The following is a 72089-nucleotide window of genomic DNA, read 5'->3' as shown; positions in this document are numbered from 1 at the left end:
GTGGATTTATGATGGGCTTGGAGGCAGTGAGTATAGATAAAAGAATAACCCTGAAAAACATTGGAAAGACTATTTGTCATATTCGTGCCACTGAGTGCCTTTCCCAGGGTGACTTGGGAAATGGATCAGTTTGCTCACAGCACTGTGGGACAATTGTGTATTTATGAGCTTGGCTGGAAGCAATTTAAAAGGCACATCAGCATATTTCTGGTGGAGTAGTCCACTACAGCATGCAGAGGCCACTAGCTTAATGGCTCCCAAGCAACAATTACAGATGGTGGAGGGATTGGAGGCAGTGATTGAACATGGGGCTGGAGAGGATGGGTGCCAATGGTGTCAGAGTCTCCATTCAATAGGCAAGTTACCATATCACTAAATATCCATATTAATGTCAGTGACTGTTACTGGGGATGTATCCCCCTCTCCTGTCTGATGACCTTTGTCCTTTCACCTTTCTTATAAACCCTACTTGTGGCCAAGGACCAAGAGTGGATGTGCATTCCTATGTGCTTCAGCAGCACCCATCTCTGAGAGTGAGACTGCTAACTTTTCTGGGACTGTCAGGCTCCTTATGACCTTCCTGACTGAGAAGCTCCCCGATCACCCATGCAAGAACGAAGTGTGTCAAGGTGACTGATTAGGAGGCCACCTTCAGAAAAATAACTTGGCTGGTTTGGTTCCCTCTTCTGGGCTTTCATTTGGCCTCGAGGTTTTGCCCAATTTCATGGAAAAACAGTTGAGACCAAAACATTGAATACTTTCAAGATCAAGTTAAATTTGGCTCTTAAGATGAAAAAGATCAAAATGTATGGCGAGAACATGGGACGAGGGTATTGAGTTGGATGATCAATTGTGATTATACTGAATCAGGAAGCAAGAACGAGCAGCTAAATGGCCTACTCCTGCCATTTCCTATGTTTCTATACTTCTAAATTAAAGGTACAGGAAATGGGAAGGCACTTTTGATCAAGATTAGGGTGAGACGTTGACATGAGATTTGGATGAGATTTTAAAACTGTGGACTGACTTCTCCTTTAAGCGGATGTAAAAATGGCACCATCTTGAAGAAGGTCAGGGAAAATATCCTTGGTCAATATTTATCCCTCAAGTATCATAACAAAAACACACAATACAGATTGATTGGATCAAACTGTTCCTTCACCTACTGTAATTTCCACATGATTCTGAAAAACAAGTACCTTAATTTACTGACTACTTTGGATAAAGCTAATCTTATTGGAGTTTATAAAGAAAAGAGGTGAAACATCAAAGGGTTAGTAAATACTTTAGTACTACGGTCAATTCAATTACATAAATTATTAATACAGGAATACAATGTTTGAGTGAATAAAATCCCCATGCACAAATCCTTCCCAACATTTTCCAATGATAGCACTCCCCATCAAATGGGTAACATATTCAAATAAATTTGAAAGCCAGGATTCATCTACTTAAATGCTGTCTCACTAAAGCCATGTTAAGCTGCTTTGGAAATGAATGTGTTTTGCCAATCAAGTTGCGACAAGCTGTGTAAAGTGTGAAAAGTATCTTCTCGGATACTGATGCTTAAATCTTCTAATGTTTGTGACTTAACCTTGTTCTGGCCTTTGATGAAAAACTATCAGAGAGTCTGAACGAGTAGTGGAAAAGCCAGTTTTAAAGAAGGTGAAAGTAACTGCAATGCTGAATAGACTGCGTGTTTTGCAGATTTCCAGAGTGAAATTGCTAAACAGTTTGGTATACCAAAATCTCTTACTGAAGCAAACAAAATGAATAGATTTTCAGTTATCTACCAAGAATGTGACCGTTTTTATAGTACAGTAATTGAAATCCAGCTTCCATACTGTTCTTGACTTCTTGCTAAAATAGAATACATTTAAAAGAGTGATTGAAGAGAATGAAGAGCGTTATGGACAACATTAAACTGTTCAAAACAAAGATAGCCTAGATAATAACTTTTATTTTATTTAAAGGCAAGTATAAAGTACTGTGTTTCAGATGTAATGTGATTGGTCACACTATTCAGCTTTGAACAAAACACACTTTATTCTTACACTACAATTAAAATATAAACAAAGCAAAGAGGACATTTTATAACTTTAACTCTATTAGAAAACTTAACAGAATATCAAGTTATTTAACTACTAAACAGCAACTGTTCCAATCTAGTAACATCCATAAACACACCCATGGCAAAAGCAAAGTCAGCAAAACAGATTGTCTCACATGCAATTCTGGCAGCAGAGTGAGAATTCAAGCTTTTTTGCTGTGGCAGAGAGAGATGTATAACAGCTTACACAGCCAACTTCAAAATCCCAACAAATACTGAAAGCTAAATTAAAACTCTGGTGTTGTGCTAGCCTGGTTCCACTCACTCAGGCTGCTTCTATTGTTCCATTTTAAAAAAAACTAAAGCCTCATAAGCTGTTTACTTTATTGGCTTGAGGAGGCAGCTCTGCATCACAAAACCTCTCTTTAAATAAATCCAGGACAATCACACTGCTTAAAACCATAGTATCATCACACATGAATAACATTATTTAGCATAATTATTATTTTCGTGAAACTTTTCCATTATGGAAAATAATTTGCTTTAAGAGAAATACACAACTTGGAAAACAATATTTTCCATTGCTTTATGATAGTGAATGACAATATTACCTGCATTAACATTTGGAATTAGTGCATTGGAGTAATCAGAACTAAATCTACTGAACCTTAGTGTCAAATGAAAAACTATAGATTAAACACATTTTGTGTTTGCAGCTTTTCTTTTTTATCTTTTGGAAATAAACTCCATTTTTTAATCTGATGAATTTATTTAAAAAAAGGAACAGGAGTATGCTATTCAGCCCATTGAGCATGATCTGCCATTTAATAAGTTCCTGTCGCAGATCTGATCATAACCACAAATCCATATTCCTGCCTACTGTTAATAACCTTTTAACCCTCTGCTTCACCATTGCCTTAAAAATATTCAAGAAGTCTGCTTCCACCACCTTTTCAGGAAGTGAGTTCTAAACAGTCATGACATTGTGTGAGAAAAGAAATGCCTAATAATTGTTTAAATTATGGAGTCAAGTTAGGTAAAGGGGCAGTACAGAGAGATCTGGGTGTTCTTGTACACCAGTCAATGAAGGCAAGCATGCAGGTACAGCAGGTAGTGAAGAAAGCTAATAGCATGCTGGCCTTCATAACAAGAGGGATTGAGTATAGAAGCAAAGAGGTTCTTCTGCAGCTGTACAGGGCCCTGGTGAGACCGCACCTGGAATATTGTGTGCAGTTCTGGTCTCCAAATTTGAGGAAAGACATTCTGGCTATTGAGGGAGTGTAGGTTTACGAGATCAATTCCTGGAATGGCGGGACTATCTTATGTTGAAAGACTGGAGCGACTGGTCTTGTATACCCTTGCGTTTAGAAGACTGAGAGGGGATCTGATTGAGACGTATAAGATTATTAAAGGATTGGACACTCTGGAGGCAGGAAACATGTTTCCACTGATGGGTGAGTCCTGAACCAGAGGACACAGCTTAAAAATAAGGGGTAGGCCATTTAGGACAGAGATGAGGAGAAACTTCTTCACCCAGAGAGTGGTGGGTGTACGGAATGCTCTGCCCCAGAAGGCAGTGGAGGCCCAGTCTCTGGATTCATTTAAGAAAGAGTTGGATAGAGCTCTCAAGGATAGCAGAATCAAGGGTTATGAAGATAAGGCAGGAACAGGATACTGATTGAGGATGATCAGCCATGATCATAATGGATAGTGGTGCAGGCTCGAATGGCCTACTCCTGCACCTGTTGTCTATTGTCTAAATAGGCAACCATTGATATTAAACTGTCACCCTTAGGTCCACACAGTATTCTCCAAGAGGAAATATCTTCTCCATATCCACCCTATCAAGAACCATCAACTAGCTCTTACTTTTCTAAATTAAGGGAATGTTATACCAAATTACCCTGCGCACCCATGTTTACAAGCCTACCTTTAAGTAACTGATTATGCAATACCTTAACTTTAAACTTTGTTTCATGGTTTTGCTCTTCCCTATCTTTGTAATCTCTTCAATCCCCACAGCCCTCTGACAAGGCACCAAGCTTTGGAATATACTCCCTCCAGCTCACTGTGAAAGGAGGAGAATGAGATAGAAAGTCGGACTCTGAGCATTTAATTCCCACTTGGAGATATTTCTGATTTCAGTCAAGGCAGCAGTTGAGAGAGTGCATTTTGGCTTTAGTACCATGGACTAAAAGGGGAAAAATAACAACTTCCATGGGACGAAGACAATTTTTGGATCAAAGGAGCATCTTCATCGGTAAATAGTCTGTCATCCATTGTGGTTTATATGAAGAATGTTGAAGGAATTGAATGGCATAGGAAACTACATTTCAAAATGACACAGCACCAAAGTTGCAAAGAAAAGTAACAGAAAAAAAATGCAAAGATAAATGCTGTATGTAAACACTAGTATTTATATTAAAATATACACCAGAGATGGCAAACTACTGCACAGATGTTACAAATTGCAGCTTTTCTCGACACAATGACACTAAATTGCATTATCTACAGGTTCCACAGAGTAGACTATTGTACAAAATACAGAGTTTCAGGATTGAAGGTGATTTATTGGTTTGAATCAGAAATTGGCTAGCTGAAAGAAGACATAGGGTATTGGCAGATGGGAAATGTTCATCCTGGAACTCAGTTACCTGTGGTATGCCGCAAGGATCTGTTTTGGGGCCACTGCTGTTTGTCATTTTTATAAATGATCTAGATGTGGGGGGGAAAAAGGATGGGTTAGTAAATTTACGGATGACACTAAGGCAGGCAGAGTTGTGGATAGTGCTGAAGGATGCAGAGATAAGATGGAGAGCTGGGCTGAGAAATGGCAAATGGATTTTAATGTCGAAAGGTGTGAGGTAGTTCACTTCTGAAGAAATAACAGGAATGCAGAGTAATAGACTAATGTAAATTCTTGGCAGTGTAAATGAACAGAGAGATCTTGGTGTCCATGTGCATAAATCCCTGAAAGTTGCCACCTAGGTTGATAAGAACTGTTAAGAAGGCAAATGGTGTGTTGGCTTCTATTGGTAGGGGGGTTGAATTTCGGAGCCATGAGGTCATGCTTCAGCTGTACAAGACACTGGTAAGGCCGAACCTGGAGTACTGCATGCAGTTCTGGTCACCGCATTATAGGAAGGATGTGGAAGCTTTGGAAAGGGTTCAAAGGAGATTTACTAGGATGTTGCTTGGTATAGAAGGAAGGCCTTACAAAGGAAGGCTGAGGGAACTGAGGCTGTTTTCGTTGGAGAGAAGAAGGTTGTGAGGTGACTTAATCAAGATGTAGAAGATAATCAGAGGGTTAGATAAGGTGGACAATGAGAGCCTTTTTCCTCAGGTGGTGAAGGCTAATACAAGGGGACATTGCTTTAAATTGAGGGGTTATAGATTTAGGACAGATATCAGGTGTAGTTTCTTTACTCAGAGAGTAGTAGGGGCTTGGAACAGCCTGCCCGCAACAGTAGTAGACTTGACAATGTTAAGGGCATTTAAAGGGCATTGGATATGCATATGGATAATAATGGAACAGTGTAGGTTAGATGGGCATCAGATTAGTTCCACAGGTTGGCGCAACATCGAGGGCCGTACTGCACTGTAATGTTCTATATTCTGTGTACAGTTGGATCCATAATTTAAGGGGTCAATTATTTTACTAAAATAGTTCTTGTTACTAATAAATAACAATATAACTTCAAACTGTGGGGATAGTGTCACAAGGATACTAGACATGTCCTTAGAGTGATCAGTAAATTGCAAATTTGCGTAGTTCATTCAGTCCTTTTTCAGTTTGTGAATGCTTCAATTTAAAAATAACCAACAAAGATCTAGTCTTAAGCAAGATAAAGGTTAGTTTATTACAGAAATTTTACTGAAAGTTAGTCAGCAAATACTGATGCAATCCTCGGCTAAAATATAGATGCAAAGATTAAGATGGATATGGATAAAAGATATTTATAAAGATGAAATCAAGATCAGTCTATTGTCATTTCAGGCCTAGTTTGCTTCAAGATTTCTGTCATAGCCTGTTCAAGTTATCTTGTGCAATCAGATGCTTCCCACCTCTTTACTTATACAAGCTTTGGGCACAATACACAGCAAATGGCTTGACAAATGAGAACTAAGTGCTTGCCACTGCCAGGGCCTTCTGACTACGAAGACTCTGATGCCATATTTAAAGCTGAAAATGTGTTGCTGGTCAAAGCACAGCAGGTCAGGCAGCATCCAAGGAACAGGAAATTTGACGTTTCAAGCCAGAGCCCTTCATCAGGCCTTCATCTGGCCCGAAACGTCGAATTTCCTGTTCCTTGGATGCTGCCTGACCTACTGTGCTTTGACCAGCAACACATTTTCAGCTCTGATCTCCAGCATCTGCAGATCTCACTTTTTACTGCCACATTTAAAGCCCAGTTTGACACTATTGCAGATGCTGCAAACTAGGAACCACCCTCACACTGAAGGGTATCCCTCTAAATTCTCAACATATATGATGGAAGAAAAATAAATTTGCTTCTTGTGTCATAGAGAACTACTTCAAGGTGTTAGTGGTTGGGTTGATGAAGAGGTTAGTCCTCTTTCAGATAACTGCAATAATGGACCATGCTACCTGACCCGGCTAACCTGGACAAAGGTAGCAGCATTGGTCAGTGCTGTCTCCCATGTAAACTGGAATATCTAGCAGTACGGCAAGAAGACCAATGAAGGTCAAAGCAGACCAGAATTACTAGAAAGTCGAATAATCCAGTGAGCTCTTTTGTGATGTGCTGCTCTCAAATTATAACTAGTGCTAAATTAATTCTTGATCTCCACAAACTCTTATCTATTTTCTCCAACTAAATACCTCTCTTTTTTTTATAAAGGTACCAGCAGCATCCAGGAAACATCTGCAAAGAAGAGGATACAGCTTTAACCCCAAATAGATTGGTCAAACATTATTTCACAAATTCACATTGATTCTAACTGATTATCTTGAATTTTTCTTCATGTCCTACAATAACATTTTTAATAACAGGCTCCAAAATTTTCCCTCTGATAGATGATAAGCTAACTGGTGAGTATTTTCTGGCTTTTTGTCCCTCTTCCTTTTTAAATGAAAGAGTTCCATTCAATACCTTCCAATCAGTCTCTGCATCATGGAAAATTTGGAAAATTAAAACCAATGCAACAACTATCTCATGAGCTTCTCCTTTTTAGACTCTAGGTTGAAATCCATTAGGACCTGGGTACTTGTCAACTGCAGTTCAAACAATTTACTCAGTACCACGTCTCTGATGGTTATGGATTTCCTGAGATCCCCTTCCCTTCCATTTCCTGATTTATTACTGCTTCAAGGATGTTACTTTTATTCTCTACAGTAAAGGTAAATGGTCAATATCTAACTAATTCACCTGCCATTTCCACATTTTCCATTATTAATTCTCCAATTTCACTTTTTATTGGACCAATGCTCACTATTTTATTTTTTTCTTCTTTAAATGTTTACATAAATGCTTGCTTTCTTTTATATTTATGGCTAGCTTTCGCCTCTTTATTAATGGTCGGTCATTCTTTTTTTTAACATTCCATCAAATTTTCTGCATTGCCACATGTCTTTGCTCAATTATAAGCATTTTCTCTTAGTTGATAGTACCTTTAACATTTCTAGTTAATTGCATATAGTGGGTGCACCCACTAGAATTATTGTGACTTTTTAAAAAAAATGCATTCTGTGCATTCTGAAATATCTCCTTAAATATCTGCCACTACATCTCTATTGACCAATCCTTTAACCTAATTTACCAATTTACATTCGTCAGTTCTGCTTTCATGCCCTCATAATTCACTTTACTTCAACATATAAAAATAGCCTCACTCCTCCCTTCCTCAAGCTGAATATAAAATTCAATTAAATCACGTCACTGCCATCTAAAGGCATCTTCACTATGAGTTCATTAATGAATCCTCTCTCATTATACAACTTCTCCTAATCTCAGCCTGAAATAGCCTGCTGTGCATGCTGAGACAATTTGGTCTGGACCACTCTAGCCAGCGGAAACATATCTATGCATCCAGTCTGTCTAGCCCTGTCAAAATTTTATACGTCTCCATATAATTCCCTCTCATTCATCTAAACTCCAGTGAATACAAACGCAGTTGACATAACCTCTCCTTATACAACGAACACGCCAACCAGAAATCATTCTGGTGAACCTCACTGCACTCCAAGTACACTGAAAAATCCAACTCTATTCAGCTTCAGTGAATCTATCTCTGACTGCCTGTCACCACACCTGCTCCTCTAGATGATACTGACTGCCTGTCTCGAGATCCTTCTCTTGGTTGCTTCTGCTCTCAGTTGCTTCTTCTGTCAGTTGCTTCTTCTCTTAATTGCTCCTCTAGCTGCTGCTGTCTGCCACGAGAGAAGTAGGCATAATATCAGACATTTCAGCTCCGTTAGAGGATACATTTGTTGGGTATTGTTACTGAAGTGTGCATGAACCTTAGCAATCAAGCTCAATGTTACACCTTCAAACAGTGTGGCATGATTGCTTCACAACAAGGGAGACATTGTGATCTTACCAAAGGCACAATGACGAATCAAAAGCACTCTTAAGGAGTGTAGTGGATCAGAGGGACCTTGGAGTTCAGGTACACAGTTCTATGAACGTGGAGTCACAGTTAGATGGGCAGTGAAGAAGGCTTTTGGCACATTGGCCTTCATCAGTCTGGGCATTGAGTATAGAAGTCGGGAAGTTCTGTTGCAATTGTACAACACGTTGTTGAGGCTGCACTTGGAGTATTGTGTTCAGTTTTCATCACTTTGATAAAGGAAGGACGTTATTAAACTGGAAAAAATGCAGAAGAAAGTTACAAGGATGTTGTTGGGACTCAAGGGTCTGAGTTATCGGGACAGGTTAGTCAAGCTAGGACTTAGGGGATGCAGGTTCGATTGATTAATGTGTAAATCCCAGAACTTCTTTCAAGTCACAGTCCCGAGATAACTTAAGGTTTTGTGAAAAAGGTGACATCTCAGATTCCTGATGAAGGGCTTTTGTCCGAAACGTCAATTTTCTTGTAGCTCGGATGCTGCCTGACCTGCTGTGCTTTTCCAGCTCAGCACTCTTGACTCAAATCTCCAGCATTTGCAGTCCTCACTTTCGCCTAGATATCTCAGCTCAGACAATGCTCGTTCTGTGGCTGATATATTTATTCCTCAGTGTTCCCCATCACTGCAAATTGCCTGCCTTTCCCCCTGCACCAAAAAGCATGTTAAACCACAGTGGCTGCCTCTCTCTAATGAGTGCTAAAAACTTTTCATGGTGCTGTTGAGAGGCTGCTGCTTGTTACATTGTGTGGATGAAGAGTCCAGGAAGAATGCAACCACTGACCATGGATGTACTTTGTGCAGAAGAAGAGATTCCTTGTAAGAGAAGCCTGATGGCCAACTTAGCATCCCACAAACTACAAGGGAACCTGATGAGAGCAGTCACCAAGTATCCTCAGTTCGATGCGTTTTGCACCACAGAGTTAATCAATTGGGAAATTAGAAGTACAAAGTGAATACAGTGAATTGAGTTAATACTGTATTGGGATGCAAATGCATGAAGAAAACTTCACAACACCCGATGGTGTGCCTCTGAACTTTCCACCTGAACCATGTAGAGTTAATCAGGAGAGGTTTTCTTGCCTCAGAGAATCTAGATTAGATTAGATTAGATTACTTACAGTGTGGAAACAGGCTCTCACCTGATTAAGTCATAGATACTACAGTACAGAAAAAAGCCATTCGGCCAATCTTGCCTGTGCCAGTCAAAAACCTAATCATTTTGCCGCCAAGATTCTTGCCACATGAGAGAGGGGAAAATTCCATTCAATTTCCATAGCAAAGCAGTTAATTATATTGAACTAGGCTCTGCCAAAGTCCCTCTCCCCCACCCCCACCACCACAATGAAACAGAAAGTTATCTGCTGTAACTTCCATCTTGAAAGTTCTTTTAAAACCTCGAGGGTTTTCTTTTTAACGTAAAGATATTGAAGCAGAAGTATTGTTTTTTATAGCTTTTTCTTAAAGTATGCAATATCCTATGCAACCACACAGTTGTGACAATTCAGAAGGAATGTGAAACATTTTATATTATGGCTGATCCTTTTGGCAGGTCCTACAAAGTTGAATGTTGCTCACATATATCAGAAAGTGCTTGTATGATAAATAGACAGTGGTTATTATGCAAGGCCATTTCTCCAAAAATACATTTTTAATAGTGTAAGGCATAACACATCAGCTGGGTGCTTGGCTATGGGAGCATTTGCTGAAGATTTACTATGTAATCAAATAAAATCAATCTCCACAAGCCAAGTGCTCTGTACAGGATTGTTTTAATTGAAACTCATCCATCACATTCTTAAATGAACTGCAACTGAAAACTGTGACTCCTGCAAAGTAAAATGAATCCCGAGAAATTTACAATAGGTCAATAAATGAAGCACTGTGACAGATGGGGAAGTACAACAGCATGAATGTTGACTCACAAAGGCAGTCACAGACATATTCAATTTAAGTCTCTTTTCTGCTTTCTCACTAAAACATCAGTGCTGTTTATGGGCATTAGAAATTGGTTGCTGCTTTTTCTGCATTTTACAACACTCTACATATTCCAAAAGTAATTTATTGCTTTAAACTATCCAGGATCATAAAAGATACTGTATCTTTTCCTTTTTCTTTTACTTTCTCTCTGCTACAATTTTGTTGGTCATCAATGAGATGTATTCACTACATAGTGGGACACTTGCACTATGAAGAGGAAAATCAGACACTCCGTTTGAAGAAATGCATTTGTGAGTATGTTGCACTTCCAGTAGTCATGTGCACTTTGAGTGAAATGTTTTTGATTTAGAGGGAAAGCCATTATTAATCTCTGTGTGAAACAAGAGATCAGAAAAGTGCAGCTGAAATTGAGTGGGTTTTCGGAATTGTAAGACAGCCAACTAGTATAAGAAACAGCAAGGAAGGAGTAGAATAACGGTTTGCAAATTGAAATACTGGGTAAGTGAGAATAGCTGTGAATTTACAAGTCCCAAGTGCTGTGGAAGTAAAGGTTTAAATAAGTTAGAATTGCAACTTATTACAATCACAGTAGCAGAATTAGGAGGTAGTGACAGAATTAAGAAAACACGAACAAATGAGAATAGAAACTCAGTTCTTAGCGCTAGGAGAGAAAGCACTAAAATTGGCTACATTTCCCATAACTCAATGAGAAATAGAAAAGCCAGATGTGAGAAATATTGAAGGTTTTGATGACACATTTTGAACCCTTTAATAATATTATTTATGAATGGTATGTCTTCAACCTCAGAGATTGGGCTAGAGGGAGAATATTATTCACAATATGACGACACTGACATATCTAACTGAACCCTGTGAGTTTGGACAACTAAAAGAAGATTTCATCAGAGACACTTTATCTTAGGCACTAGAGATGCCACTGTGACAGCACATCTGTCGAGGGAGGAGACATTTACTCTCAAGAAATTTATCTGCTCGTGTAGAAACTCTGAGATTGTCAATCATCAGCTAGGCTGTATTAATGAGAGAACAGCCAAAGATATGCATTATGCTTAGAGACAGTCTAAGCCTATAAAGAACCACATTTGAAATCATTCTACACTTTTAAACCTCGATTTGAAGTTGGCAACCTTCTTCGCAGCCATAACTTTGTATTCCTCACTCTGTTCAATCATTGATCTTTGTATATTATGATCCACCTGTACTGCATGCAAAATAAACTTTTCACTGTACTTAGGTATATGTGACATCAATAAATCAAATCAAATAGATATTATGGAGGGCGCCACACAAAAGAAAATGAAGTATGTCCAACATGAAAAAAAACTGTAACTGCAAAAGGTTCGCTGACTTTACGTGCATGTGTTTGTCTAGAAAGAAGCAGAGCAAGACAAATCATGACTACTGGAAAGATGCTGGATGATGATTCTGATTAACCACTCCACACCAGAGTTGCATTGTCAGGTCTAAAGGTGATAAAATGTTTGTGACCTTTAGAATGATTTCAGAAGGAGACCATCAAGTGAATGGACAGCTTCAGATAGACACTGCTGGTAAATAGAAATTCAGGAGCTGCACCTATGTGAAGGAGGTTCAGGATGGTGACCAGAAGGAGAAGCTTGAATCTGAAGTTGACACTATGGTGGATCGATATTCATCCCAAGAGGACAAGTACAATAGAAAGAGCAGAAGTCTGCAGTGGCAGATAGCAAACATTAAGCAATTATCTATTCATTGCAACTAAAGCAAGTCTAGTAAAGCAAGTTTGAACTAGTAACTTTACACATGACAGATGGGATATGCAGGAGTTTGCAGGTGTGATGTAAGGTTGTATACAGATTTTATTATTTATTTTGAATTTGGGTTTTTGAATTTTGAGTTGCACTAGTACACTGTGTGTCTGAAGAGGTTTAATGTAGTTTTTTTCAGACATTGTCTTTTAAAACAGTGTCAGAGGGATAGTCTCCAAGAACATACAGATTTTTGTTGACTTTATGAAAGTTTGCAAGCAAATAAAACATGCAGTCTAGTACTTCAGGCTTTCCGATGTAAGATTCTGGATTTTTTTAAGCATAGGGAAAACACCATAGCTTGAATATAAGAACATGAAGCAAGAGTGTGCAATTCAAGCTTGCCCTGTTATTTAATATGATCATAGCTAATTGCATCTGGGCCTCAAATCTACTTTCCTGCCTGTTCCTCTTTAACCTTTACTAATTAATCATTAACTTGGAGAGAAACCTTTCAGTTTTAGTTTCAGTTTGGGGCAGTTGTGCACAGCTCTTAGCTGAAGACAGATGTGTAAAACACAATCCTGAGAAAGGCAGAAGATAGTTCAGGTGCAATCAAAAATAGAGTACCTCAGAATTAAGAGTTTAGTAATAGTTTCAGACCAGATACATTTGAATAAATTTCTGTTTTGTCGCTGAAACCAAATCTGTAATATGACATATTTATGTTTCAGTGATAGAATTTTTTTTGTTTAACATGGTAGTCTATCAAGCCAGATACCAGTTTGCAATCTGACTCATCCAGTTGTAATATTAATTGGGATCATAACAGGCCACAAACCCAATGTTTGCGGCTGTACAAGACTTTGGTTAGGTCACTTTTGGGATATTGTGTGCAGTTCTGGTCTCCCTCCTATAGGGAGGATGTTGTGAAATTTGAAAGAGATCAGAAAAGGATGTTGCCAAGGTTCGAGATTTTGAGCGAGAGGGAGAGGTTGAATCGGTTGGGGCTGGTTTCCCTGGAGTATTTGAGGCTGAGGGCTGAGTTTAGAGGTTTATAAAATCATGAGGGGTATGCATAGGGTAAATAGGCAAGGTCTTTTCCCTGGAGTGGGGGAGTCCAGAACTAGAGGGTATAGGTTTAGAGTGAGAGGGGAATAATTTAAAAAGGACCTAAGAGGTAACTTTTTCATGCAGAGGGTGATATGTGTATGGAATGAGTTGCCAGAGGAAGTGGTGGAGACTGACACAATTACAGCATTTCAAAGGCATCAGGATGGGTATATGAATGGTTTAGAGGGATATGGGCCAAGTGCTGGCAAATGGGACTAGATTAGGTTGGGATATCTGGTCGGCATGGACGAGCTGAACCAAAGCATCTGTTTCCATGCTGTACATCTCTGTGACTGTACGATTGCTGAACAAATCCTAAAAGACAACAAAGATGTGTTTACCAGTGTGAGAAACTAAGCTCACACACTTCAATAATTTCAGTCCGAGACAAAATCTGAATCAGCAGTGTCCTTTATTTTACTCTTGCAAGAGGGTGTGATGTCCACTGTCTACAAGGCAAGGGACACACACATCGAATTCAATTAATACTCGATATTTATGTAATTTGGTTTCTTTTTTAAATTTCATTGCTCCTCCCCTGTTTACATCTTCCACTTCCCTAAGACCGGCACCCATTACTCCTGTTTATCTCTTGCCTTATCCGGCCTTGTCTGTGACAAAATGCTTATTTCTGGCCTCACAAAGCCATTTGACCTCATCCCGCTGTGGTTCATTGTTAAGCATATCCTTTCCTTACCATTATCTACTCCCTCCATCTGTGCCTTCTCCTACCATACTGATCCTTATGACCCTTTTAATTGGGGTTTGTTCCTGTGTTTCTGTAAAAGTGGGAAACAGATGTTTATACCTTCTGTTTGTACAGGTGTATCTAGCTTAACTGCCTCCCCTCACAATATCTTATCTATTGCCTGTAATATCTATCATTGTTTTGCAGTCACGTTTCATTCTTGCATACAATTTTAGCTAATACAAAAAACAATTATGCATTTCCTCCACATAGTTTCCATTCTTGTTGACTCAGCTCTTGGCTGAAACAATTACACACTGGTGTGAGTTCATTTACTTTGTATAAGTAATTATAATTGCAGAAGTAACACTACTTTACTTTTATCCCACACCAGTCTTCCAGGTGAATATCATATTGTTGTAAGTTAGAGTACAAAGCAACTCAGCATCTGTTGAGAACAGATCCAACTCTATTCAAAACCAGCCTGAAAGCCAAAACAGTAAACCTGAGAAAAAGAGGTTGTACTCATCAAAGTCACAGCTCCTCAGACTGGAATAGCAGCACAGTAACAGTGAAAAAACCGGAAAAACAAAGTGTTTGGCATTCCAGACATTGTGATAAGAGACAATACTTTCAGTATAACATGAAGAATTTAGGTGCTTCACAAATAATTGAGAAAATCAACTCCTCACATTATCAAATCTCTATATCCCCAGTCAAATGGAAAAGCTGTGGCAGTAGTGAGAATTTCTAAAGGGATCATAAAAAACTGAACAAATCCAGCAAAAATTTGTACGAGCCAATCCTAGAGTGTAGAAGCACACTGACTGAAGGTTAGGAAAGTAATCCAGGCCAACGACTAATGTCATGCTGCACGAAAACTAATCTTCCAATACGTAATAATTCACTAACGCCACATAAGTAAGAGACAAAGCAATGTGAAATGACAGAAACTAAGAGTTTCCTTTGATAAAATTATAGCTGGAACTCAGTTTTGGAGATCAGTCAGAATGCAAACATACAAAGGTCTCAGGACAACTCAGCCCACATTGCAACTTGGGACATGTGCTGGACCATTGTTACCTCATCATACACAATGTATTTGAATGACCAATTGCATTGTCACAACCATGCACATATCAATACCACTACAGAAACCACTCCTTCACTGCAGACAGCTGACCAAGAAGATGTGATGTTAACAACTGCATGCAATACAAAATATTCGGTCTCCTAGGTCCACAGTTTCCAATCAACAGTTGCCATGACAACACTACTCACAAGTATTATAAGAATTATGATCCTAAGAACAAGCAGATACCAGATGAACAGCCACACCACCATATAAGCGTACCATTAGAAAAACTATATCATTTCAAGTCCATTTATTTCCCCAGCAATTTTTCTTTAGTGATAGTTATTGTACATTTCCTTTTTACTCTTGCCCTTGAGCTACTGAATAATTTTAGTCCTGCAGCCTCTAGATTATGAATATCTTTATGTCCCATATTCTTGTCTGAAGTTCCTTGTGTCTGCTTGTGCATATGCACAATGTCATTAAATACTGATACCAGAGGGTCTTCTCTTATCTGAGCTGAGCTGGTGCCTGGTCTTCAGCAGTCCTCCGAGTATCAGCAGACACCGGAATGATTTTTCCTCAGCCAGCTGTGGAGATTTGGCAGTGATGTACTCACCAGCTATAGTCCCAAATTTAATCAAACTAAAGTTCCTGAAGTGTCAGCGTCTGGCCTGGTGTAGGATACAAGAGGCAGCCTTGCTGATATTTCTTCTGAAGCTTTCATACTCTCATCATCAGAGGTACTGACAGAATTTGTTTTGCAGGCAGATTGCTTGATGGTGGAATCCTTCTCGAACATTCAAGACACAAAACAGAAAAGGTACCGTGATCAAGGATTATGGGTCATATGCAATACACTGACAACAGGGTCAGTCTGAGAGTTATATTGGAATGAAGAGTGGTACTGACTTAGTTGGCAGGACATGAATATCTTGGCATCCCCACAGGAACAGTCCCAATTTTCCCTGTGAGTTCCAGGATTATCTCTTCATGGGGAGGTGAGGTGGCTAATGACAGGCACACCACCACTTGTACAGGGTCCTAAAGTGGGCTGTCTTCTCCTGCAATGAAAAAAGGGAAGGAATTGTGTGAGATAGAAGTGGGTGATGCAGCTGTTAATGTTGGTGCAGATGGGTGCAGTACTGAGGTGCTTTGATTGACTGGGTAGATGGCATAGAGAGGAAGTAGCATTAGTCAGTCTCAGAATTAACAGTTGCCAATTTAAGACTGAGATAAGGAAGATTTTTTCTCTCAGAGTGTTGTGAGTCTTTGGAATTCCTTGCCTCAGAAAACTGTGGGGCAGAGTTCTTATGTTTGTTTAAGTCTGAGATAGATGGATTCCTGATCCTTGTTCTTATTTCTTCGATCTTATGGTCTTATAGTAGTGTAAGAAAAATGAGAAGTAACAGATGTTGTATGTAACAAGATAATCAATACAGTTAAAAGCCATTAAGTCCCTTGGACCTGATGGGATGTATCAAAAGATATTAAAGGAAGTAGTGACAGAGGTTGTGAATGTATTGGTAATAAATCCTAGACGATGGAAAAGTTGCAAAGAATTAGAAATCTGGCGATGTTACATCCTTATTCAAAAAGGGAAGGAGACAAAAACACAGGTAACTATAGGCCAATTAGCTGAACATCTGTTACTGGGGAAATGTTAGAGTCTATTATAAAGGACATAATAGTAGGGCATAGAGAAATATTTAACATAATCAAGCAGAGTCAGCAATATTTCTTGAAGGAGAAATTATCCCTGACAAATTTATTAGAATTCTTTGAGGAGGTAACATGCAGGATAGATAAAGAGGAAGCAGAGGAAGCAGTAAATTTGCATTTCAAAAGGCGTTTGATAAGGTATCACACAGCAGGATACTTAATGAAATAATGTTGGAGGTAGTAAATTAGCAAGTATTGATGATTAGCTAACTAACAGAACAGAGTTGGGTTAAATGAGACCTTTTCAGGATGGAAACCTGGAGTGTCACCGGGATCAATACTGGGCCACACTTACCTACAATATATATTAATGACCATAGTGTGTTGTGAATGTAGCAAAAATAGTTTGGAAGATGAATGATGAGGATAGAAAATGGAGTTCACAGAGGGATATGGACAGGTTATGTAAGTGGACGAAAACTTGACAGCTGGAGTATAATGTGGAAAAATATGAGATAATGCACTTTGGCAAGATGAAAAGAGGTGTTGAATGTTATTTAAATGGAGAAAGTCTGCAGAAAGTTGCAGCACAGAGTGATTCGAAGTCTTTCTGCATAAATCATTGAAAGTCAGCATCCAAGATCTGCAGGGAGCAGGCAAAGTGGAATGTCAAGGTCAAGGGTTATGAGGATATGGAAGAATAGTGGAATTGAGGATTACTAGATCAGCCATGTTCTCATTGACTGATGCAGCAGACTTGCTTGTCTGAATGGCCTTTTCGCTGCTGATATTTCTTCTGGAGAGTGATATTGATCTTGGAGGGAAGTGAGGACAGTAACAGTGATAGAGATGGTTTGAAGTGGCAGGGAGAAAATGATGGTACTTACCCTTGTGGAGCAGAGAAGGTCTTGACCATCTTATGGCATTGTTGTGCATTCTTTCACAGTGTGGAGACTGTACTGACCCTGGTGGCACCATCGGCACAGGTTGACAGGGTCTAATGGCATGATCTCCATTTCCAGTCCAGATGAACGAGGTCACCCCTCCTCCAGGATATCCAGGTCTCTGTCTGCAAAGTGAGTGCCAATTTTCTTCTTATCCATTCCATCTAAGCCATTCATAATCTTATACACCACAGTTAAAAGTCTCCTCAGCGTTCTCTTTCAAAAAGAAACCAATCTTTCCCTTTAACTAAAATGCTCCACTTCTGATCAATACTCTTGATAACCTCTCAAATGTGATGTCTCTGTGTTCAAAAGCACAGAATGATTATTTTATATATGTAACATTATGGCCCTGACAATCTGCAGACTTTGGTATGGGTGTACATGCATGACGGGTCTACTGATGACTATTGGTATTGGTTATTCCTAAATTTGCATAACTTACATAAATTTGGCAGGATGCTATTGCCTTAAGTTGTATCTTGAGCTATACATGTGGAGATTTATGGGATTTTCCATTAATATACCTCTTGGCCCCCACAATAAATCCCTTTCTGTTTCTTTGGGCTTTGTTCTGTAATTTAAGGAACATTGGTTAACCAATTGACACCAATTAACAATAGCTCCCTATTTACATGGGCTAATGAGGTCCCAGCTTGTCACTGGCAGTCACCCATTCTGTCCTGGGATTGGAATTGCAGTTTATCATTACTGAGCTCCACAACAATGATAAACTGGTTTTGTAATGGCAAGGTTTGAACTCAGGTACAGTATTTTTAAGTATTAATTGTCATCTTGTTATTTTGACACAAAAAGACAAATTGGTGCCACTAAGATAAATTGAGCTCACGGCAATTGGAATCCTGCAATTAATTTGTATTCAGGGTCAATAAGATGTCTCTCATCACATTTCTAATGCTTCAAGTAGATAGCTAAGTCCTTTTGTGGCACAGTGATGGTGTTCCTACCCCTGAACCTAGAAGCCTGGGTTCAAATCTCACCTACTTCACAGGGATGTAGTACATTGCTGAACAGGTTGATTCGGAGAAATAGATATTTGCTCATGAGGCAGAGGGAGCTTCCATCAAGTCAAATAAATAGCAGTTTATGCCTTTGTACCTACTCAAATGCAACTATGACATTCCAATGTACCAATGATAGAGAAATTATCTTTTGGGTGAGAAGTTAAAGGGAAGTTATATCTGTCCTCTCAGCTGGACATGAGAAATTAGAGCCTTGGACTTCTGTTTGCAATCCTGGTCAATATGTTCCTCTCCATTAACATCATCAAAACATATTAGCCAGCCATTTACCCATTGTTGGTTGTGAGAGCTTGGTGAATACAAATTGGCATGCATTTTCTATAATGCAACAGTAATTATACTATTTATAATATTCTACACTATGGCCTATAGGTTATTTCCAGGTTTTCTCAACAAAAAGGTGCACTTCATTGATCTCATATGTTCATAAAGCTTATTCCACTAGTGACAGTGGCTTTGCCAATTATGAGGTCTTCCTCACCAGTAAAAGAATGGAGTGTCTCTTTATAGATACTTTATTAATCAAGTTCAGTTTGGAGTCCTAATCTTGCAAAATAAAAATCTGTGGTATCCTGATGCCTTTGTTCCCAAGTCCATTTTAATGCTCAAAACTTGCAATCTTCTAAAAGTTTCTTTTTTTTTTCAAGAAGAAAATAAGGTCACAATACATTCTGTCTGTAATCTGTGTTCCAGCGAGTTAAGCAGTTGATGTTTCTGTTTGTGTGGGAATGTTGGCACTGACATTGCTGACTGTGGAAAATTCTACAACAAAACCTCTATAACAAAAACAGAAAATGCTGAAAATATTCAGAACGCCAGGCAGCATCTATGGAAAGCAGAACAGAGATAATGAGTGAGATTTAATTCAGTCAAAAACCTGTCCACTTAGTTAAAATCAAGTTAAACAAAGCCAAAATCTTTTCTAACAAGCACTATTGTTTTTATGTCGTGGATAGACAGACATTTATCAGACTGGACAATCAAGGGTATGATAGAATCAAGATAGATGGGAATGTAGAATTTGAAGGACAGACAGATCAGACATTATCTTATTGAATAGTGGAATACACTGGTGGGGATAAGTCGCCTACGTCTGCTCTTATTTCATATGTAGGCTTCAAACAAATATGGAAATAGTAGGTCTGAGGGGAGGAGAAGAAAGAAAAACATCTGTGACGAGGAGAGTCAGGAGTAATTAAATGACAAGTAGATTGATGGTGTAAAATAAAAGGAAATGGTAATGGGGTTTAAAAAAAGAGACAAAACATGGATCTAGAGATGATTTAAGTGTGAGTCACAGAATCACAGAATTGTTATGAAGCAGAAATTGTTATAAAGCAATTTATGCACTGGCTCTCCAAATGAGTGTTATGTCTTAGTGTCAACCTCCAACTCTCCCCCTATAACTCCATACATTATTTCTAGTTAAATGATGATCCAGCGCCCTCTTGAATGCCTTCCAAGCAATGCATTCCAAACCTGAATCAGTCACAGTGAGAAAAAGTTCCTTCACAAATCATATTTAATTTGTTTGCAAATCACTCAAAATCTGTGCCCTCTTCTTTGTGATGCATTTCTGAGAGGTATCGTTTCTCCCTATCTACTCTGTCCATTCCTCTCACGATATTGAGAACAAATAACAATCGGACCAAAGTGCCAACCAATGGTCACCTGTGAAAATGAGAATCTAACTAGGGAAGGCGATGGCCTAGTGGTTTATCGCTGGAGTGTTAATCCAGAGATGACAGTGTGGTGTTGGAAAAGCACAGCAGGTCAGGCATCATCCGAGGAGCAGGAGAATCGACATTTTGGGTAAAAGCCCTTCATCAATAATGAGCACTGTTAATCCCGTGACCAAGGTAATGCCCTGGGGACCAGGGTTTGAATTTTGCCATGTCAGATTATGGAATTCGAATTCAATAAATATCTGGAATTAAGTGTCTAACGATGACCATGAATCCATTTTCAATTATCAGGAAAACCTATCTGATTCATCAATGTCCTTTATGGAAAGAAAGTGTCGTCTTTACCTGGTCTGGCCTATGTGTGACTCCAGACCCAGAGCAATATGGCCTACTCTTAACTGCCCTCTGGGTAATTAGGGAAGGGCAATAAATGCTGACCTAGCTAGTGACACCCTCAGAAAAACCCACATTGCATTGATATTCAATGGCATTGCCATCACTGAATCCTGAACTATCAAAATCCTGGTGACTATCATCAACAAGAACTATTTAAGTATTCTCGCTACAAAAGCAAATAAAGGTCTTGGAATTCTGCAGTAAGTAACTCATTTCCTGACTTTTCAAAGCCTGTCCACCATCTACAAGACACAAATCAGCAATGTGATGGAATATTCCACACTTGTTTGGATGAATACGATTCCAACAATCCTCAAGAAGCTTAACATCAAAAACAACAAACAAAACTCATGTCATTTACAAAATACCTTGCAAGAACTTAACAAACACTACATTGGACAAACAAGCAGAAAACTAGCCACCAGGATACATGAACATCAACTAGCCACAAAAAGACATGACCCACTCTCACTAGTATCCTTACACACAGATGAGGAAGGACACCACTTCGGCTGGGACAACACATCCATCCTAGGACGGAGACACTCATGAGAAATCCTAGAAGCATGGCATTCCAACCGGAACTCTACCAACAAACACATTGACTTGAATCCCATTTACCACCTCCCCTTATAAAAAGAACAGGATCTGACATCACTGCAGGAAATGACATCACCAACCCAAGGAAACCTAAACATATAAATAGGAAGCGGGCCATGCCACAGTGCTTCATCCGGAGACTCACTGAAGATGTTACCTAGTATGGTGATGAAATGTCTGAAAATGAACCTTCCAACTCAGTGAGCAAGCCTACAACCAGAAGCTCAACATCATCAAGGACAATCATCCCACTTAATTGGCATCACATCCACTACCTTTATTGTTCAACTCTCCACCACCAATGCATTGTGGCAATAGTCTGTTTTATTTCCCAGATGCACTGCAGCAACTAGAAAAAAACACCTTCTATATGTACAAACTGTACCACATATAAAGACATGAAGCAGGTACATCACCACCTCCATGCCTGACACACCAACATGACTTGGTACTTTATCACCTTTATTTAATGGTTGCTGCATGAAAATCCTAGTACTCCCTTCTGAACAACATGATGGGTGTAGCCATACTCCAAGGACTGGAGTAGTTCAAAAAGTTGATGCATTGGAGGTCTAGTAGGGGAAGGATTTACACAATGAATGGTAGGTACCTGGGGATTATTGAGGGACAATGTGACCTTGGTGTACAAGTCTATAGATTTGTAAAGTGTCAGCACAGGTTGTTAGGATGATGAAGAACGCGCACAGGATGCTTGTCTTCTTTAGCCAGGACATAGCATATAGAAATAGGGAAGTCTTATTGCAGCTTTATAGAGTGTTAGTTAGATCACAGATGGAATGTGCAGTTCTAGTTGCCACATTATCAGAAGGTTAAGGCTGTATTAGAAAGGGTGCACAGGAGATTTGCCAGAATGTCAGTTATAAGGAGAAAATGGATTGCCTAGATTTGTTTCCCTGGAGAGAGGAAGCTGGAGGAGATCTGATTGAGGTATACAAAATTGAGAGGCATAGATAGGGGAGCTCCTGAGAATCTTTTCCGCATAGCAGACATGTGTAAGGCCAGAGGCCAAATGTTTAAGGTGAGAGTAAGTGGTTTAGAGATTATGTGAGGGAACATTTTTTTCACCTGGGGTGGAGTAGAAATATGGAATGCTCTGCCTGAGAAGATGGTGGGGATGTACTGTCACAATGTGTAAGTAACATCTGGATGAGTACTTAAAATGCCATGGCATAGTAAAGACCAAGTGCAGGTCAATGGGATTAGAATAGTTAGGTGTTTATTGGTCAGCATAGACATGATGGGCCGATATTATACATGATGATACTATACAAACCCTCTAAAATGTAAGATTGATAAAGAAGACATTTGATACTCTCATAACTAAAACTAAACATGGTCAAAACAGAAATGCTGTTTAATGAATGTACAAAACATTTACATAATACTTTTGCAATGTGAAAGATAATATCATGAATTGGTCCACAATGTTCACAGAATGTGATAATCATAAATGAGCCTCCACTGAAATAAACACTGAATAGACCTGCTCTTATTTTAATTAGGGATTTATCTTTTTTTTTATCATTCACAGGATGTGGATATTGATAGCTTGGCTACCATTTATTGCCCATCCCTAATTGCCCTTCAGATGCTGGTGGTGAATTGCTACACTTCAGGGGTGGTAGGTGCGCCTACAGAGTTGTGGGGGGAGGGAGTTCCAGCACTTCAATAAACAATAGTTGATATACTTCCAAGTTAGAATGGTGAGTGAGAAATGAAAGGGAGCTGTTGACGGAAGGTCCTTTGATGAATTACAGAACATCTTGTAGATGGTACAGACCGCTGTCATTGTGGGCTACTGGGAATGATTTTGTAAGTGCTGGATTTGATGTCAATCAAATGGGATGATTGTCCTTGACAATGTTGAACTTCTTGAGTGTAGATGAACTACACCCATCCAGGCAAGTGTGGAATATTCCTTCACACTCCTGACTTATGCCTTGTACATGGTGGACAGGCTCTGAAGAGTCAGGAGGCGAGTACTTGCTATAGGATACCTGGCCTCAAGCCTGTTCTTAAAGCCATTGTATTTACACGGCTTTTCTAGTTCAATTTTTGGTCAGTGATAACTCCCTGGATATTGACAGTGTGAGTTGAGGGATGATGAATGGATTATCTCTTGGTGAAAATGGTCATTTCATGGCACCTGTGTGGCACAAATATTACTTGCCTCTTATTAGTCCAAACCTGAACGCTGTCCAATTCTTGTTGTACTTCAGCATGGACTGCCTCAGTATCTGAGGAGTCATGAGTGGTGCTGAATATAATGCAAATATTAGTGAACAATCTCACTTCTGGTCTCATGATGGAGAGGAGGTCACCGATGAAGCAGCTGAAGTTGAGTCTTAGGCACTACCCTAAGGAACCCATGAAGAGACGCCCTGAGCTGAGATGAATGATCTCCAACAACGCAACCACCTTTCTTCATTATAGGTATGAGTCTAACAATTGGAGTTTTTCCTGATTCCAATTGACTTTAATTTTTGTTAGGATGCTTTGTTGCCAGATTCAGTCAAACGGGGATGAGTTGTCAAGAAAGGCCTCTCTAATTTCCCATCTTAAGGATAGCTCTTTTCTCTACATTGGACCAAGGCAATAATAAGGTGAGAAGCTGAGAGTTAGGCAGAACTAGGAGATGCTGGACTGCAGATGCTGGAGATCAAAATTGAAAAATGTGGTGCCGGAAAAACACAGCAGGCCAAGCAGCATCCGAGGAGCAGAAGAATCGATGTTTCGAGCATAAGCCCTTCTTCAGGAATGAGGCTGGTGTGCCAAGGGGCTGAGATAAAAGGTAACTGCTCCCAGGATGCTGCCTGGCCTGCTGTGTTTTTCCAGCACCACATTTTTCAACTGAGTTAGGCAGAACCCAATCTGAGCAAGTTTCTGTTGAGTAAACACTGCTTTCTAATATTGTGATTGAGACCATTCATCATTTAGTTAATGTTTGTTGGGTGCAATTGACTGCATTGGAGTTTTGTGGACAGGATGTTCTTGGGCAATTTTACACATCAACACAGAAGTAGACAGCTTTTTGTTGGGAAGAAAATCAAAGGTTATCGGGATAGATGGAAATGTGGAATTTGAAACACAATCAGATCAACCGTGATCTTATTGAATGGTTGTGGGGCTGGATGATTACTTCTGCTCTTAATTCATATGTTCATATTGCTAGATAGATGCCAGTACGGAAACAGCTTGGCTATGGGCCCAGCTACTTCGAGAGCACAAATCTTCAGGATTATGAACATTCAAAAATGGCAGGTAAATAAGACTCAATGGTTCATCAGGTTTTAGATTAGATTAGATTACTTTTTTTTAGATTACTTACAGTGTGGAAACAGGCCCTTCGGCCCAACAAGTCCACACCGACCCGCCGAAGCGCAACCCACCCATACCCCTACATTTACCCCTTACCTAACACTACGGGCAATTTAGCATGGCCAATTCACCTGACCCGCACATCTTTGGACTGTGGGAGGAAACCGGAGCACCCGGAGGAAACCCACGCAGACACGGGGAGAACGTGCAAACTCCACACAGTCAGTCGCCTGAGTCGGGAATTGAACCCGGGTCTCTGGTGCTGTGAGGCAGCAGTGCTAACCACTGTGCCACCGTGCCGCCCGAAGTGGCATTTCTCCCACAGTGCTAAATGGTCAAGATCACTGGAATTTTGCAGAATTCAGAAGACTAATGATATGTAAAAGAATCACTCTTTGGTCTCTGGGAAGGAATGGGCTGACTGACATGTTTGGGGCTCTGAGCATTGATGGGGTATTGAAGGCTTCTGGGGTCTAACAGCACTAACAGCTAAGAGCTGGAAACCAAGGAGCCATGATGAGAAGCGAAAACATCTGACAGCAGGCAAGAGACTGAAATATTTTAAAGTCTGAGATGAAGAGAAGAATAAGGTAATTAAGTTATGGAAACTAAATTTCAATGGAGGAGCCAGGATAAAAATTATTTACCATTCGTTTTCTTCAAGTAAAATTCTGAAACTTTAAGGAACTATTTTTAAGACATCTTCATTTTATAAATCATTTGAGCCACATATCCATCTACCCTTGACAATGGACAACACAGAAAATAATAGGTTAATTTTTGACAAACAGAAATTATGTTGGAGAGAGAAAAATAGCAAAGGTGAAGGACATGAAGTAATAAAAGGGAACAGCAGATAAACACACGCAGGTGCTAGTGAAGAGAAAAGTGAAGGAGTTAAGAGAGTATAGTTTTTTTTGGCAGAATTGTATCTTCCACAAACCTGAACCTTAGGGGAATCAAAAGTTGTTGTTTGGGCTCATATTGATTAAAAAATTGGAAGTTATTCAATTAGAACTTCTTTTTCAATGTTCTTGTCAAAAACAGCAACTGGCTTGAGTGAGAGCATGTGGCTGAAGAGTTGTACGAATATGGTATGTGCGAGTAAATCTGACCACATAAATTCAAATCTATATTTCTTCCTGACATCCCTGCTAGATGTTCAAGTCTTTGTGCTGACGGCAAAGATTCAGTGATGCTTATGACTGCACATGTGGTTATTCTACAATTCAATATTGCTTTTATGAAGCTTGCAATGTACACACTGCCCCCTGCTGCTAACAGCTGGATTATTCTAGCTTTTAACAAAAAGTAAATTCAAACGCATCCAATTGATAGTGAAAGTAAATGGAAAATCTCCACATTTAAATTATAAAAAATCATGACAGCTAACTGATGAAACCCACAAGATATCCCACTTAGCTTCTAAATGCTATAACTTACAAAATGTTTTTGTTGCTTTATTTTGTTTTGTGCTGTTTATCTGAGGTTGTTTCTTTAATGAATCTTTCTCATCTGCTCGCAAGTTTTGTGCTCTATATGTGAAATAAATACTGATAGCTTATTAGTAGTAGTATAACTCTCAAATCATGGACAAAATTTTGATGAAAAATGATGGTCTCTTAACGGTGCATATAAATACACATAGAATATAGAGGAAAAAGTAGACCATTCAAGCCTGCTCAGCCATTCAATAAAATGATGGCTGAACTGCTGTGTGTCAAGTTCCACATTCTCTCTGCCCTCAATAACCTTTGATTCTCTTGCTGAACAAGAATCTATTTACTTCCACCTTAAAATTATTCAATATCACTATTGCTACTTTCTGATGCAGAGAATTCCAAAGATTCACAACTCATTGACTGAAGAAATTTCTTACCTCAGTCTGAAATGACCAGTCCTTTATTGTGAGACTGTGCATCATATTTTAGATTCTCTGATAAGGGGAAACAACTATTTTGGGTAGCAGAGCAATCTTGGGGTCTGTATGGTCTATTCCTGGTTTTATCATTTAAATTCTTTAAAAACCCAGTAAAAGCTGAAAGAAACTGACTAAGATATTTATACCTTATTCAAACAATGATGTATAAGTGGGTAAATTTTTCAAGATGCATTGCAAAAGTTCACAGAGGTTCCTTAACAGCACCTTCCAAACACCCAACCACTGCAATCTAGAAGGACAAGGCAACAGACCGGAACACCGCCAACTCCCCTCCAAGCCATGTATTCTTCTGATTTGGAGATATATTACTGTTCCTTCCATGTGACTGGGTCAAAATCCTGGATATTCCTACCTAACATCATTGTCGACACACCCACATAATGGAGTTCAGTGATTCAAGAAGGTAGCTCACCCTCAAACACACTCATGAGGGATGGGCTTTCAATGCTGACCCAGCCAGCAATGCCCATATGAAAAAATAATACTTAATCAAGAATGATTCTAGGTAATCCAAGATGGAGGTTGGGAAAAATTTCTGGCTGTAAGAGCTGCTCCTTTTTTTTGAGGTATTTTAGGTGCTGGAGGTGATTTCCTCAAATTCCAGGAGCAGCAATTACTGTTTTACATGCTGTTGCATTGTTTTGGAACTTTGGAAAAAAAAGTCAAAACAACAGCAGTTTTAAAAGGGAGAAGAACAGACAAAGGAAGCACATGGTGAGGACATTGCAGGAGAGAGAGAGAGAGATCGCTGGACATCAGAGTGTCTGTTTTTTTGTAGATTCCTGAAAATACTTTTGTAAGCACTGAAAAATGACAAAAACATAATCATACTACCGGCAGATAAAGGCAGAATGACGGTCATCCTAGATAAATCAGACTACATCAGTAAAGCACAACAACTACTCGCAGACACCAACACCTACCAAATGAAGGATTCCGACCCCACACCACAACTCACCAATAGAATAAACAACACACTAAGGAATCTACAAAAAAACGGACAGATAACCAAAGCGGACCAGCAAAGAATGAAACCTGAAAGCAACAACACCCCCAGATTCTATGGACTACCCAAAGTACACAAACCAGACATCCCACTCAGACCCATAGTATCACTACCAGGGACACCAGCATACAAACTGGCCAAAGAACTACAACAAAAACTGAAACACCTAGTCAGCGGATCCAAACACTCCATACAATCAACACAGGAATTCTTGGACATCATCAGGAATACACACATAGACAAAGAAGAAACCATGGTATCATTCGACGTGACGGCACTGTTCACTTCAATTGACAAAACCCTAGCCAGAGAAACAATAGCCAACCTACTGGACATACATAACAGAACACAGGAGGCCGAACCTATCAACAAGGACGGCATACTTAAACTACTGGACCTGTGCCTCACCACACACTTTACATTCAACAATCAGATATACGAACAAATCAACGGAACACCCATGGGATCACCAATCTCGGAACTCATAGCAGAGGCAGTTATGCAAAGGTTAGAACATACAGCCATACCACAAATCCAATCCAAACTCTGGATCAGATATGTTGATGACACCTTTGTAATCATCAAAAACACAGATATAGAAAAAGCACACCGAATCATCAACGCCACACTCACAGGAATCCGATTCACACGAGAAGAGGAAAAGGATAGCCAACTCCCATTCCTAGACGTGTTAGTAGAGAGAACACCCAACGGAGAATTCACCACAAGGGTACACAGGAAACCAACACACACAGACCAAGTCTTAAACTATGAAAGTAACCACCCCAACACACACAAACGAAGCTGCATCAGGACACTATTCAAAAGGGCCACAACACACTGCAGTACACCAGAACTGCGAAAAGAGGAAGAGGAACATCTATACAAGGTATTCGCCAAAAACGGATACCCACGCAACCTTATCACCAGATGCCTAAGAGATAGACCGAGGAACGAGGACATGCCACAACCAAAAGCACTAGCCACTCTACCATATGTCAGGAGCGTCTCAGAACTGACAGCCTGACTACTGCGACCGTTAGGACTCATAACAGCACACAAGCCAACATCCACGCTCAGACAACTCACTAGAACAAAGGACCCAATACCCAGCATGAGCCAAACTAACGTAGTTTACAAAATACCATGCAAGGACTGCACAAAACACTATATAGGACAAACAGGAAGACAGCTAACAATCCGCATCCATGAACATCAGCTAGCCACAAAACGACACGACCAGCTATCTCTAGTAGCCATACACTCAGACAACCAGCAACATGAATTTGACTGGGAAAACACCACTATCATAGGACAAGCCAGACAGAGAACAGCCAGAGAATTCCTAGAAGCATGGCATTCATCCCCAAACTCCATCAACAGACACATTGACCTGGACACCATATACAAACCACTACAGCTGAAACTGACACCCGGAAACTGCAAGAACATCCATCAACACAGACACATCGACCTGGACCCCACATACAAATCACTGCAGCTGAAACTGACACCCGGAAACGGCAAGAACAAACCAATATAAATACCGGAAGAAACATCAAAGCAGCGCTTCACACGAGGCTCCAACAGCACTGATGATGTTCCCTAGCCAGGGAACGAAACGTTTGCAGCAAAAACTTCCAGCTCGGCGAGCAGAACCACAACGGTTGTTTTTCAGTTGGAGGCCTGTGACTAATGGAGTGGCAAAAGGATCAGTGCTGGGTCCACTACTTTTTGTCATTTACATAAATAATTTGGATGTGAACATAAGAGGTATAATTAATAAGTTTGCAGATGACACCAAAATTGGAGGTGTAGTGGACAGGGAAGAGGGTTACCTCACATTACAACAGGATCTGGACCAGATGGGCCAATGGGCTGAAGTGGCAGATGGAGTTTAATTCAGATAAATGCAAGGTGCTGCATTTTGGGAAAGCACATCTTAGCAGGATTTATACACTTAATGGTAAGGTCCTAGGGAGTGTTACTGAACAAAGAGACCTTGGAGTGCAGGTTCATAGCTCCTTGAAAGTGGAGTTGCAGGCAGATAGGATAGTGAAGGCTGCATTTGGTATGCTTTCCTTTATTGGTCAGAGTATTGACTACACAAGTTGAGAGGTCATGATGCAGCTGTACAGGACATTGGTTAGGCCACTGTTGGAATATTGTGTGCAATTCTGGTCTTCTTCCTATCGGAAAGATGTTGTGAAACTTGAAAGGATTCAGAAAAGACTAACAAGGATGTTGCCTGGATTGGAGGATTTGAACGATAGGGAGAGGCTGAATAGGCTGAGACTCTTTTCCCTGGAGCATCAGAGGCTGACGGGTGACCTTATAGAGGCTTACAAAATTATGAGGGGCATGGATAGGATAAATAGGCAAAGTCTTTTCCCTGGGGTTGGAGAGTCCAGAACTAGAGGGCATAAGTTTAGGGGAAAGATATAAAAGAGACCCAAGGGGCAACATTTTCACGCAGAGGGTGGTACATGTATGGAATGAGCTGCCAGAGAATGTGGTGGAGGCTGGTACAATTGCAACATTTAAGAGGCACTTGGATAGGTATATGAATAGGAAGGGTTTGGAGGGATTTGGGCCGGGTACTAGTAGGTGGGACTAGATTGGGTTGGGACATCTGGTCGGCAGGGACAGGTTGGACCGAAGTGTCTGTTTCCATGCTGTACATCTCTATGACTCTAAGTCTAATTATGAGAGGTATTGACCATAAAAAAACGATGCTTGAAAGCATACATTTTGGCATTATTAACATCAAATGGTTACTCGGTTTAGAAAGTTGTGATGCTAAAAAACAAAGTTTTACTGTAGCAAATTACTTTAAGCTTATGCTGTTTCATCACCAAAAGATTTTCAAAGAAATAAGTGTCGTGATTGTAATTCTATTTGTAGTACAAATTTTTGAAGTATCATCTGTCATGAATAGAATTTTGATTCCTAATGAGTTTTTTTTCTTAAGCTTTCCTTTAGATAAAATTCTTTTGATTGCTTGCCAATTTCTTAGTTACTTTCAATTCTTGATCTTCGAACAAATAAACTTGCTGTCCCCAATTTGATTACATTTAACCGATTTCTCTCATCAGATTTCAAAGATAATAAGTACACTCAGAAGCTGAAGTATATTGTTTTAATGGGGACTGTGATCAATGAACTGCCCGTGACATAGAACAGGCATTTTGTTTCTAGTTGCAGTTACAATCAGTTTTGCCGAACTGATTTAGTAATTTATTCTACAATGCAAATTAGTTTTATTTCACATTAAATGCTCAGAAGTTAGGCAGAATTATATTCCATGTTAAGCTATATTGGAGCAATGAATGTTAACTAGTTATTTACTTGTTGATGCAAAGAGCAATTATCAGGAGTGCAGTACAGTATATCTGTTGTAGTAAGTCAGGTTAAAATAACTACAATACGGAAGCCACAATAGCCTGGTAACGAATGAGTAAGTTGGACTTTCTAATACTCTTCCAATGACTTAATGACTCTGCAGCACTCTTCCCTGTCACTGTATCTTCCATTACTTTATATCATTACTTAAGTATATGGCATCAGCTTTGAAGTAGTAATTATATTAGAACAGCAACTAATAGATCTGTTACTTTAGCAGTTTGCTGCAGGAATCAGTACCAGTAACAGCTTTTCTGGTTCCATGCTACATGTCATGCATTTAATATATGTCAAATCATCAGTTTCGATTTGGAGTCATGATAAGACAGTTATAAACCATAAGACCAAAAGCCATAAGTAGGAGGAACAGGAGTGGGTCGTTGAACCCTTTGAGTATATTCAACTTTCAAATAGATCATGGCTGATCAGATAATCCTCATATCCACTTTCCTGCATTTTCTCCGGAATCCTCAATCACCCTATTGATCAAGAATTTATCTGTCTCAGCCTTAAACATGCACAAGGACTCTGCCCCATAGCTGTATGTATCAAGGAGTTCCAAAGTTTGAATCCTCAGAGAAAAGAAATGCTTCTTCATCTGAAGTCTTAAATTGATATCCCTTTATTCTGAGAGGATGCCCTCTAGTCCTAGACTCTTTCCATGAGGTGAAACATCCTGATTACTTACCATCAAGCCCTTTAAAGAATCAATGTTTCAATGCGCCCAATCTACTTAGCCTTTGCTCATAAGACAATCCTTCCATACCAGAAATCATACAGGTAATTTTCTCTGAAATAGATCAGATGAAATGGTATCTTTCCTTAAATACGTGGACCAAGATGTAGTACTCCAGATGTGGTCTCACCAGCACCTTGTAGAGTTGCAGAAAGACATCCCAATTCTTATATCCAATGTTCTTGAAATAAAGGCCATCATTCCATTAGCCTTCCCAAGCTGTACCTGTGTCCTAGCTTTGTGTTTTGTGCACAAGTCTCTTAATGTTCTGGCTTCCTGAATTTTTTCTATTTAAATATGTTCTTTTTATCTTCCTTCCAACATGAACATCTTCACATTTCCCTACAATGTACTCCATTTATTCAACTTTTTTACCTCAATTACTTACTCTATCAAAATGAGTTTAACAGATTTAAAAATCAGGATTTTACGTTTAGATTCAAATTGCAAGATAACGCAGTGAGAAGTGCATAAATGCGTCTGGTGTAGGATTTAGGGAGAATGTTGTGACCAACACTTGAATAACTAACAGTTGAGAGGACAGGCTCCACATTAGCATGAGTCACAAATACCAATGCTTTTGGGAGACAGTGATGAATTCAATAGATAGGTAAACTCTCAGCCCAGACTAATGCTCGAACACATGGATTCAATTCTCACCACAGCAATGGGGTGGAATTCAAATTCAATTAAAAAATCTTAAACTGAAAGCTGTCAGTGAAGGTGACGGTGAAAATATTCATTTATTGTCATAAAACCCCGCCTCGTTCACTATTGTCTTTTATGTAGAGACATTTGCTGTCCTTACCCAGTCTGGTCTAAGTGTGAATCCAGACCCATAGTAATGTAAATATCCTCTGTAATGGTGTAGCAAACCACTCAGTTCAAATAGATTATAGGCACAATATTTGGCCTTGTCAACAACACCTACAACCCAGGCAAGAATAATAAAAAAAAGGATCAGACAGCAGTTATTTCATTGGATGTTTGATCATTTATTGATTGCATTTTGGACATCAAGCTGATGAAAGATTAAAAAAGATCATTATTTCCGCTAGAGATGCTGCCTGACTTCAAATTTCTGTTTCTATTTCAGAATTCCAACATATGCAGTATTTGGTTTTAAAGCAGATTAGAATACTTCCAAGACCTTATGAAATCACACTGGAAACCTGCACAATTGCGTTATAAAATCAATTCAAAAATTGTGGTATAATCATACCTAAGGGTTAAGATTCAAAGCCAAGTATCCCTTTACGAATTTTGATTTAATCACTGGCTTTAGAGTCAAGAAGAATGAACTACTGTTACTAAAAGTTTTGATGACAGGCCAGACACCTTGATGTCAGCCAGGAAATCTGATCGTGGGCACTCATTGGTAGCCACCAGTATTCCTCCCTCCCACAATTTTATGTAACTAAACACCAGGGTTACTGTCCTATTTAAAATGGCACCTGCCTCAGCAGTGCCATCAGAAACAGTGGTCACTTGAGGCTGCAAATCTCCTCTATGATTTCAAAAATAATTATCTCATAGCTGTTGGAAAAGAAATCACCACTCTGGGAATTGCTATTTTGGTGCTCGACCAGAAGCTATTTCCACAGAGAGGGACTCAATCTTAGTGGCAGCCAGGGCACCCAGAAGAGTAGCAACTCAGTTTTAGTTTAGGCTGAAGGAGTACAAAGAAAGTCACACATTTACCTGTTGTCCTCACTTCAGCTCACACTGACTTGTACTATCCTAGAATTGTAAATAAGGTATTGCCTACATTTTCCATGACCTATATTTAATGTCTTACCTACATACAGGGCAGCATGCTGGATCAGTGGTCAACACTGCTGCCTCAGTGCCAGCCTCCCAGGTTCAGTTCCAGCCTTTGGTTACTGCCTGTGTGGGGCTTGTATATTCTCCTCCATATCTGTGTGGGTTTCTGTTAGGTGCTCTGGTTTCCTCCCACTGTCAAGCACATGTAAATTAAGTGGGTTGGCCATGCTAAATTATCCATAGTGTCCAGGGATATACAGACTAGATGGATTAGCCACAGTATGTTAGAGATGACAGGGATAGGGTAGAAATCTGGGTGAGATGTTCAACCTTGGAGGGTCAGGGATGGACCAACGGCCTCTTTCTGCACTATGGGGATTCTGGGCCTACTGCCTGAATATGACAGCAAATTGCTGCACTCGAACACAGCAATGACCGAACATTAAATAACAATGCATTATTTTAGAGGTGAGTCAACACACCTTAACACTTAAATTATGTTGGATTTAAAAAAAAATGTCCAGCTGTTTCAGAACTGTATTTGGATTAATGTATCCAGTGGAATTAGAAAAAGGTAAATATCAGTCTACATAGTAAAAATAAAAGCCTTTTTATAGATTTCATTCACCTGTGTAGTGGAAATTAGTACAGTATTATAATTGTGAAAAATGAATTCGCAAAACAAAAAGGAAAGGAATTTCAATTGCGAATAACATGAAATTGAAAATGCACTTTTCTGCTTAAGTGCCAAACCATTCTAATAAATACCAACCATAAGGTCAGCAAATAAAACTTCTCAACTTGCATTAATTTTTTTTTAAATCAAGTTGACAAATAAACAATGCATATTCTCACTGTATTGTCAAAAACAATTTGTAATTTTTTTCTACCAATGCAACTGATTGTACCTTGCCCCATAACACAATTGATCAATGATAAGCAAATATTAACAGAAAGTAAAACCTGCACAGTCTAATTGAATAGTCATGCTTTAGTCACCAAATCAATGATGTCATATTCCTACGGCATAAACATGAAGAATGTGGTTTGACATCAAAATCAGGTGGCACCTGCATTTTCTAATGTAGTGGTACATTCATTGCTTTTGCAAGTTTGCATACTTGCAGCTGCTTATTTGCTTGCTTTTCAATTATCAAACAAAACTAATATTCCCCTTTGTAAACCGAACAACTTAAGGTAATTTATCTGTTGTCATCATGTCGCAAGTACAATTTTAAGAATTATTGCATCGGAGGAAAAACCCTTGAACAGCTTCTAATCTTTCAAGGCTCTGGATGACATGGGCTAGAGAAATAATTTGGTAGAATTGAGAGATGTCGAGCAAGGCCTTTCTCGATATTAAGAGCAAGTCACATTTTCGAGTGAAGACCAGATGTTGAGACAAGACTCTTGACATAACAGGAGCAAAGGTAGGCCTTTCAACTTTGTTCTGCCATATAGGTAAAGTAAGGTGATAGCCTAGTCGTAATATTGCTAGACTACTAATCCAGAAACTCATTCAATGTTCTGGGGAACCAAGGTCAAGTCCCACCATGGTAAATGGTAGAATTTGAATTTTGAAAAGAATCTGGAATTAAGAATCTACTGATGACCATGAAACCATTCACGGCCAATTCACCCATGCCAACCTGGTTTCCTAAACTAAACTAGTCTCATTTCCCTGTATTTGGCCCATTTCCTTCTAGGTTTCCTACCAAAGAGTGCAACCCCTTATTCTGAGATTATGTCTTCTGGTCCTAGATTCTCCCACAAGGAAACAACCTTTCTTCATCTACCCTATGAAGCCCTTCAAGAATTTTGTATGTTTCAATAAGATCAACTCTCATTCTTGTAGTTCCAAACAAGTACTGGCCCAATCTTCTCGACTTCTTTGCATAAAACAGTCCGTCCATACTAGGTATCAGCATACTGAACCTTCTCTGGACTGCCACCAATACCAGTTTATCTTTTCTTAGATACAGGGCCCAAAACTGTTCACAGTATCACAGCAAAGTTGACTAGTGACTTATATAGTTTTAGCAAAACCTCCTTACTTTCACATTTCATTAGCTTCGAAATAAAGCCCAGATTCCATTTGTCGTTCCTATTACCTACTGAAGCTGAATGCTAGCTTCTTGTGATTCATGGATTTGGTGTCCCGAATCCCGATTCCATAGTTTTTTTTGCAGTCTTTCTCAATTAAAACAATATCCAGATCCTCTTCCTACCAACATACATAACCTCACATTTCCCCACATTATATTCCATCTGCCATTTTTACTAACGAGCGGCTGATTAACAGGGACTTTTGCTCATTATCCTCCTCATTTTTGTCCTGACCTCATTAAATTCAGGCTCCCATTCTCACATCTTTTGGATAGACATTAGAAACCAAAAACCCATGACACCAGCTGACCGTTTATTCCTTCAGACCTTCTTGTTAAACACCAGGTATCAACATCCTTTGGCAAGAGTTGCACACACAGTGTGACATTGCTGCCATCGACTATCAGGAGACCCTACCAAAGATATATTTCCGTCTCCATCCCTATCAGTATTCTGCAAAGACCATTCGCTCTGTAACTCCCTTGTTAGCACGCATTCACTTCACATCTACCTCATGCTCACCACATCCATCTTGCCTTGCATTTTAACACTTTATCTCCTCAGCCACATCTTAAAGGCTCACACGGCTTCTGACTAGTCTTGCAGTTTGACACGCAAAGCCAAGTAGCTTGCCAGAAATCATCAGTCTAGGGGGTGGTCTTTTTGCAGAATGTCAGAGTTGTTTGGTCAATCTCACATCTGAACCATGTATGCACCAAACACTGCATGTACATCAATCAAATGGCCATTTCTCACCATACTGATGACACGATAAGTCAAGACCAGTCTCTAAATTTATTCTGGGGCAAAACCACAGTCAGTAGGTGACTTGGGTGATCAGGGTCAAAGAGTCTCTTTCTACAGTTTGGGGAGGGAGCCATTACCATACCTGTGGGTCCAGTGCAACCAGTCTGCAGAATTACAGGAATTCAATCAGGGAACTGAACAGTTACCAGTCAGGGTCACCGGACCTAAAACGTTAACACTCACTTCTCTTCACTGATCTACCAGACCTGCTGAGCTCTTCCAGCAACTTGTTTTTGTTTTCAAGTTGCTCAAGAGAATGGACCATAATCAGTCCTAGGGGTCAAACCATAAAGAGTTAAGGAGGGATTATCAGGCTCCAATTACTGTAGGAAGAGAGACTGAAAATAACATACACATTGGAATCAGAAAGCTAGAATGCAGAGAGGATCACTGAAGTGGGGCAACTTAATAATATAATGGAAGGATACGATAGAACACAGGAGGGAAAGAAATCACACAGGAGGGAGTTCATCACCTGTAAGCAACACACTAGTTTCCACAGAGAAATGAACTATGAGATCTAGCACATTTACTTCACATGCCTGCACTGGGGCTGTAAAATCGACAGATGAAAATTTCAGTGGACAGGTTGGGTTGGGACTGGGGGAAGTATAAAGACTGCTTCAGGAGCAATCACTGTTGCCTTCCATTATACTGTAAATAATGTGCACAATGGATGAAAATGTTTTGACCACAGCTGGAGTGGGTGACTATGTTCTGAAGACGTGGGGCTCAGAGTTCAAGCAGTGAGGCTCTTCAAATGGCAATGCATTTCATAGGCATCCATACAATGAGGCTGAAACAGCTGTTGCATGTGCTGCATTTCTATTTACAGGTTTTGAAAGCTTTCCTGATTTCACTTCATATTCTCATTTGTTCATTACAATTTGAAATGCTCGTCTGGTTCTTTTCGTGAATATTCAAAAATCTCATTTCAAAAGCATCCGATTCTTCAAGGTTTACTGTACTCATTATTACACCCTTTCCCAACAGTCCCTCATGCATCTCCACGAGGTCAATTTGTTTAAACGTTTTCTTATAAAATTAACCCTAAAGATAACTGGATGTTGGTTTAATAATTTTACTGGCCACTTGCCACTAATTTATTCCTGATGTTTTCTTGACCACTTCTCATTTTTTGATACAGATTAGGCAAGAATACATGCAAGTTTACATTAGATTAACATGATTTGTTTACACAAACCTTCCTTACACTTTAGAAGTTGCTCAGTTATTTTCCATCTTTGCACACTTTTCTTTTGATGCTTTGCCCTAGGGACTATTTACATTATATTTCAGATACCTAAACATCTCTATTGCCTTTCCTATTCAGCACATCCTGATTGTAACCAATCATGCAAATAATATAGTTTTATTAGTCCCCATCAAATCTGACCCAACTATCGCAAGTCTTCTATTCAATTATCTTAACACTTAAAATGCGTGGTTAACAAGTTGGAATGGACTTTAAACAAACATTAGGGATATATATGTGATACAGAAAATTCCCATTCATTTCATAAAAAAACTTCACAAGAAAAAAATGCTGGGGCATTTCTGAATAATGTATTTTAAGCACTTAAAATTGAAATGCATAGATATATGTATTTTCAACATATGTTACAATTTTTAAAGTACTTACAAACGTTCAAAATGTTACATTCCACTTAGGTTACTTTCCACTGATTCTGGTCTATTGAGTAAGAAGCGAACAAGTAGGCTCAGGACTTCATAATTGAACCCTATCACATTGTCACCTTCAACAGCCTCATACAGGCGCATACTTTCTGTCCCCCAGCAAATGTTTTTGCGATTGTTATGCTGGTCTGCACTGACAGTCAGAGCTAGGGTGTTCAATTGATAGCAAAAGAAGGAGAAATAAATTCCATCTGTAATCACAGCTTGAGAAACAAATGGTCGGGTTACATCTGCCTCACTCCAGAATCCTGAAATAACAAAAATACATCAATTTTAGAAGACTTATTTGGAATGTTCGATTTTTTATTACCTTCAGCAAAAGCTCAACTGAAAATAGTTTTCACTGTTCAAAATTATTTATGTTTTAAGATATAGGAACTAGAATATGAAACTGTTTGAACATTCTGGATTAAAAAAAGTGTACCAATTAATTACTGAATTCAATTAACTTTGGAAAGAAGCTTTTACAATACAAAACTAAGTCTTTTGGTAAATTCTGTCACATACCAAAGGAGCTGTGAACATGATCAGACAGGAGCACGCCTGGGTTAACTTCACTTGGAGATATAGTGGTGCTGTCACTCAATGGGAATCCTATTGCTCGTTAAACTGATTTTTTTTGCGACTTCCTAAATGAACAGATCAAACTGCCTTATTCCTGAAAAGTATTTTTGCAATCTATCTAGGATATTTTGCTCATTTATAAATCTTCAATAATCATGATCAAATTAGAAATATAATTTAACCATTTAGAAGCATAATTTAATCATAACTTTGTTATTTGAGAGAGGGCCTGTTGAAAGCACACGATCAGTAAGCTTTGCACGGTCAGGAAGAAGAGATCCAGAGTGAGACACGGCCCGACATGTAAAGTTTTTTTAAAAAAAACGATAAATGTGAAAAACTTGCCCCTTAGGTCCCTTTTAAACCTTTCCCCTCTCAGCCTAAACATATGCCATCTAGTTTTAGACTCCCCTACTCCAGGGAAAAGACCTGTCTATTTACCCCTCATGATTTTATAAATCTCTATGAAGGTCACCCTTCAACTTCTGACGCTCCTGGGAAAATAGCTCCAGTCTATTCAGCCTCTCCCTTTGACTCAAACCCTCCAACTCTGGCAATATGCTTGTAAATATTTTCTGAACCCTTCCCAGTTCCATAACATCCTTCCTATAGCAGAGAGACTAGTGTTGCATACAATATTTCAAAAGTGGCCTAACCAATGACATTACAGCCAGAAAATCACCTCACTACTCCTATACTCAATCACTGACCAATAAAGGCAAGAACACCAAATGTTGTCTTCACTATCCTAGCTACCGGTGACTCCACTTTCAAGAAATTATAAACCTGCACTCCAATCATTCATTCATTCACGCATACATTCACTCAATGAATCAATCTTTAGATTCATTCACTCACTCACTCTTTGGATTCATTCCTCACCAGTTCTTCTTATATTGTTCCTTAATAGTCAGAAAAGACCTGGAGCAACCAGACTGCTTCTTTGAATGAAATACAAAATGTGAGGAAAGAGTGAAGCAAATGAATGTGGGTTCAGAGAGAACAAATTAAGGAAACATAATTCAAAAACAAGGCACAAAGTCATTCTGCTATAATACATTTCGTCAATGCAAATTTGCTACAACATGACTGACAAATTGGGAACACTATTTCTAAAGCGCGAACTCTTTGATAAATAACACTCCCAAAGATCTTACCATTAAGTATATAAGTCTTGCCCTGATTTGCCTTTCCAAAATGCAGCACCTCACATTTATCTAAATTAAACTCCATCTGTCACTCCTTGACCCATTGGCCCATCTAATCAAGATCCTATTGTACTCTGAGGTAACCTCTTTCGCTGTCTATTATACCTCCAACTTTGGTGCCTTCTGCAAACTTACTAACCATACGTCCTATGTTCACATTCGAATTATTTATACAAATAACAAAAAGCAGTGGACCCAGCACCAATCCTTGTGGGGCACTTCTAATCACAGGCCTCCAGTCTGAAAAACAACCCTCCACCATCACCCTCTGTCTTCTACCTTCAAGCCAGTTCTCTCTCTATTCCATGTGACCTAACCTTGTTAACCAATCTACAATAAGGAACCTTGTTGAGCACTTTACTAAAGTTCATACAGATCATGTCCACCACTGTGCCTTCATCAATCCTTTTTGTTACTTCTTCAAAAAACTCAAGTTAGTGAGATATGATTTCCCAGGCTCAAAGCCAAGTTAAAGGTCCCTAATCAGTCCCTGTCTTTTTTAAGTACATGTAAATCCTGTCCCACAAGATTCCCTCCAACAACCTGACCATCAGCAATGTCAAGCTTGTTTCCACTAATACAACATCCAAGGAACAGGAAATTCGATGTTTCGGACATAAGCCCTTCATCAGGAATGAGGAAAGTGTGTCCAGCAGGCTTTCTGATGAAGGGCTTATGTCCGAAACGTCGAATTTCCTGTTCCTTGGATGCTGCCTGACCTGCTGCGCTTTTCCAGCAACACATTTTCAGCTCTGATCTCCAGCATCCGCAGACCTCACTTTCTCCTTCCTGACCTTAGGACCTGAGGGCGCAGCCTCAGAGTGAAGGGACAACTCTTTATAAATGAGGTGAGGAATTATTTCAGCAAAAGGGTTGTGAATCTATAGAACTCATTGCTGCAGAAGGCTGTGGAGGCCAAGTATTGAGGGTATTTAATAAGTGGATTCTCCATTAGCAAGGGGATCGAGGGTAATGGGGAAAAGACAGCAGAATAAAGTTAAGAAACATATTAGCCACGTTTAAATGACAAATAGACTTGGTTGACAGAATAGTCAAATTCTCTGGTGGTTAATTTAAAATTAGTTTCAAAATTATGAAATGATTACTAGCAAAATATCAGGCTTGCAATGACTCAGTTCACTGACTGAATTTCCTCAATAAGGCAATTTATCATATTTGAAAAACCCTCCAGCAGTGAAATGCTAGTCATTAAAATTATTTAGATACCATATTGTCAGTACTGAAGCATTTCAGACATTTGATGTACATTAACCATCAATCAAATGAATTGCTGGAATAGCAACATTATACCATCAAAACTTCAGATAATGGAACAAAGATGTGCATTTGTTTCTATACCTAATTTATTAAAATGTTAAAACCACAGCCATAACTTATTCTTATCCTAACGTTGAGCCTCTCCCACCAATGCCTTTCTGAAACAAAACTCACGAGTAAAAAGTGAGGTCTGCAGATGCTGGAGATCACAGCTGCAAATGTGTTGCTGGTCAAAGCACAGCAGGCCAGGCAGCATCTCAGGAATAGAGAATTCGACGTTTCGAGCATAAGCCCTTCATCAGGAATCCTGATGAAGGGCTTATGCTCGAAACGTCGAATTCTCTATTCCTGAGATGCTGCCTGGCCTGCTGTGCTTTGACCAGCAACACATTTGCAGCTGAAACAAAACTCATGCAAGTGACAATAAAGCTGACTTTAAAGCAGTAAATTGGCCTGCTCAGTTGTTTTTCAATGAGGGATCACACAAATTGAAAGGGGCAAGTCTTCATCAGTTCTTCTTATATTGTTCCTTAATAATCAGAAAAGACCCAGAGCAATCAGACTGCTTCTTCAAATAAAATACAAAATGAGAGGAATGAATGAAGTAAACAAAGGTGGGTTCAAAGAGAACAAATTAAGGCAACATAATTCAAAAACAAGGTAAAGTCATTCTGCTATAACACGCGTTTCGTTAATGCCAATTCGCTATGACACGACTAACAAATTGAGAACACTTTCTAAAGCCCAAACCTTTAAAGTGTGTGTTGGCTATAACGCGATTCCAGCCTTATTAGTTCTGCTATTATGTGATTTTCTTCAACACAAGGTTGCACAAGAATAGGACTACCATGTTATAGCAGAACTGACTGTATTTAATCTTTGATGAATTAGCACACTCTAACCTTGATACATTGCCTGTGCTCCAGTCCAAGCAAACAAACTTGCAATACCATTGGCACGTAAACGCACTTCAATCTGGTCGGGTAGGTTGTCTTTTATTAGTTTTTCTCTCCTCAATTTCTCAGAAGCAAAATGAAATTGGGTGTGTCCATAACAGGAAGAATCAGAAATCTTTGAACCTGTTAACAGAATACGTGCAAGTGCAATTCCAGATCAGACAGGGAGTGCAACACAACACAACAATTCAGTTAAATTCTATTTTCCAGTACCTTATCAAATAACCATGGTTTGGTATACAGTTTAATAAAATATTGAATTATTCAAATATGCAACGCATCCACTAATCCATTTCCCTTACCAATGAAAATATTGTTGTCATATTGCCGTTGAAATAATGGAAGTCGGCATGGTTCTACATGAATAACAGGAACATCTTCAAGAACTGAGTGTTCTAAGGGCACAAACTAGGAAAAAAAGACTTAATTTTAAAATTGCTTATTTTAAGGTTACTGCTAACTTTCAGGGGTTAATAAAAAAATTTAGCATTGACCAGATGCCAAGTTACAACATTAATTTCTTGGTGTTGGATCTAAGACAGTCTGACAATAAAGCATTGAAAAAATAAACTAGTTTAATAGCAATAATTTGAGTTAGCATTTTAGCAATGAATAACTACGCAACTTTAAAGGCTGTGTAAATATTAATAAATCAGAAAACAGTTTAAAGATATCAGCACCAATGACTTTTCTGATTCTGGAGCAATAAAGAGAAAAACTAAAGGATAACAGGCTAAAGAATATTTTAAAAGAGTTCCTCGTTTTTGTTATATTTGTTCACGGGATGTGGGCGACATTGGCAAGGGCAGCATTTATTTCCCATACCTAATCATCCTGGAGGTGATAGGTTGCCTTGTTGAACCACTGCAATCTCTGGACTGTAGGAACATCCAGTGCTTAAGGACAGGAGTTCCAGGATACTGAGACCTGAAAAGTATTGGAATGAGGATGGAGTGGGTCTTGGAGAGAAATGTGTAGGCGTTCTCATCTTTCTGCTGCCTTTGTCATTTTAGATGGCAAAGATCACAGGTTTGTAAAGTGCTGTCAAAGGTAGAGTCATAGCGATGTACAACATGGAAACAGACCCTTTGGTCCAACCTGTACACGCCGACCAGATATCCCAACCCAATCTAGTCCCACCTGCCAGCACCCGACCCATATCCCTCCAAACCCTTCCTATTCATATACCCATCCAAATGCCTCTTAAATGTTACAATTGTACCAGCCTCCCCCACTTCCTCTGGCAGCTCATTCCATACACGTACCACCCTCTGCATGAAAAGGTTGCCCCTTAGGTCTCTTTTATATCTTTCCTCTCTCACCCTAAACCTATGCCCTCTAGTTCTGGATTCCCCGATCCCAGGGAAAAGACTTTGTCTATTCATCCTATCTGTGCTCCTCATAATTTTGTAAGCCTCTATAAGGTCACCCGTCAGCCTCCAACGCTGCAGGGAAAACAGCCCCAGCCTGTTCAGCCTCTTCCTATAGCTCAAATCCTCCAACCCTGGCAACATCTTTGTAAATCTTTTCTGAACCCTTTCAAGTTTCACAACATCTTTCCGATAGGAAGGAAACCAGAATTGCACACAATATTCCAACAGTGGCTTAACCAATGTCCTGTACTCAATACTCTGACGATGAGCTACCTTGGTGATATACTGCACTAATTACACTGTGCTATGGTGCATGAATGGAGTCAATGTTGGAGATAATGGATGGAGTCCAATCAAGTAGGCTGTTGTGTCTTGGATAATGTAAAACTGAGCTTTGTTGAAGCTGCATTCATTCAAACTAGTGGAGGATATTCCATCCCGACTTGAGCATTTTCAGTGACATACAGGCTTTGAGAGAAGGGAGAAGAGTTGGTCACCATAGAACTCCCAGCCTTTAACCTGTTCTTGCAATCACAGTATTTACAGGCAGGACCTGGTCAACAGTACATTCAAGGTGTTGATGAAAGGGGATTCAATAGTAATACCATTCAATCACATGGACAAATGATTGGATTTTCTCATGGCATGAACTACATTCTTGCACAAGTGTCAGGCAATGTTACTTCCTGTTTATCTGCCCAAACCTGGATGTAATCTAAGCCTTGCTTTATTTGGACATTGACTACTTCAGGTTATTCTCATGGTCAATGTGCCAGCTCTTAATATGCAAAAGATAAAAATTCCATATCCATTTCTCATTTGGGTGGCTTTAAGCAACAAACATAACCTCTGGTATCTGGTTCACCAATGTCCTTTCAGGAAAGAAAACTTCCATCCTTACCTGATTGGCCTGCATGAGACACGGCAATGCTGTTGACTCAATGACCTTTGAAATGGCCCCACAAAACCACTTAGTTCGAGGGAAATTAAGGATGAGCAACAAATGTAAGCCTTGCCAACAATATCCACATTCCATGAAAGAACTGAAGAAAAACTCAACTCTTAATTACAATTTTCCAAAAAAACTCATACTAATGATCATAAATCAAAAGAAAATGAAGTGGCCTGTTAAGATACAAAGGTTAAAACAGTATTAGAACAGAATAGAAGGAACTTTACCTATACTTTGTATCAGTTAACTCATAAGTGCTTGATGCCAACATCAGTTAACTAAAGCACAGGAAACTTCCAGTTAAAACCAAACTGGAGAAGCCTTCAAGACCCTGTGAAATCTTAACTGAACTATTACCTCAGACATAAAACTGTCAGAAAAGCTCAGCAGGTCTGGCAGCATCTGTGGAGAGAAATCAGAGTTAACACTTCCAGTTCAATGACCCTTCTGCTGAGTTCTGAGGAAGGGTCACTCTGGATCCGGAACGTTAACTCTGATTTCGCTCCAAAGATTCTTCCAGACCTGCTGAGCTTTTCCAGCAATTTAAGTTTTTTGTTTCTGATTTCCAGTATCCACAGTTCTTTCAGTTTTTATTTATTACCTCAGGGAGTTGTTTAGGAACTCGAATTTGGCAGTAAGGCTTGTCATCAATCTGGAAGCGAATAGGATCTACTCGTCCTTTCCGATGACCCCGAGGAACAGTTCGTTCACCCCGCAACCAGTAAAAGTTAACATCCGGTTGAAAATCTGCAAGAATAAACATCCTTAAAGCTTAGCACCAACTGAGCATTACGTATTTACAATAATGCTTAGTACTTAATTATTGTTTAAAGACAATTTGTTGCAGTCATCGGAACACTGCGTAGAAATTACCAACATAAAGGGAAAACAACTTTCTACAGTACAAAATGAATGCTGATTAGTTGATAAGTGGACACAACTTGGTAGAGATCATGCCATGTAGAACACACCAATTAGGTGCTGGATAGTGTTGTCAGAGTCAGGGGTCAGGAGAATACAGAAGCAGAGCCAGTACTGCCGTCAGCCAGGAGTTAGACTAGTACTTTTTAAAAAAACATTTCCTGGGTAAGTCAGAACATTGGAACAGATTTTCCAAGGAATGGTAATTGCATTCAAATGCCACTCCACTGCTTTTTTTTTAAAATGACCGGCAGGTCCCTTGTTTTGCAGAATATATAGGGGTTGCGAAGGTAAATGACACTCCTTTGAAAACAGCAGTTGTCATATTCTGCAATTTAAATATCTAATGTGACAAACTACTTTGACAGCTCCTGTGAAAGTGTAAATACGTAAGCTGTACGAGATGGGGTGCCAGGGCAATAAGGTGAAGAAAGCATAAACGGGCTAGGAAGGTGGGGCAAGAGAGGAGGGTCAGGAGGGGGAAGGAAGAGTGAGGGGGTGGTCAGGGCTGGCAGGGAGTTTGAGAATGATGGTGTCACAAAGCTAATTCCCTTTTTCTAAAAGCTGTTCATTGTCTCAAGGAGACTCTGTCCTTGATTTCTTTTCAGAGGGGCAATAAACCAGCCAGACACCGATCGGTCTGGTTTGGCACAGGGGTGAAAAGGATTTTGAGAGGCTTTGTGTTTATATGTAAACAGATGAGACTTCAGGCTAAAGTGGTCATGCTTTAGAAGGGACCTGTATGAAGAGGGGAAAGTGGTCAGCTCTTTAGCTGAGCTGAGCTGAGCTGTTTTTAGTTCAGTCTTGAACTGCAAAGTTCAACAGGGAGCTCACTCGCTCTTTCTGCCCTTCAACCTGTAAACATGTGTTCCATTTATACTGGGTTTTAAAAGGAGTTTGCTTCTTGGGAATGTTGTGTGTATCGGAAAAACGTAGTTAAGTCAAGTTGAATAGGCTGAGCTCTGTAGGGATTCTGTGTAATTTTTGTGAATAAATTTTTTTCTGTTTTAAAATCTAGTAGTCAACCTAGCTATCTTACTCTGGGTAATTTTCATTGTACACTTACCGAAACAAATTGCAAAGTTAGGTCTAGGGCTGCCTGCTTAAGAATGTTTTAAGTGGTCTGGCCTAGTCCATAACAGACTGGGGACTCTTTGTGGGATTTTAAACAGCGAGTGGTAGATGCTAGGGTCTATAATTCAGGTGTTGGTTTGGTTGGGTAGATAAAGCTTGAGATAGTAATGGCTCTTTCAGTTGCCAAGTTTTCTGGATGTGGATACAGTGACTTCGGAGGTTTTGCCAAAAAGACCAACTTGTAAGAATTAGCAGAGTAATTGGAACCGGAACTGCCTGCTTCTGTGAGGAAAGGAGAGATAATTACAGCAGTAGGTCAGCATTTAAATTTGCTGGAGAAACCATAAGAATCTATTGAGATGGCAAGAATTCAATTGCAAATGAAGCAGTTTGAATTCGAAGAGACCTATGGGGCAACTTTTTCACGCAGAGGGGATACATGGAATGAGCTGCCAGAGGAAGTGGAGGAGGCTGGTACAATTGCAATATTTAAGAGGCATTTGGATTGGTATATGAATAAGAGGGGTTTGGAGGAAATGGGCCAGGTGCTGGCAAATGGGACTAGATTGGGTTGGGATATCTGGTCGGCATGGACGGGTTAGATCGAAGGGTCTGTTTCCATGCTGTATATCTCTATGACTCTATAAGGAAAGGGAAGCAAAAATGAAACGGTTTTAGTTATGATTAGAAGCAGAAGAGGGGGAGAAAGAGAGCGCTTTTGAACTTCAAATGCTGACACTTAAAATAGAAAGGCAGCTTAAAAAGGCTGGAGATAAAGGCTGACGGTGGGCTCAGTGAGGAATTCAAAAATTCACTGCCTGAAGTAGTGAAAACTCAGGTGGCAGAGCAGAGAGTTAAAACAGCAAGATTAGCAGCTGAAGTGGCTGATGATTATGAGCTGATCCATAAACATAGTTTGACTTCCAGTTTCAGTCCGCGAGGGATAGAAATTGGGGCAAAGAGAAATCCTCACATGAAAAGGGAAAGGTAGATCTCCATAAGGATAATTTACCACATGGTAAAAATGAAACCCTTCAGGGGGACAAAGAAATTAAAAAGTTCTGATGTCTTCTTTGTAACAAAGTGGGCCACAAAAAAAAATCACACTGTCGTTGGGCTAGGAGAAAGCCAGATACAGGAAAACCAGACAAGCCTGGAAGTTTTGTTGGACTAGAAACAAAAAACACAAGGGAAGTTAGACAATTGCCCCAGAGTGCACAAGATGATCAGAGGTTGATTAAGGAGCAAGCCCCTCATCTGCTTAAAAAATATACATGCAAAAATAAAGTTCATTCACATAGGCCGGGAGTAATAGGTAAGGAAATTACAATATTAGGGACATAGAATCCTCTCAGTGTGTAATGCTGAGGGATGAGGAGATACGCACTCCTGAGACTATTGCTAGAGAAGGTACTGGTAACAGGAATTCATGGTGAGACAAAAAATACTCAATTATGTAAAGTGAGGCTAGAGAGTCCAGGGAAGAGTGGAGAATTTGTAGTCGGAGTAGTGGACAAACTCTCAGCTCCAAGAATACAATCTGTCCTTGCAAATGATATAGCTGTTTCACCAGTAGGCATTCTGCCTACTCTAACTGAAAAGTGTGTAGAGACACAGGTAACTGAGAAATGAAAGACTTTTATCAAGGAATTTTCCCTGTGTGTGGTCACAAGATCACAGAGGCACAAGTTAAATGAGGAGAAATCAAAAGGCACAGATTAGGAAATTGACGTAGTGTTATCCAAAACTTCCTTTGATCAAATCAGTGGAACAGAGAAGGAGCAAATAGGTAAACATGCAAGTATTTTTAGCTCTGCTAAGCTGACTGAATTACAGCAGAAAAATAGAGTTAAAACAGTTATATCAAAAGGCATTTACAAAGAAAATGAATGCATTCCTGTGCGTTATTACTTAACAAATGATGTCTTAATGAGGAAATGAAGATCATCACACATTCGAGGGCGGAACGGTGGCACAGTGGTTAGCACTGCTGCCTCACAGCGCCAGGGACCTGGGTTCAATTCCCGCCTCAGGCGACTCTCTGTGTGGAGTTTGCACGTTCTCCCCGGGTTTCCTCCGGGTGCTCCGGTTTCCTCCCACAGTCCAAAGATGTGCGGGCCAGGTGAATTGGCCATGCTAAATTGCCCGTAGTGATAGGTAAGTGGTATATGTAGGGGTACGGGTGGGTTGCGCTTCAGCAGGTCAGTGTGGACTTGTTGGGCCGAAGGGTCTGTTTCCACACTGTAAGTAATCTAAAAAAAAATGGGCAGAGATTCAGCCCATTCAAAGGTGATGCTACTACTTGAAGGTCATTTAGAAGTGAGGAAAATCCAAGCTAAAATATAAAGACATTTTTACTGGCCTGGACTACACAAAGATGTAATTGAATTTTGCCAGACGTGACATACATGTCAGCTAATTGGAAAACTACGGACAGTAATAAAACCTGCACCTTTAATACCTATTCCAGCATTTGAGGAACCTTTCACAAGAGTCGTGATTGATTACGTAGGTCCCCTACCTCAAACAAAAAAAGTGAGAAATAGTATTTATTAACAATAATGGATGTGTCAACTAGCTTTTCAGAGGCAACCCCATTACACATCACCGCTAAAAGGGTTGTAGAAATATACTTAACTTTTTTTAAACTAGACACAAACTGCCAATAGAGATCTACTCAGATCAAGGATCAAACTTCACATCCAAACTATTCAAAGAGGTGATGGATAACTTGGGAATAAAGCAATTCAAATTTCAGGGAGCGCTAGAGAGATGGCATCAAACACTGAAGAACCATCTTGAGGGCTTATGGTAGGAATTATCCAGATGATTGGGATAAGTGAATTCCATTTGCACTTTTTCCAATTGAAGATGCACCAATGAATTGACCAAAATCAGTCCATTTGAATTAATTTTTGGGTAAAATTAAAGAGAAATTAGTAAGTCAGAATTCAGAGACCACCATTTGGACTATGTGTCAAATTTTAGAGAACGGTTAAATAGAGCTGAAGAGTTGAGTTGACAGCATGCAATGAAACAAGCAGCAGATAAGAAATCTCAAATTCACAATTTTGCAATTGGGGATACGGTATTGGTGTTACTTCCAGTGACAGGTGAGCCTTTAAAAGCAAGGTTTAGTGGACCATATCAAACGGAGAGGAAACTGAATGAGATGAACTACTTGATAAGGATTCCAGACAGGAAGAAATCTCTCAGTGTGTGTCAAGTGAATATGCTCAAAAAATATTTTGATAAGGAAGGAAAGCAAGAGGTTGTATTAATGATTACAGCACAGGAAGAAAGAACCACGTTCAGAGGATTCTGAATTGGACATTCCTCAAGTCAAATTGGATAAAGAGGAAGTTATCAAAAATTGGGATAAATTATTTAGTTACCATCTACAAGAAAATCAAAATGACCTGAAAGAATTATCACATGGGGAGATATGCGAAAATAAACTGGGAGTACTAACCTAATTGTGCATGATGCAGAGATAGGAGATGCTGTTCTGATTAAGCAACATCCTTATAGACATAACACTCTAAAGTTGGCACAGGTTCAGAAGGAGATAGAGCGCATGCCCCAGGATGGCATCATCAAAGTGAGTTACAGTGACTGGAGCTCACCCATAGGCATGGTGCCAAAGCCAGATGATACCCAATTGTTATGTGTGGACAATTGCAAGTCAACACCATTACAAAGACTGATACGCAACCAATTCTACAGTTAGAAGACTGTGACGAAAAAGTGGGACAAGCAACTTACATTTCTAAGTTGGACTTGCTCAGAGGCTACTGGCAATTACCTCTGTCAGAGAAAGCAAAGGCGATTTCAGCTTTCGTAACGCCAAATGGACTATATCAGTTCAAAGTCATGTCATTTGGTATGAAAAATGCTCCAGCCACATTTCAGAAACTGACTAATAAGGTTATTACCAGATTATCCAACAGTGTGGTGTATTACTGATTACCTATTGACTTTTAGTCACTCATGGAAGGTACATTTACAGCATTGATCGGACTTGTTCAATTGATTTCGGAAGGCAGGCTTGGTGATAAAGCGAGGTAAACATGAACTTGCCAAAGCCCAAGTCACCCTCCTGAGCCATGTTATTGGACATGGACAAATGGCCCCACGAAATGTGAAAAGGAAAGTAACTTGGAAATTTTCCACACCATAGACAGAAAACACCGTACTATGGTTCCTGGGGTTGAGTAGATTTTACTGAAAGTTTGTGCTAAACTTTAGCAGTGTGGATGCACCAATCACAATTGTTAAAAAAGGGCAAGAAGTTTCAGTGGACAGCGGACTGTCAAAAGACATTTGACCACCTAAAAACTTAACTACTGTCCCAGTATTAACCACACCAGATTATATGAAGCCTTTCAAGGTGGCTACCGATGCCAGTGACGTGGGTGTTAGTGAGGTACTCCTGCCGGTGGATGAAGGAGGAATAGAAAGATCCATCGGGTACTTTTCCAGGAAGTTGAACATTCATCAACAGAAATATTCAATGGTGGACAAAGAGCCACCAAATGTTGGTGTTGACATTACATTTCAGTGTTTATAATGCCAGCAAAGCATCTGAGACAATCATACACACTGATCACAATCCATTGACATTTGTGGAAAAATTTAAGGACACAAACACCAGACTGTTTAGATGGTGCTTGTTGTTGCAACTATTCAATTTGACAATTGTGCATGTGACATGTCACGAAAACATGACAGCCGATGAGTTATCGAGACTTAAGTGAGATACGGAGGTGTTCAGTGGTGGGAGTACCGTAGCCTGAATTTGCATGTGGTTGTGCATGTTTATAGTTAGTATAGTGGTGTTTAGGCTACTAACTGGGTTTTGAAAGGTGAAAAATGAAGCCATCTTTTGGTATCAACTTTTTTTTGGGGGGGGGGGGGGAAGAAGAGAGGAGAGGTGTCACAAAGCTCATCCGTTTTTTCAAAAAGCTGTCCGTTGACTCAAGGAGACTGTGTCCTTGATTTTTTCAGAGGGGCAATAAACTCGGCCATCTCCAATCAGTCTGGTTTGGCACAGAGATGAAAAGGATTTGGAGAGGCTTTTTGTTTATATGTAAACAGATGAGACTTCAGGCCAAAGTGGTCATGCTTTTGAAGTGACCTGTATAAGAGGAGAGTGTTCTGCTCTTTAACTGAGCTGTGCTGTTTTCAGTTTCAGTCATGAACTGGAAAGTCCAACAGAGAGTTGTGTGAAAACTCTCGGTCTCGGGGCTGGCGGGGGAGAGCGAAGGCGGGGGTTCTCTCAGGGCTGGCATGGAGAGCGAAGGGCGGTCTCAGGGCTGGCATGGAGAGCGAAGGGCGGTCTCAGGGCTGGCATGGAGAGCGAGGGGGGGGGTCTCAGGGCTGGCAAGGAGAGTGAAGGGGGGTTCTCAGGGCTGGCGGGGAGAGTGAAGTGGGGTAAAAACAATGATGCAGATGCTAGAAACCAAAGTCGAGATTACTGTGGTGCTGGAAAAGCACAGCTCATCAGGCAGCATCCGAGGAGCAGGAAAAATCGATGTTTCGGGCAAAAGCCGTTCATCAGGAAATTCTGAAGGGTTTTTGCCTGAAACGTTGATTTTACTGCTCCTCGGATGCTGCCTGAACTGTTGTGCTCTTCCAGCACCACTCTAATCTAGAGAGTGAAGGGGGGGGGGGTGTCTCCGGGCTGGCGGGGAGGGGGGGGGGGTGTCTCCGGGCTGGCGGGGAGGGGGGGGGGGGTGTCTCCGGGCTGGCGGGGGGGAGGGGGGGGGGGGGGGAGGTCTCCGGGCTGGCGGGGAGGGGGGGGGGGGGTCTCCGGGCTGGCGGGGAGGGGGGGGCGTGGGGGTCTCCGGGCTGGCGGGGAGGGGGGGGGGTGGAGGTCTCCGGGCTGGCGGGGAGGGGGGGGGGGGGGTGGAGGTCTCCGGGCTGGCGGGGAGGGGGGGGGGGGTCTCCGGGCTGGCGGGGAGTGGGGAGGGGGGTGTCTCCGGGCTGGCGGGGAGGGGGGGGGGGGGGGGGAAGTGTCTCCGGGCTGGCGGGGAGGGGGGGGGGAGGGGGAAGTGTCTCCGGGCTGGCGGGGAGTGTGTGTGGTGGTGGTGGTCAGTGACATCGCTCGGACGGCGCAGCCGGGCCATGTCTCTCCTTACCCAGGGAGGAGACTCCGAGCAGCGGGTTTTCCGCGGCCAAGGCGCTGATGATCCGCGGCACCAGGCTCCCGAGGAGCGGCAGCACCGTCTGCTCTCTCTCCCGATACAGGAATGGCCGCCGCCTCTTCACGTAGAAGTTCTCCTGCGACACCGCCTCGCACACCAGGGACCTGAGGCGGCCGAGATCAGGCTCGGCTCCGGGCTCGGAGCCGCTCAGGCGGCCGGGCAGTCCCGGCACAAAGACGGTCTTGGTGAAGCTCTGGTACCAGCGGTCCGCCTCCAGAGACAGCGTCTGCGGATACACGACGTACTTGAGCCGCTGGATCCGGGTCAGGAGCCGGATCTTCTCTGACACCGAGGGGGCCCCGTGTACCCGCTGGAAAAGCTCGTCCAGCCTCCGCCTTTGAGCTGACTTACTTTTGGCGGTGCGGGACGGTAGGACGGGCGGGTACCGGGGAGTCGGGTTTGGGGCCGCCTCAGTGACCAGCCCCGCGCGGCCCACTCTCAACTGCTGCCCGCCATTCAAACCCAGCGCGTGCACCAACCGCCACCGAGTGCACGCCGCCATCTTTCCTCAGCGTCGTATTGGGGGGGGGGGGGGAAACAGAGTGGCTTCTCCGTCAGAAACACGGCTGTCCAATGGGAATTCATACGGTGACAGAACTATCCAATGAAAATTCACAGAGGAACAGTATTATCCAATAAAGAGTCACATGGGGACAGGACTGTCCAATGGAAATTCACACGGAAACACAACCGTCCAATGAAAATAAAGGATTTTGGTGCTTGATGGCAGGTTGTTAAAGAGCTTTTGCTGATTTTGCAAATTTCTAAGGGGTTAACAAATGCAATTGTCTTTTTATTGCTATATTTCTTTTTCCGAACAAAAAGAAGAATTTAAAACAAGTATTGTATGTTCTGGATATTGATGGTAAAGCTGCATTGTGTCCAGTTTCTGGATTAGTGGTGCTGGAAGAGCACAGCAGTTCAGGCAGCATCCGAGGAGCAGTAAAATCGACATTTCGGGCAAAAGCTCTTCCTGAAACGTCGGTTTCGCTGCTCGTCGGATGCTGCCTGAACTGTTGTGTTCTTCCAGCACCACTAATCCAGAATCTGGTTTCCCGCATCTGCAGTCATTGTTTTCACCTCTGCATTTGTGTCCATCCCAGTTGTTCTCATTACTGGTGGTTGTTGAACCTTCTAAAGTTACAGTGAGCTATAGTCCAACATGTTTAATTGGAAGCACACGAGCTTTCGGATCGACGCTACTTATCAGGTGATGAAGGAGCGACAGCTCCGAAAGTTAGTGCTTCCAATTAAACCTGTTGGACTATAATCTGGTGTTGTGTGATTTTTAACTTTGTACACTCCAGTCCAACACTGGCATCTCCAAATCATAAATTACAGTGAAGGTGTGTTCCTTATTGCAGTAAAGTCATTACCTCTGAACTGTTAATCCAGAAACACGGGTATTGTTCTGGGGACCTGGGATGGTGGAATTTGAATTTTTTAAAAAACCTGGAATTAAGAGACTAATGATGACCACAAAACTTATTGTTGATTGTCTGAAAAACCCATCTGGTTCACTGATGTCCTTTAGGGAAGGAAACTACCATCCTTACCTGGTCTAGCCTCCATGTGACTGCAGACCCATAGTAACGTGGTTGACTCTTAACTGCCTTCAGGGCAATTAGGGATGGGCAATGAATACTGGTTTTGCCAGTGACACCCTTGTCACGGTAATGAATCAAAAAAGTAACGTCATGTGATAGAGGTACATATTCACACTTGAACACTATAGCCACACGTGTCTACAACAAAAACACAAATGGTTAGAGAAACTCAGCAGTTCTGGCAACATCTGTCGATAGAAAGTAGAGCTAATGTTTCAAGTCCAGCGACCTTTCATCGGTACTGTGTGCAGTTTTGATCTCTACCTGTGGAAATGCATACAGAATTATTAAGAAATGTGAGGCACTGCATTTTGGAAAGACCAATCAGGGCAGCACTTACACGCTTAATGGTAAGCTCCTGGGGAGTGTTGCTGAACAGAAACCTTAGAGTACAGGTTTATAGTTCATTGAAGGAGGAGTCGCAAGTAGAAAGGACAGTGAAGAAGGCATTTGGTACGCTTGCCTTTATTGATCAGTGCATTGAGTATAGGAGTTGGGAGGTTGTGTTGCCACTTTTCAACATATTGGTTCAGCCACTATTGGAATACTCTGGGCAATTCTGGTCTCCCTGCTGTAGGAATGATATTGTGAAACTTGAAAGGGTTCAGAAAAGATTTACAAGGATGCTGCAAGACGTTGCAGGGTTTGAGATGTAGGCAGAGGCTGAATAGACTGGTGCTATATTCCCTGGAGCGTTAGAGGCTCAGAGGTGACCTTATCAAGGTTTATCAAATCATGAAGGGCGTGGATATGATAAATAGACAAGAGCTGTTCCCTGGGTTTGGAGAGTCCAAAACTGGAGGGCATAGGTTTAAGGTGAGAGGGAAAAGATTTAAAAGGGACCTAAGTGACAACGTTTTCATGCAGAGGATAGTAAGTGCCAGAGGAAGTGGTAGAGGATGGTATAATTACAACATTTGAAAGGCACCTGGAGGGGTATATGATTAGGAAGGGTTTAGAGAGATATGCACCAAATAGGACTAGATTTATTGAGGCTATCTGGTTGGCATAGACTGGTTGGACCAAAAGGTCTGTGTCCGTGCTGTGTATCTCCATGACTGCATAATAGAAGTTGGCCAATTGGCCCAATGTGCCTGCACCGGTCTGTTATGTAGTGTCAATTTCCGGTCTTTTTCTCATTTTCCTGCACACCATCACTATCCAAATAACCATCCAATGCCTTCTTGGATTCCTCAATTGAACCATATTTACAGACAGTGCATTCCACATTTCAGGCAGAGCAACACAGTGGCTCAGTGGTTAACACTGCTGCCCCATGGCACCAGGAACCCAAGTTTAATTCCACTCTTGGTGACTGTCTATGCAGAATTTGCAGATTCTCCCCATACCTGCATGGGTTTCCACCATGGACCACCAACAGGAAATGCAGGGTTACAGGGAGAGGGTAGAGGCGTAGGTCTGGGTGGGATGCTTTTTGAAGCATAGGAATGGACTTAGTGTGCTGATTGGCCTACTTCAACACTGCAGAGATTTTGTGATATCCCAATTAATCGTGAGAATGAGTTTTCCTTAACATCATCCTTGCTTCATTTGCATATTGCTTTAAATCCATTCCCTCTCTTTCTGGTTTCTTTTGCAAACAAAACAGCTTCATCCTATGTGCTCTGCCCCTCTTAAATAAATCTTCTCTCTGTTTTCTCTGCAGGGAGAATAGTACTAACATCTTCAACATGTCCTCATGCCTGAAGGTTCTCATTCCTGGAATCATTCTCGTTAATGACTTTTGCACTCAAATGCATTTGCATCTTTCTGATAATGGGATGCTCACATATATACACAATACTCCAGCTAAAGTTGAAAAAGTGTTCATCATCACCTCCTTACTCTTGAACACTATGACCCTTTTAATAAAACTGAAAACATTGTGCACTTTATTTCCTGCTGTCTCCACTTGTCTTGCCAATTTCAATGATCTGAGCACACATACACCCAGGTCCTGCTGTTCCTCTACACCTTTTAAAATTGTATCACCTAATTTATGTTGACTTTCGATATTCTTATGACTAAAAGGCATCACCTCACACTTCCGCCGGCACCTCTGCATTGAACCTCACTCACTACCTATGTGCACACACCACCAACATTTGGAGTTGCACGCTATATTCACAGTTTACAATCTTTTCAAGCTTCATGTCAACTGAAAACTTGGGAAATTGTCCCTGCACACCAAGACACAGATAATTAGGATATATCAGGAAAAGCATTGGTCTCAATTACCAAATTTGTGGAGGTCCACTACAAACTTTTCACCGGCCTGAAAAATATCCAATGGCCATTATTCCCTGGTTTCTACCACTCAGCCAATTTTGTATTCATGTTGCTAATGTCCCTTTTGTATCATGACCAAGGTGAAAGGTAAAGTTGCCACAGTGTTAGCAGTCTAGAGGGCCACTCTCTCATTAGAGGGAGCCAATTTGTGGTTGTCTAACCTGAGGCTCACCACATCTCAGGCACAGGGAGAAGTTGGTGGGAGCTGTTCATAGTAACCTTAGCCAGAGTGGGAATTGAGCCCAAGCAGTGGACATCATTCTGCATTGCAAACCCCCAGATCATCTCCTCTGCCCTGAAGCTCTTCAACCATGTCTTGAAACACACTCGCTACCACAGCCATATCTGCTTACTCAGAGCTTGTCTCTGCAACCAACTGATCCCACATGGACTCTGGCCTACATTCAAACCAGCACAGTGTGGATCCAAACAGGACAACCAGTACAGACAACAAATTCAAAACCACCAGCTACGGTTCTCCTTCAGGATCCTCTGCTCCACGCTCACAGCCAAGCGCCGCCACCGAACCTCTCTACAGTTAGCTATGCCTCAACTGAGGGCCACACCCTCTCAGAGCTGCAAAGGACCCCTTCTGTACTTTATCCTAAGAAGAATTCATACTCTCAACAAACAGTATTTCTACACCGTCTCAAATATCAAAAACTGTAAGTACAACAAACTTTTCTATACCTACCTCCATAATCAGCACTCCTCAAACATTCCAGAAGCTTCCCCGCTCTCTGGAACTGCTTGGATGCCATTAGCCACGAGGCCAGTACAGTCACCATCCCCACAGCGATCGATGACATCACTTCTGCCCCCATCACGGCTGCTTCTGCAGCCACTTCCGCCACTAACATTTTCACATGCACCACGTGTGACATCACTTCTGCCCCTCACGTCATCGCTGACGTCACACATTCAGCAACTTCCACCCCTTCCCCCCCACTGCCGTCATCGCCACCACTTCCGCCCCCACCAATGCCACTCACCTGCATACTGCCAAAATGCCCCCCACAGATTGCACTGTTACCATCACAGCCCCCCAGAACCCTGAGGGTAACATCACCCCTGCTAATGAATCCACCCCCATTCCACCTATCACCGCTCCCACTCCAATTAGAGGCTCCGCCCCCACTCCCAGCTCCACACCTATACCAGGTCCTAGCTCCCAGACCTGCCGAGTTTTCACCAGTCCCCCAGACCTCCTGCTCACTGAGGATGAATGATCAGTCTTCAGCAAAGGCCTTACCTTCATCCCCCTCCATCCACGCATCAATAAATTCAATATGCATTTTGATGTGTATAAATAAAAGGCCTCATTCTTGATGCAGGGCTTTTGCCCGAAACGTTGATTTTCCTGCTCCTCCAATGCTGCCTGACCTGCTCTGCTTTCCCAGCACCGCTCTAATCTTAACTAACTGGCCAACTGAGGTAACTGACACAACTTTCTCCTTGAACGAGAGGTCTCCTTAATGTTGTATTTCTATGTTCTGTACAATTAAATTTTGTTTATTCACTTCATTTAATCTTCCTTCGTCCAGTTATCAATATTTAAATTTATTGCATATTCTTGGCCCTGACTGCACTCATCTTTGTCTTTTTCTCACGTGGCATCTGCAAAAATGTCATCCAAATGCATGCACATCACATTCACACTATTAACATGTGGTGCATTATGAAAATGATAATTAGTGTTTTCAAAGACTTCAATAAAGTTGATTGAAAATGGTCTTCCTGATAAAATTCCATTCTATTTTTGTTATAATACAAATATACAAACAAAGAGCACAAGTACACCATTTGGCCCATTAACCTTGCTCTGCTATTTTATAAGATCTTGGCTATCCTGATTTTAATCTCAGATTCACATTCCATTGACAACCTTTCAATCCCTTACTTACCAACAATTTATTCAAATTTGCTTTAAAACAATTTAAGGACTCTGCTTCTACCTCCTTTTGAGGAAGAGAGTTCCAAAGACAATCTTTTGAGATAATCTTCTATTATAAGTGGACATCCCTTCATTTTTAAATCGTAACCCCAAATTCTAGATTTTCCCTCAAAAAGAAACAAACTCTCCACATTACCCCATGAAGATCCCTCAGGATTTTAAATGTTCTGACTCTGACAGATACAAGCCAAATCGGTCCAACATTTCCTCATGTTTTCTGATTGGCAGACAAAATTCAAGACAAAATTCTGGCAAAGCTTCTCTGAATTGCTCCCAGTGCATTTATATCCTTCATTTGTAAGGTGACCAATACAGTATGCACTCCTCCAGATGTGGTTTTACCTGTGCTCTGCACAACTAAAGTACAACCTCTGTGTTTCGTTCCTTCACAACTGATGACATTATTGTATTAGTTTTCTAATTATATTCTGTTTCTCCATGCTAGTCTTTTGCAATTTGTGCACTAGGATTCCTATATCTCTGCACCTCAGAGCTCTGCAATCATCACTATTTAGATAACATGCCTCGTTTTAATTCTTCTTGCCAAATGGACAATTTCACCTTTTCCCACATTATACTCCATTCTCCAATCTTTCACCGCTCACTTAACTATATTTTTTTTTGTAGTTTTCTTCCGTCCTTTTCATAATTTACTGTCCTATCTTTATATCAACAGATAATTTGGCAACCATACCTTCCATTCTAACGTCCAAGTGAGATAATTAAATTGTGAATAGTTGAAGAGTTACTGGCCCCTTTAGAAGTAAAATATTCTGTAGACATATTAACAACTAAATAAAGGTCTGTAATTTTTGGTTTTCCGTCTCTGCCCATTTTTGACTATAGGAGTTACATTTTCTATGTTCCAATCTAATGGGACCTTCCCCAAATCTAGCACAATTTTGGACTATTAAGAACAATACATCAAATATCTCACAATCCACTTCTTTAACAACACTGGGATGTATTCCATCAGAAACCAGGCACTTGTTAATAAAGTTCCAACAATTTACTCAGTACCATTTATCTAGTAATTGCCATTTTCCCAAGTCCATTCCTGTTTTATAATTCCCAATTATTCCTGGGGTGTTACTGTTGTCCTCTGTATTGATGACTGATCCAAAATACCTGTTCAATTCATTTGCTATTGCTTTAATTTTCATTATCAATTCTCAGACTCACTTTTTGTTAGGATAGCAGTCATATTGTTAACTTTTATCGTTATATATTTACTCTCACTATTCCAGTTTGATATTTCTGGCGAGCATTGTCTTGTGCCTCTAACACCAACCTTCTTATTAAAGTTTATGTCCTTCTTTACTGTTGTTACACCTTGTCCAATCTTCTGACCTGCCACCTGTGTTTGCACAAAAATATGCTATTTCTTTATATTTGATATTACCTTTTACTTTTCTAGTTAACCACTTCCTACATGTCTGTAAATTATGTTATGTAATCTTTGAGCAAAGATTCTATTTTTCTACTACCATTGTGTTGAGCTGATTGCTCCATATCAATATACAATACAATAACACAATAATTTAGACTCAGCATTTATTGCCCATGCACAGTTTCTACCCATCTGTTTGCCTCCTGTTCATGTGCCTATCAAGATACACCTTAAACGTTGCTAAAGTATCTGTTTTCACCACCCCCACTGGCAGTGTGTTCCAGGCACCCCCCACCCTTTGTGTGAATAAGTTTCCCTGCACTTCTCCCCTAAAATCTCCCCCTTCACCTTGAACCTGTGCCATTTGTAGTTGACCTTTCCACCCTGTGAAAAAGTCTAACCACCCTATCTTCACCTATCGGTATCAGGTTTCCCCTCAGCCCCCATCTTTCCAGTGAAAACAATCCAAGTTTATCCAACCTCTCTTCATACCTAAAATCCTCCAAACCAGGCAACTTTCTGGTAACCCTTATCTGCACCCTCTCCAAAGCATCCGTAATCCTCTGCTCGTGTGGTGACCAGAAAAGAATGCAATATTCCTAATGTGGCCCAACTAAAGTTTTGTACAGATGTAAAATAACTTGCCAACTTTTATATTTGATGCCCCTTCCAATGAAGGCAAGCATGTCATATGCCTTCTTGACCACCTTATCCATCTCTGTTGCCACTTCCAGGGATCTATGGACCTGGACACCCAGATCTCTCTGCTTGCCAATGCTCCTAACAGTTCTGCAATTTATTACTTTCATTGCACCTGAGTTTGATCTTCTAAAAAACATCACCTTGCATTTGTATGAAGTAAACTCTATCTGCCATTTCTCTGCCCAAATCTATAATCTATCTATATCCTGCTGCATCCTTTGACAATCCTTCTCACTATTTGTAACTTGCCAATTTTGTTGTTATCTGCAAACTTACTAATCAAACCACCTGTATTTTCCTCCAGATCATTTGTGTGTACAAAAAACAGCACTGATCCCTGCGATTACCACTATTAACTGTTCTTCATTCTGAAAAGCACCCTGCTCTCTCTGTCTTCCATGATCAAGCCAGTTCTATAACGATCTAGCCAGCTCATTCCGTATCCTATGAGAATCTACCTTTTGTATCAACCTATCAAGAGGTACCTTATCAAGTGCCTTATTAGAACCCATGTACACAACATCCAGGGCTTTTCCCTCATCAATCTTTCTGGCACCTCCTCCAAAAACTCAGTCAAGTTGGTGAGACATGACCTTCACTGCACAAACCCCTGCTGCCTATCACTAACAAGTCCATTATCATCCAAATGTAAATAAATCCTATCTGAAAGTATCATCTCCAACAGCTTCCCCACCACTGACGAATGTGTCAGTGTTTACCACAACAAGAGCAAATAACAATTCTTGAGTTTGCTTCCGCAGCTTTAGCTGAAAGTTATTCTTGACATTGGTGATTCAGTGAATAGTAGAATTTCCAGAAATCAATCCAATTTCCTGCCTTTCTAGTTTGAAACTGTTCTTCTATCGCCACTTATAAGTAATTTTAAGAGATCACTTTTATGTTCACTTTAAAATCACTTTTGAATTTTTTTCTGTCAGAGCTGAAGATTCCATGTTTCTCTATTTGTTTGTATTAACTCACCAGCCCTTGTACTATCGAAGCTTCCTTCTTCAATAAAATCTGAGGCTAAATAACTATTCAGTATCATTTGTTGATTTACCTTCTGAAGCCCAATCTTTTCTCAATACTTCTTTTATTGTTGACAGGCCTGCAGAATATTTTATATTTTTAACTTTAATATATTCTTTCTTGGCTTTTTTAATCAACTTTTGTATCTATTTCATGAGTTTTTTCCATAAACATTTCATTGCAATATTTATACATTTTTTTACTTTACACCTATTTTGAATCAAAGTTATGGTGGATAATCTGAGAGAAATGACTTTCACATTTGTATATTAATGCTAAAAATCAGCTTTGGCTCAGTTAGTAAATCTCAGATCTCTAAGTCAGACACAAAGTAAGTGAAAGAAAATAAAATTCTGAAAGTCTCAAACAAACACACTGTTCAGTATGACTACGACTCTCCAGCAGATTAGTCAACATCTGAAAAGAAAATTAAGACAGAATATAAATCTTTCGTCAGAACTTTCTGAATATAAATATGGCACTACACCTTTGGTATTTCCTTCATGCCTAGCTTAAGAAAAGCAGTTGAGAAAAGTTCATTACTGCTTTGCCAGTTCACAATTCTGTATGTTAGGTATCTGTTTATGAGCTTCCATCAGAATTTTTCTGATCATAATGTTCTGTTGAAGGACCAACTGAAATCAATAATCTGTAATTTTGTTTTGTATTCTGTGTATTCCCAATATTTTATGGCTTTATTAGTAACATTGTTTGTTTCATAAGCCTCGTTCCATTTTGTGGTCAGATGTTCAAATGGTCAATAAATCTCTGTGGAGCGTGTATCTAAATTATTTTTTTCTTCATTTACCAATATAATTCATCATTCTAACTCTAGAGGTCACTCTCTGACTACCTAGTGCTTCACTATATTCCAGAAAAATTCAGCGTGGGAGTTAAAATAAACAACCCATCTGGTCTGACGAATTTGTGTCAGTGTTTACCACAACAAGAGCAAATAAATTACTTTAAATGGCAATTGTTAGGCTTTGCTTCCACAGTTTTAGTTCGAAGTTATTCCTGACATTAGTGATTCCGTGAACAGTAGAATTTCCAGGAATCAATCCTTATTTCATGCCGTTATGGAACTGTTCTTCCATCACCACTTTCAGTAATATTAAGAGATCACTTTTATGTTCACTTTAGCATCACTTCTGAAATCGTTTCTGTCAGGGCTGAAAATGCTATGTTTCTCTATTTGTTCCTTGTAACTCAGGTGCCTGACAGTGGAGTTGAGCCTTGTGACTCCTGTTTGCTGGAGCTCACATGTACCCTGGCAATGCAAAGTGCATTCAGGCACAGCACTATACGTGTATGCCTCTCTAGTATAGTGTTCTCGAGCCTGCATCACATGTTTCTCTTTCTGATTTACTGATTTCTGTCCGAGTAACATCACTATTTACATGGACATCACTAATCGACGCTGTAATTGGCGATATATAAACTTTCCACTACAGTCATTGTATATACATGACAATAAAGGTTATTCTATACTTGTATCTCAATACGCTATAGCTAATGCTTATGGACCATCTCTAATTGCTTTTGAGTACTCTGGCTACCCTGCTTTTGTCACACCCCATTGTAGTTATGGGTATGTTTGCCGAGCTGGGAAACTGATTTACAGACATTTTGTCCCCTGTCTAGGTGACATCTTCAGAAGCTCTGCTGTACTGCGTCTTCTGAAATTTATTTGGTTTCATTTCTGCTATTTCCAGTTGCCAGTTCCGGTTGATCGTTGTAATGGGCGATATATTGGATCTTGGTCTATCAACAAGCACATAGACCTAGACCCAATATACCGACCACTACAACAAACAACCGGAACCAGCAACCAGAAGTAGCAGGAACGAAACCAAATACATTTCAGAAGACACAGTACAGCAGCGTTTCACAGGAGGCTCCTAAGCACTGAAGGTGTCACGTAGAGAGGGGATGAAACATCTGCAAATCAACTTCCCATCTCGGTGAACATACCCACAACTATGACAACTGGAACCTGAGTTACAAATCTTTACGGAAACCTTTGGCACACCCTTCCACACTTTTCATTGAACTGGAATCAAGCCTTTGTAAGATTAATAGTTGGGAAATTATGTGCTGCCTCCCACAGGTGAAATTTGCAAAATTACTCTTTGTGTGTCTTACTGCAAGTTGGCAATGACACTCTTCTTGTTGGCTTACTCTCTTTGCTTGATTGAAGAGACATCTCTGAGAAAAAATAATTCAAAGATACCAATGCATTTCTTTCAGCCCAAATGATCCACAATAATGCTTGAGCTTTTGTTATTTTGATGTTTGATAATTCATTATTTAATTATTTGGTTATGTTAAGATTGTACCACTTCTTATTCAGTTCTTTTGAGACGAGGTACTGAGCAAACAGTTTTTGTCTGGCAAGTAGAACTAGTATCTTCTGCATCTAAGTATGTATTGTGGATAAATAAATCAGCATGAATGTTTGATCAGAATATATTTACGTGATTATCTCTCACCAATGTTTTATCAGTTAGTTGTAATTTGTTCTGGATATTAAATATAATAATTACTTTTCTAGGTGAATAGATTTTTAAATCTAGTGATGCAATTGCTGATTTGAATGTATTTCCAGTAAACTGAAACTAACAATCTTAAATGTGTCAAGTGCAGCAAAAACCCAGAATTTGCCGGAATGGAAATTTATAGCAAACTCCAAGAGTTGGAAATTTTCCTGACCGGTCAGTGGAAAATGTTTTTACAATGCACATTGCTGGATGTGTAAGCTGATAATGATATGAATGTAGACTGTCTGCATCTTTGATGAACTAGAAGGGCTGACAGTTTATTTCCTTGACTACTGAAATTCAACGATACAGAGAAAACAGGAATGATGGGAAAGGGAACAATGTCAGGTGTCATTGAGGTACCACACTGGAAATCAAGCTCCATTATTCCCAGAGTTGTCTCAAAAGTTAAAGCATTTTTAAAAAATGCATAAATGTTCCCTAATACATCTGATTTTTAGAAAGCATGGATCAGGTTTCTGTACTTTAACAAGAATTATTATCTATTACAAGTAATAAGATTCTAGCTACAGGTAAACCATCATAAATTGTCAACATATAACAATACTAATTAAAACTGTAATCCACTATAAACATACCATTTTACACATACATACATGAAAGTATGAAGGGAAAAACTGGGAAACAGTTCAGTACTTCTTTATTCTCAAGATCTGTTGAGTAGGCTCTTGCTAATCAGGACTCTTCTCAGCTTTCATTTTTCAAATTGGTTTGCAAGAGGCACAGAGTGGTTAGTTGACTTTAAAAAGTTCTCTGATTTAATGATAAAAAGTTACAGCTTACAGTAACTACTTCAGGAAAGAAAAACTGGTTTTTTTTCAGGTTTAAAGTGGCTTATTGCAAAGAACAGAGAGATAGCTCTGAAATTGATAGAGATCCGATCACTTTTCTGTGTCTTGTTTCCAGCCCTTGGCTGTTAAGGTACCTGAGAACTAATCATGTGAGAAGTCTAGGAGGGGGCAAGTGGAATAGTACGGTTGTCTCTGGGAGGGGAGTGATTAAGAGTGATCATCACAGTGGCTTCCACAGAGGGATTGTAGAGGAGCAGAGTGGGCAGCATTAAGTATAATGTGTGATGAGGCTGCTCATTCGGACAAGCTGATGTCGTCCTTGATTTTTTTCAGTGAGGTTGCAAATGGCCAAGACTCTGAAAAGTTTAAGAATTGGATAGATTTTAAGGCCCAGTTGTTTACAGCTAACAGATACTGCCTCAGGCAGAAAACTTTCAAGTTTAAAATAAAACTTGTGTAATGAAAGGCAAGTGGCCAGTTCACCAGCTCTGGCAGTTCAGCAGCAGTGTGTGTGTGTGTGTGTGTGTGTGTGTGTGTGAAGAAGCTGCCACTCTCTTTCCTCTCTACCTTCAAACCTTTTGTGCCAATGGGTGTTTACTGGGATTGTTGCAAGTATTTTGGAACAGCATCATTAAGTCGGGATAGCCTGTTGTGTTCGGTAGGATACGTTATTTCAGTGTTCTATTTTCCATTCTTTGTGTTTCATTCAGTAATCTTATAAATAAATTCTGTTTTGTTTAAAACTATGTAGTCTCTCCAGCTGATTCTCTCCTGGAATATCTACTGTACACGTGCTTAAATCAAATGGCAAAAGTTAGGGACTGGGCTACTTTCTTGAAGTATTTTGAGGGGACTGGCTTGGTCCATAACAAATGTCAGAACTCAAGGGGCAAGGAGGAAAGTTAAGGAAAGGATCAATGTGATAAGTCTCTACCCAAGACCAATGGGTGGAAATGTGCTGCCGGGTTAGAGTGATGTGAAAGGGCCAATGGAGACTCTGTGGGGCAGGGGTGGGGTGAGAGGTTAGTACCTCAAGGACCTGGCACAGCCTAGTGTTGACTGGTCCACAGCAAGCTGTGTTCCCTGCCATCACTTGCCATTCTCTAATTACAAAATGCAAGTGGAAAATAACTGGAACAATGACGAAGTTGGGTGAATTTAGTGTCTAGGTCTGTTGGGCTCTAGGATACCGAAGGAGCAAATACATGATACACACTTTTGCATAATTTCAACTACATTTCATTTATAATTTTTTCTTCACCCATTTGCAATGCATTTGGAACAAACTAGCTTCGGGTTCAGATGGACTCCACCGAATGCAGTGATAAATTGAATGGTTGATGTGAGTCAGGGATGGGAATGGGTCAGTGTGCAGCAGACTCCCTTTTCAATGTAAGCTGTTGGTCACTCAGACAGCACAGTGCCTTCATCAAGTTGGTGCACATGCTGTAACCGGTGCTTTGGTGGAGAAGGTTGCTGAAGGTCCAGTTCCACTGCTTGGAAGGGTCTCTCCAGTGTAGTATGGACAGAAAGGGCTGCATCATCATGGTACACTGTGTTCTACACATCAAAACCAGGCAATGAGGTGTTGTGATAGATGCTGTGGAGCTGGGTAAATGGGAGCAGTTGTCCGAAGAGGAGAACAAAGACATTTGGAAGGAAAAAGTTCTTGCGCAGTTTGTTGGTCGCTAGAAGCCGGACAGGTCTAGATTGGCGAGGAGAAAGTGAGGTCTGCAGATGCTGGAGATCAGAGCTGAAAATGTGTTTCTGGAAAAGCGCAGCAGATCAGGCAGCATCCAAGGAACAGGAAATTCGATGTTTCGGGCATAAGCCCTTCATCAGGAAGGGCTGATGAAGGGCTTATGCCCGAAACGTCGAATTTCCTGTTCCTTGGATGCTGCCTGACCTGCTGCGCTTTTCCAGCAACACATTTTCAGGTCTAGATTGACACCTAGTTCCAATAAATGAGAGCTGAGCACAGCAAACCATTGTGGACTGACAAATAGTTGATAGTCCTCATATCACCATTTTATTTGCATTGTGGGAGTGAACTGCAGACTTTATTTGTTTGTGTTGACTTTTACTGATTGTAAATAAAAGCTCATTTTGGAATTGTCCAATAGCTTGCCTATGATGTGAGTACCCCTCCTGGATAATGACTCGATATGGATCTATAGTGGGCACTGAGGACAGATTAGAGAGGGCTGTAGCTAAGGGCAATCAGTTATGTGCCTGGGTGGTTAAACAGCAAGTTGAGTGAGGAAATGGGATTACATTTGCAAGAAAGTGTCAGCCATACTGGCCACATGCTGTGAGCAATGTGACTTTGTGGCCACTTTGCTCTTATGTTACCAGTGAGGGAAAGTGCCAATTGCTTCTCTGGGTGCACAGTGGTCTTTTTAAAGATGGCATAGGCACAAGGGATACCTGACTTGTTGAGTGGCAAGTTGGTCTGGATGTGGCACGTGGTAAGTTGGGCCATTAGAGGAATGCCATAGGGGCAGAGCGAGCAGTTGATGAGATGAATTTGGGAGGAAACACAAAAAACTTTTGTTAGACCGCATGGTGAAAAACCTCCAAAAACTTGATGCAAATGATACTTAGCCAAGACAATGTCAGATTCGGCACAATCAGTCTTACAAAATGGCTCCTGAATGCCCCATGATTTCTCTTGTAGTTTCAACTGCAGCCAAAAGCAATCAGATTGTGTTATCTTAAGTGTCAATTACAGAGTCAGAATATCCCTTGTACTGTCCTACTTCAATCATGTAAACTTCACTGGAAGTCCCATTTACACATGGGCAGAATTCCAGCTTTTGTCAAACCTAACAAGATTATTTTTAAACTAATTTGCTTGGCAGGAAATTGATAGAGTCAGGTTGCATGGCATTTTGATACATGACTCTGTATAACTGTCCATTCAGGTCAGCAGAGAGTGAAATTCTGTGTGAGGGAAATGCTGTCAAATTGGCTTTTGATCCATTGCTATCAGTTTCTCAATAAGTGGAATAGGTTAAAATTTCTTCCTTCCAATTCATTTCCCACCATCACGGGTGTCTCAACATTCTGGGAATGGTCCTGCCTAACCTGAAATTGAAGAGGCATACAGTGGGAAATACTGTCTGTGATATCACCCTCACAAGGAATTCATAATATCACAGTGAACAAATCAGATCAGGTGCATAATTCAGTAACTCATTGGAGAAAGAGGTTTCACAAATATCCCTGTCCTCAATGATGGGGGAACCCAGCACATCATTACAAAAAACAAGGCAGAACGACTCACAACAGTCCATATCATGAGGTGCCTCACATTAGAGGTGTCTTCAGCAAATTCAATTCACTCCACATGATATCAAGAAGTGGCTGGATGCACTGGATACTGCAAAAGTGGTGGGCCCTGATAACATCCCAGTCATACCACTGAAGATCTGTGTTCCAGAACATACCACACACCCAAATAGTGCCCAGATATATCCTGTGAACAAAAAAACAGGACAAATTAACTTCATTTGCCTGGATGAGTGCAAATTAACAACTATAAAGAAGCTTGACAGCATTTAGTACAGTGTAGCCCATTTGATAGGCACCGCATCCACAAGCATTCATTCCCTTCACCACAGACGCTCAGTAGCAGCAGTGTGTACCATCAAGTGGACTGCAACAGTTCAAAAGGCAGCTCATTACCACCTTCCCAAGGGCAACTACAGACAGGTAATAAATGCTGACCCAGCCAGTTACACCAACAAATGAATTTAAAAATGAAACATAGGCTCACTCAAGCCCCAGGACTTTGGGACCAAAATATGGTGATGATTTATAACACCCACCCATTCACTAATTGAATATGTAGAATATTTAGTGGGGAGAGATGGACGGACAGACGGGCGGATGGAAAGGGAGGCTTTAGCTTTATTGTGCCTTTATTGAATCATTTAAATTCCTTAATGTTTTGTGACTATAGGAATCATCATTCATTTCTGGGGTCAGAACATGTTCAATTAGTGAATGGGTGGGTGTTATAAATCATCACCATATTTTGGTCCCAAAGTCCTGGGGCTTGAGTGAGCCTAAGTTTCATTTTTTTAAATTCATTTGTTGGCGTAATTGGCTGGGCAGCATTTATTACCTGTCTGTAGTTGCCCTTGAGAAGGTGGTGATGAGCTGCTTTTTGAACTGTTGCAGTCCATTTGATGCACGAGAAAGCATTTTGAGTCTGAGTAGAACTAAACTAATCGTTTGATGTATTCAGTGCCAGAGTGTGGCAGATTGGTAATGTTGTTTCACCCGATGTTACAGATGACTTTGCAGACTCAAGTCAATTGGAACAACTCAAACATTCCAAACAGCAGATGGCACAGCAGCTGTAAACATTAAATGAGTAGGTGCAGAAACAGGTTGAATGAATACAAAAATAGGGTCCAGGAAATTACAATCTGTCTCTGAGCTACACTAGTAGTGACAGTGGCAAATAATTAATAAACACAAGGGCCTGAATGCTCCGGAAGATGCCAAAGAACAATTAGTTAACACAAAAGAAGGTTAGCTAAACACATTAATTACTATTGAGCCAATCTATTTTTGTATTTGTAAGATTATTACGCATATGTGTTACTGATTAAATAATGTCAAGCCCGAAGATGCAACTTCATTATCTGCACTGATCACCACAAAATTTATTAAAATGGGTACAGATGTCATGATACACATCTAGCCCATGCTTACTGCTTTTAATGCATGTAGAATACAAACTATGTGCCGCCTATTCATTTCAATTACTTTCGGGTTGCAGCCAGAACTAGCTGAATTGTTGAGTAACTGAACCACAGTGCAAAATTAAGATAGATTAGTACTACTTAAAGCTGACCTCTGCATGTTAAAGTCATACTACATCCCTTCAAGCAGTAATGAATGTTGACTGCAGCAGGTACAAGAATTGGTTGTAAGTTTGTAAATGACACCAAAATTGGAGGTGTAGTGGACAGCGAAGAGGGTTACCTCAGATTACAACAGGATCTGGACCAGATGGGCCAATGGGCTGAGAAGTAGCAGATGGAGTTTAATTCAGATAAATGCGAGGTGCTGCATTTTGGGAAAGCAAACCTTAGCAGGACTTAGACACTTAATGGTAAGTTTGTGAGAAGATTTGTAGCTGGGTGCTTGTTGTTGTGGTTCTGTTCGCCAAGCTGGGAATTTGTGTTGCAGACGTTTCGTCCCCTGTCCAGGTGACATCCTCAGTGCTTGGGAGCCTCCTGTGAAGCACTTCTGTGATCTTTCCTCCAGCATTTGTAGTGGTTTGAATCTGTCACTTCCGGTTGTCAGTTCCAGCTGTCCGCTGCAGTGGCCGGTATATTGGATCCAGGTCGATGTGCTTATTGATTGAATCTGTGGATGAGTGCCATGCCTCTAGGAATTCCCTAGCTGTTCTCTGTTTGGCTTGTCCTATAATAGCAGTGTTGTCCCAGTCGAACTCATGTTGCTTGTCATCTGCATGTATGGCTACTAAGGATAACTGGTCATGACATTTCGTGCTAGCTTTAGTAGCCACACACGCAGATGACAAGCAACATGAATTCGACTGGGACAACAATACTATTATAGGACAAGGAGAAAGTGAGGACTACAGATGCTGGAGATCAGAGCTGAAAATGTGTTGCTGGAAAAGAGCAGCAGGTCAGGCAGCATCCAAGGAGCAGAAAGAGCTCATGTCAGAAACGTCGACTCTCCTGCTCCTTGGATGCTGCCTGACCTGCTGCACTTTTCCAGCAACACATTTTCAGCTATTATAGGACAAGCCAGACAGAGAACAGCCAGGGAATTCCTAGATGCATGACACTCATCCACAGATTCAATCAATAAGCACATCGACCTGGACCCAGTATACCGACCACTGCAGCGGACAGCTGGAACTGACAACCGGAAGCGGCAGATTCAAACCACTACAAATGCTGGAGGAAAGATCACAGAAGTGCTTCACAGGAGGCTCCCAAGCACTGAGGATGTCACCTGGACAGGGGACGAAACGTCTGCAACACAAATTCCCAAGTCGGCGAACAAACCACAACAACTTAACGGTAAGATCCTAGGGAGTGCTGTTGAACAAAGAGACCTTGGAGTGCAGGTTCATAGCTCCTTGAAAGTGGAGTTGCAGGTAGATAGGATAGTGAAGAAGGTGTTTGGTATGCTTTCCTTTATTGGTCAGAGTATTGAGTACAGGAGTTGAGAGGTCATGTTGCGGCTGTACAGGACATTGCTTAGGCCACTGTTGGAATATTGTGTGCAATTCTGGTCTCCTTCCTATCGGAAAGATGTTGTGAAACTTGAAAGGGTTCAGAAAGGATTTACAAGGATGATGCCAGGGTTGGAGGATGTGAGCTATAGGGAGAGACTGAACAGGCTGGGTCTGTTTTCCCTGGAGCATCGGAGGCTGAGGGGTGACCTTACAGAGATTTACAAAATTATGAGGGGCATGGATAGGATAAATAGACAAAGTCTTTTCCCTGGGGTCGGGGAGTCCAGAACTAGACGGCATAGGTTTAGGGTGAGTGGGGAAAGATATAAAAGAGACCTAAGGGGCAACTTTTTCACGCAGAGGGTGGTATGTGTATAGAATGAGCTGCCAGAGGATGTGATGGAGGCTGGTACAATTGCAACATTTAAGAGGGATTTGGATGGGTACATAAATAGGAAGGATTTGAAGGGATATGGGCCGTGTGCTGGCAGGTGGGAATAGATTGGGTTGGGATATCTGGTCGGCATGGACAGGTTGGACCGAAGGGTCTGTTTCCATGCGGAACATCTCTATGACTGTATGACTTTAAGAGAGTGTGATTAAGGAAAATATCGAATTATGTCACAGCAAGGTAAATACTGAACTCTAAGAGTTTTTAAACTACACAGATG

The 72089-nt window shown here is 40.6% G+C and overlaps 1 protein-coding gene across 1 annotated transcript; it reads right to left on the bottom strand.

The window, feature by feature from the left end:
• Window positions 1–32968: 32968 nt before the first annotated feature.
• mrps30 (mitochondrial ribosomal protein S30) lies at window positions 32969–53374 on the bottom strand. The gene is made up of 5 exons (XM_060822644.1): window positions 52798–53374; window positions 45264–45409; window positions 42640–42745; window positions 42284–42460; window positions 32969–38579 (listed from the first exon to the last, which is right to left on the bottom strand). The coding sequence occupies exons 1-5, from the start codon at window positions 53363–53365 to the stop codon at window positions 38290–38292; spliced, it is 1287 nt and encodes a 428-aa protein (XP_060678627.1). The 5' UTR covers window positions 53366–53374; the 3' UTR covers window positions 32969–38289.
• Window positions 53375–72089: the final 18715 nt, after the last annotated feature.

The sequence above is a fragment of the Hemiscyllium ocellatum genome, chromosome 1, assembly GCF_020745735.1.
Source record: "Hemiscyllium ocellatum isolate sHemOce1 chromosome 1, sHemOce1.pat.X.cur, whole genome shotgun sequence".
Classification (NCBI taxonomy): Eukaryota; Metazoa; Chordata; class Chondrichthyes; order Orectolobiformes; family Hemiscylliidae; genus Hemiscyllium; species Hemiscyllium ocellatum.
This window is presented reverse-complemented; position numbering and strand designations above follow the sequence as displayed.

What these genes read in the sequence shown, in the direction of transcription:
- mrps30 (XM_060822644.1), bottom strand. Translation starts at nt 53,365, where the DNA reads ATGGCGGCGTGCACTCGGTGGCGGTTGGTGCACGCGCTGGGTTTGAAT. An exon ending in GCTCGGAGTCTCCTCCCTGG is followed by an intron (nt 45,410 to 52,797) that starts GTAAGGAGAGAC and finishes TTATTCTTGCAG; the next exon opens with ATTTTCAACCGGATGTTAAC. An exon ending in TGACAACAATATTTTCATTG is followed by an intron (nt 42,461 to 42,639) that starts GTAAGGGAAATG and finishes TTCTGTTAACAG; the next exon opens with GTTCAAAGATTTCTGATTCT.